At 39.4% G+C, this 72089-nt stretch overlaps 2 protein-coding genes and 1 long non-coding RNA gene across 3 annotated transcripts; 2 read left to right on the forward strand and 1 right to left on the reverse strand.

Moving 5' to 3' along the window:
- Positions 1–3837: 3837 nt before the first annotated feature.
- On the reverse strand, positions 3838–7487 carry LOC104220235 (uncharacterized). Its single transcript, XR_709454.2, has 4 exons — positions 7401–7487; positions 7209–7265; positions 6484–6585; positions 3838–4386 (listed from the first exon to the last, which is right to left on the reverse strand). It is a non-coding gene; the product is annotated as an uncharacterized lncRNA (long non-coding RNA).
- A 9916-nt stretch (positions 7488–17403) lies between these two features.
- Positions 17404–17745, forward strand: LOC138887675 (uncharacterized). The gene has a single exon (XM_070169452.1). It carries the CDS (start codon positions 17404–17406, stop codon positions 17743–17745), a length of 342 nt encoding a protein of 113 aa, XP_070025553.1.
- A 123-nt stretch (positions 17746–17868) lies between these two features.
- On the forward strand, positions 17869–18774 carry LOC138887676 (uncharacterized). Its single transcript, XM_070169453.1, has one exon. It carries the CDS (start codon positions 17869–17871, stop codon positions 18772–18774), a length of 906 nt encoding a protein of 301 aa, XP_070025554.1.
- Positions 18775–72089: the final 53315 nt, after the last annotated feature.

Genomic DNA, 72089 nt, shown 5'->3' on the forward strand with positions numbered 1-72089 from the left:
TCCTTGAATAGTTGTAGAGCTTCTATTCTCTAGCTTCATAACTCGTTCATGACTTTCATTATGAACGTTGTGAGCTCAGTGCGTATTCAATATAGACTTGTGCTTGATGCCCCCGAGTCTTAGTATAGATTACTCAGTATGCCATAAATAGTTGAAGTTTCAGTGTTCATAATCAGTTCAAGAATACATGTCTCAGTCTAGTCCTATTCAGTATTCTAGTATTATGTAACTCAGTGTGATCCAGTATTCCAGTATTATGTAACTCAATGTGATTCAATATTTCACTATTATATATTGCAGTATAATTCTCAGTCCCTGATTTTAAATCCCTGAATGTTGAACACTTGTATTTGGGCCTGAGGCCGCAGTTTATGTTTTTTGCATCTTTGGGCTTGAGGCTGTAGTTTATGCTTTATGCATTTTGGACCTGAGGTCGCAGTTATGTATACGTATACTTGGCCCCAAGGCCGCAGTTTGTGCACATATATATATTGGGCCTGAGGCCGCAGTTTAATATTCAGATAAACAGGTTGTTCATCATTCAGAAGAGGGAGTATTCATATCCTTTCTTCCTTTCAGTTCAATTATTAGTTACCGTTCAGTTATCAGTTATCATATCAGTTATCAGTTATCAGTTATCAGTTCAGTTACCAGTTATCAGTCCAGTTATCATTTATTAGTTAACATTTCATTAATCAGTTATCATTTCAGTTTTAGTTTCAATAGTTATCATTTCAGTTATGAATTATCAATTCTCAAATATCAGCTTAGTTTCAGTTTCAGCATTTACAATTCTTTCTTTCAGTTGCCTTACATACCAGTACAATTCAAATGTACTGACGTCCCTTTTTGCCCGGGGCCTGCATCTCACAATGCAGGTAATGATTTACAGGTCGACGACGCAGAGCGCTAGGATTCTCGTACCAGCTATTCGGTGATCCCCAGTTCTTTCGGGGCATTATCATTACTTTACAGCCTTTCAGTATTTACAGATAGTCAGTATTTTCAGTACTTCAATAGAGGCTTCATAGACTAGAGTAACAGTTAGACAGAGTCACAGGCTTTTCATAGTAAGATATTTTGGCTACAAATATGTTTCAGAATTGTATTAGTATTTCCGCACTTTGATTTATATCATCCAGACTTTCAGTATATCAGCATGTGTATTTATCTTCCACATTCAGTATGTTATGATACCACATGTTGATTCAGCCAGCCAGTTGGTTTGCTCGGTTACATATAGTCAGGCACCGAGTGTCGTGTTACTTCCAGGCCCAGGTTCGGGGGTGACAATTACCGTCGTATCTAATACATAAATTTTAAATTCAAGTTACGAACTATCTCAATAGTTTAACTTATATGTACATATATTTTATTCACAATAAAATTATATCAATCCATATGTTTTCAAACAATTTGACTATTGCACAATACACATGTATTATGGTTTGAACTTTTTAAATATAATCTTAAAATATTTCGTAAATAAATTTTAGACACAATAAACCACGACTCTGTTACCATTGTAGGATTACATATAGGTGTTCGTAACACGCAGCGGAAGACAATAACAATCCTAGGCAGATATTTTCGTGTTTAAAATTTATTTACATGTCAAAGATCGGATCTGAGACGTACCTGGTGAAGAGAGTCTCGTTTCAAAATTCTTCGATAGTGCGAAGACTCTATGCGTATCCACACCGAGACTGATACTTGCTATCAACCCTTTGATCAATGAAACCCGCAAACAAATTGATAAAAAATACTATGCTGAGAATTATCTCAAAACTTTCGGCGTAGTAGTAGCAAGACAGGAAGACAATTTTCTTGTCAGCAACGTATCTCTTATTTTGTGGCCTTTTCTTTCGTTTTTTCTCTTACCCTTATACGTGAAGCTTTCATGTATATATATACTGACATATACCTTAATTACTAACCTTTTTCAAATAGGGTAGGAATAGGTTAATTAAGTCAGTGACTTCACGTGTAAGTCCAATGCCATATGGAGTGCAATACTTTCATATAAAGAGACATGAATCCCATTTTAAATGGGATTGTGGTGGCAGAGGTGGACTTTTCAGTTGATCCAATTCAAAGTTGGATTAAACTTATAACTCTTTTATTAATACTTCATATTATTTATGAGTACCGACTATATATATCACATATATATATTTCATCCAAGAGCTATAGTTTAATTTTCTATTCCAAATAGAAAATTTTAATTTGTTCACAATATTAATTATATCATGTGTGCTAGCAAAGAATATAATAATATTTTATTTGGACTAATAATTTAAATTTATTTGACTAATTAAATTCTTTAATTTAATTATCAAATACTAAAGTAATTAATCCTTTAGCAAAGATCAGAACACTCGTTAGTATGCGACCCCATAGGTTCAATACTAAGCCGGTAGTAAATTGACCACATCAATATACTAATCAAGGGTGGCGTCTAGCAACACTCCTTAACGATCGGATAACATGAAGTATACAATTTACTTTCATGAACCAGTAGAAGAATAATGTAGTAATTCCTTTTGTCCTTGTAGCTCTGGATCACCCTAGGATATGATTCAACTATCAAATCTTAATAGGCGACCACTATGTGTTCATGTCAAATATAATCGACCATTGAATGACCTAAGAAACTCATTTCTTCTTTCATTCAATTGCTTGGCCAAGGTCTTAGTTTGATCGTTTATAATTCATGACAACATGGAGCTTAAACTCTTTACCAAGAGTTGACAGATTCCATCTTGATCAATCACTAATTCTACAAGCATTTAATCGTACCCAATATCCTTTCAACTATCGCCCTAGGGCTATAGGTGTCTGGTATCAAAGCACAATAAATAACTTGTCAATTACTATGACGATCTCAGATCAAAGGAAACTTTTACATCACATTCTTCAAGAGAATACCCTATTGACAGTTTATGGTAATTCTAACCATTAGGAATTATCCAATGAGTCGGTTCAATGATCATATCTCTATATGCATCATCTATCTATGTAATTTAGTTAATGAGATCAACCAATCTTTATCTCGTAAAGACGATCACATAAATATTGATCTAACCGGATTACGAATGTCCAAATTAATAATCTTACGATCAAGAACAAATAATTATAAGAAACTTTACTCTCATTATCATGATCTCCATCACAATATCAAGTCTCAAAATTTAATCAAGGAACTTATCAAATTAATCAAGCAATTAATAGTTGATAAAAGAATATCAAATGCCATATATATTTTATATCAAAAAACGTTCACAAAAATATATTCAAATCATCAAATATGATATTGGATCTAAGACATATCTACTATATCCCTAACACATATATACAAAAAAAAAAAAAAAAAAAAGAGTAAATGTCAGCTCAAAAAGTTGCTATCTGATATCATTTTTCCATCTTTTTCTCAGCTGGTCATAGCTTACAACGCTCCTAGGTCAATGTCGCTGCTTCTAACGACCTAACTATTGGTGCAGCTACATATGTTGAAGGGCAGTTAGTTAATCACCCTTCGCAAAAAAGTTACATGGTATATATAGGTCAAATTGACTTTTACATATATATATATATATATAAATCTTGAACACTACTTAATTTCGGCATTCGCCACTAAGCCAACCAATGGTCACGGTCACTACTAACATGCATCTTTTAAAGGTACATGCCAAAACTCGAGTCGTTGATCAGCCTACTCTAATACCAATTATTATAGACTGAACATGAGAGCTCAACTCAACAAGCTCGTCTATTATAGACTAGTTACATATACCTGTGCTAAGCACAGGTCCAACAATGTATTCGTGACAGACATGATTTTGTTATCTATATAATGCAACGACAGATTTTCCTTTGTTGCACTTGAATCTCAATTCCTTTGTGCTCTCGTACATACAAAATTATAAAGAAGAATTAAAAATATTAAAACTAACAAGTAATATTATGACCGTACAAAGTTACCAAAATATTCAATTCAAGTAGTTGGCTTGAGATCTCAGTGGAAAAAAAATCTCTTCCTTTATTAGCTACAGTAAGAATGTCAGCACCAATTGACATCAGTTTAGAACACCTTGATCATCAAAATGCTTAAAACCTCTTCTTTTCCTCTATTGACAAAAACTCAGGAATCTCTTCTTTTCCATTAGTGGTTTTGTAGTAGGCTTCTCTTCGGAGTTTCTTTAGATCGTGTTGCTCTTCACTGCTTCTTGTAATTCCACATTGTAACCAAGAAGAGGATAAAGAGCAAAGAGATAATAAAAATATATGATGTGTTTGATTAACATGGAAAATCATATAATTGGTCTTCCCTGAAAGTTGTATAACGAAAACTAAGAGGAGTGCCACCAAGATCTTATTAATTCAAGCCTGCATAAAATAATTTTTTTCTTTATCATTGATCCCAAATACGATAAAAACTATAAATATCCAAGCCTTCGATTAAATATAAGACTATGGGAACTCTCTAAAAGAAGTGCCAATACAGCAGCACTCTAAAAGACAAATTAAAATAAGAAAACAAATATTTATTTAAATAATTCGATTCATGTCTAGCAAAAAAATTTCAAACATATGATTGAAGACAATAACCTTGAGACCATGAGCTTTGTGATGTTATTATGCATGAGTTAAACAGTCATAGCCGGAGCCACAGAGTCAGAATAACCATCACATATGTGTATCAAATATCAACCATGGGTCGAGCCAGTAATAAATCTTTTCTTGAATAGCCTAATGCTTCATGTCATATATAACTCTTAATGCATGCCATGGTTCTTTCATGGTGTACTACATAAGCTAATCAATAGATAATAACTTCCTGATCATCAACCAGCTCGCTTAAAATTTGTCAAGGCCTTATTTTTTAGAGACCGTTAAGACCTTTTTTAACCAGGTATTAGTCTTTAAATCAGCAGTAAGTTCAAAATTACTATCACATTACCTCATCTCAATGTGAATTCTCCCATTAAATGGTTTGGTCGTATGCACTACAATGTTAATCCCCAAATAACAGTTTATCTCAACCAGTTACAAAGTGAGAAGAGTAATCCAATATTGGATATATTCTTATTATAACCAGAAAGGATGCATGCAATGAAAAAGATAAGTTCTCTGCAACTTTGATTAAATATAAAATATTGAGTGAAATAAATTTATCTGGCAATTAGGTGCATCACCTTGCACAGACATCATTGTCACTACTACTTATAAGGTGCATGAGACACTAAAAAGGGGAAAAAAAGCAATTAGCAAAAGCTTTCCACAAGAAATCATCATTTATTATCCTTGAATCATGAGTCTGTAATTTCTGAAAAATAAATAACAGGGGAGCGACTAACTAAATATAAATCATCTAAACGAAGAAAAATGGTAATTATATATGCAAAAATTGCTTTAATTCCAGGTCTGCAATAAAATCAGAGATAAGTTGAGATGGAAAAAAGTTAGCATTCAATATGCTAATATTTGAACTTGTACTTGATTCGGTTAAACTACTGAGGACATCCGTTCAAATAGTATTTATCAAATTTAAAAGATAAAATAACTAAATACATTTAATGAACATTAATATAAATCAAGAAGATTGCTTTGATTTGCACAAATTAGTAAACGTGTGCTTGTGCATGTGCTTGCCTTAGGAATGCATTTGTTTTGTTTTCCTTTTCTTTTTTGCTTATCCAATTGTTGCATTCATCATCACGTACTTATTTTATTTGTCCAAAGAGATAGCAATTATTTTAAAAATAAGACCTGCCATTATTTTACTCAAATAAAGTAATATGCTTCAACAATACCCAATATTCTAGTAACAATATCTCAGGCATCAATATATACCTTTAATTCTTTACATATTGTGTGCGACACATAAATAGCGGGCGCTCTCAACTAACAGAGCAATCCATACTCCACTATTCTAAGTAATCCATCACCCAGAAATACAGAACATTGAAGAGCTTAGCCATTTTGCTCTTTTTCTGTATTCATATACCTCATTTTTTAAATTCCCTAGAAATTTGATGCATTGACTCATATCAAACTTTTAAACACCTAATAATTTAACTGACTTTAAAATGTTCCCTTTTAGTAAAACATCAATTCATGTCCTACAACATTTAATCAAGTTCATGAGTAAGCCATAAATAAGTAACCTTATACCTAAGAGATTGTAGAAAAAGCACATGTGCAATCTAATTACACATCAGAGAGCAGTATGACAGGAATAGCACATCTAAGCTGAAAATTTGATGTTACTTGAACAAATGAGAAGATACTATCATGAACCATAACTTTTGACATTTCAGGTGAATTAGGAATTAACATAGATATCTAGCCAAAAAAAAAAAAACTAACCAATCAATCTTATGCCTAGTAAATCCCAAATAAAAGATGGTGAATGACAAAAATATAGCAACCATGAGTAACACACTGGTAGCTGCATAAAAAATTAGAAGAAAACATATATACCTGTGACTCTTAATTAAGTTCATGCTAATTAATTAACTCCAACTCACACCAATCACCACTGCTCCATGAAATATCTCATCTCAAAAAGGCTAGAGTGGTGTCCTACAAATTGAAACTTTTATTACCATTGTGAATTAAAATATTTCACCAAGCGGACAATACATGTTAAATCATGCATTTAGTTCATAATGCATCTAAAGTAAAGTAATATTTGAAGCACTACCAGATTATGGATATATTTATAAAATTGGATCATCAAAATGCTTTTATCTGAAGAACTCGAGAGAATATATTCAAGTATTATACTGTAAATAGATGTTTCTCTTACTTAACATTACTATTTGTTTACTGTAATTAGATGAAGAAGAAGAAAGAAAAAATAATTATTTATTGTTTCAGGCATACCATCAAACATCATGGATGCATCAGTGTACAAAGGGAATTAGGTTTGCTTACCGAAAAATCAGATTCCGTATTCATTAATTATACATAAGCTTGCACCTAGGCATCGATTTTCACATATGCAGAAACATAGATCATGCACCCCAAGCATTTCATTCCTAAACATCTATGTGAAAAGAGGTAAAAATAGTGGCATGCACATAAAACATAAACCAAAAATTTTCCACATAAGAGGAAAACTAACTAAAAAATATTTACCAAAATTCCATCGCAAAGGAATTAGTGCAAAAAGAAAACAAAGAAAGAAACATGAAAAAACTCACCGCAAATCACAGGCATAGAAGAGCCGAAGAGATGAAAAGAAAGAGCAAATGAAAAATCTAGAAATCAAACAAAAAGATAAAAGTGAGAGGGATGAAGTAAGAATGAAGAGAAGCTGAAATAAATCCGGAGTAAAGCACAGTACAAGCGACTATTGAGTGCAAATCTAATTATTTGCAAACGGTGTGGCCTACCTGAGAAATTTACAGAGCAAAAACGCACTTTCAGATTAAAGAACCAAGAAACAGGGATGATATCAAAATAGAAGTGAAAATGGAAAATAGTTGTCTCACTAAAATAAAAAAGCTAGCACGTGTAAGGAAATAATAAGGACTGTAGTTGAAGAGTAAAGTTCCAAAATGACCATGACAAATACTAATATTTACTAAATTGCCCCTGTTCGTACACCCAAATCCCATTTATAAATAATAGTAATATATAGAAGAGTCCATTCAACCAATAAAATTATTACTTTTTAAGAAAAAAAACTAGGGACTCAATTGGTTCACACATGCAAGGCCGACTGTTAGTTACTAGTAGGGTTGAAGTTCACAATGACCTTGAAAGGAGTTGATATTAAACTTTTGACCTTTGGTGCATGTCACGTGGCGAATAAGTAAAATTACAAGTTTATCAAGTTTTTTTCCATAGACAAAATTTTTAACTTTTGACCTTGAAAATTTATCCTTGATCAGGAGACATGCCCTAAAGGCCAAAAATTAAAGACCAACCCTTGTGGTGCCTTATTTCTGCCATTTTCTGTACTAATGGAGTAATACAAGAGACCTTTAAAATCAAAAGACCAAAAAAACGTGGAGCCCAAGGGAAGAAAGTGTTGTCCATATCGGGCCTCACAAAGAACAGGGAAGTGTACGGTTGACCACTAATAACACATATATTTATTTTTAAGCGACCGTTTAAAATGTCTTTAGTCTTTAGCCACTGCTTTAATAAACTTTAATTGCCCGGACGAAAATACCCTTCTGCTCATATCCTTAACTTTTGTACTTAATTTCAGGACTTCAGGATTACATGCCCTTAACTTTTGAACATGGAACTCTAAGTTCAGGACTTCAGGACTACATGTCCTTAACTTTTGAACCTGTAACTCTAAGTTCAGGACTTCATGACTACATGTCCTTAACTTTTGAACTTGGAACTCTAAGTTCAGAACTTCAAGGCTACATGTCCTTAACTTTTGAACTTGGAACTCAAACTTCAAGGCCAAGCGTCCTTAACTTTTGAACTTGTAAGTCAAAGTTAAGGACCTATTGTCCTTAACTTTTGAACTTGTAACTGTAAGTTAAGGACTGTTTGTCCTTAACTTTTGAACGTGTAACTGTAAGTTAAGGACTGTCTATCCTTAATTTTTGAACTTGGAAATCAAAGTTAAGGACCTATTGTCCTTAACTTGTGAACTTGTAACTGTATGTTAATGACTGTCTGTCCTTAACTTTTGAACTTGTAACTATAAGTTAAGGATTGCATGTCCTTAACTTTAGAACTTGTAACTGTAAGTTAAGGACTACCTCTCCTTAACTTTTGAACTTGTGTCCTTAACTATTGAACTTAACTTTAGGACTTCAAGACTACATTTCCTTAACTTTTGAACTTGAAACTCTAAGTTCAGGACTACTTTTGAATTTAACTTTAGGATTTCAGGACTACAAGTCCTTAACTTCTGGGAAGGAATTGCATTTCCTGTTTACTCATCACTTTTTTTCTTATTTTCACAACTTTTAGATCTAAAAATAAATTCAAGGAGCTAAGAGCAAATAAACCCTATTACATTAAACTCACTAGAAAGAAAAATAATCAGCACACCGATTATGCCACAAGAGAAATGGCAGAAGCATAATAGCTTCTTGAGAAAGTAAAACAGTAGCAACGTTTTCTTCGGAGGAATCTCATTTGGAGGCCAAATTTGTCTTACGCGAATCACAGCCATGACAATGAAGTCGATAACAAGCCCAAAAGAAAGGAAAATCCCGCCGATCATAAAAACATAGAAAGGGTAACACTTTCTTTTCATATTAATTTTAATAGACTAGTGGCTACTATTGCTAAGCATTAAAAATGCTGGATAAAAAATAAATACCACTTAGAAAAGTGGCTACCCCACACAATTTTTACTAAAGAACAAGCTCATCAAGCAAACCCAAAATCTCTAGCTTTAGGATTTCCTCGTATGATTTATATGTAGATTAAGGGTGTGTTTGGTATAACGGAAAATGTTTTCCATGGAAAATGTTTTCTAAGAAAATGTTTTCTTGGAAAACAAGTAGTAATCTTGTTCATTTTTTAGTATTTGGTACGCAAATTAAGGAAAATGACTTCTCAAGAGTATTCATAAATAATTTAGATATAATAAATATGAAGCCATAAACTTTCAAACCAATAACCTTCTGAACCCACAAATTTCATAAACTTTCGAAATCGCAGAGTTTCGAACCCGTAAACTTTATAATTTTTAAACCCGTAAACTTCCAAACACACAAACCTCCGAACTCATAATTTTGAAACTTGTAAAATTTTGAACCTTTAAACCGATAAATAAAAAAATTTAAACTGAAAAATACATTTAAAAAATATTTTTTTCCCGGGAGGTGGGGGGCTGTAAAACGGAAAAAATAGAAATTTAAATTACAAAAAAAAAAGTAAAAAAAGTTAAAATTTTGTGTTGGTGGGGGAGGTTGGGGAGGGGAGGTTGGGATGGGTGGTGGTCAAAAAGATTAAGGTAAAAAAATAAATTTTCGGGGGAGGGGGTGGGGTGGGGGAGTGGGGTGGAGTGGAGGGGTAGTAGGGTGGGTGGTAACGGAAAAACTGAAATTTGAAAAAAAAAACCTTTTTTGAAGAAATGGGGTGATGTGGGTTGGTGAGGATGGGGAAGTTTGAGAAGGAGTTTTGAAAATATTTTCCCTTCTCTTGATAAGGAAAACATTTTCCTCCAATTGGAGGAAAATGAGTTCATAAGGAAAATATTTTCTAGAACATTTAAGCCAATCAAACATGGAAAAATTGGAAAACATTTTTCGGAAAATGTTTTCCTTCATACCAAACACACCCTAAGTTCCAAAACTACAAAAGAACAACGTGCCTACTCAGATTTATATGCTAATTTAGTGGTAAAAATAGCACGGTCTAGCTAGTTTTCGGACTGGTCATTCAAAAATAGCCAGTGTTTACCAAGTCAATGAAAAATAGCCACTATTTTGCTGCAACAGAGACCGATCCAGCATAATATACTGGAGTTCGGTGCACCTGTGTATGAACTTCCTGCATATTATGCTGGACCAGTATACTTTGCCGGGTCCAGTATAATATACTGGAGACTGCAGCACCAGTGCTCCAAACTCCAGTATATTATGCTGGATAGTATATTATACTGGAACTCCAGTATATTATGCTAGAGTATTTTTTCCGGATTTTGAATAGTATTTTCGTTCAGATTTATCTTTACATGAAAAATGACTAAATTTCGATTACTTTTGAAATTGGGCTATTTTTTAACTACCGCTTGTAAATCTGACTATTTTCGAATTACGCCCAATTTAGTGAGAAGCGCATCCAGAGCAGATTGCGTTTCGCTCGAACTTGTATACGTATGTAAAAATAATCAAAAAGTATACATGTAATACAACTCATTAGTTTTGAATCGACTAATTCTAGATTTTGGATTTATCTTTATATATATACCTATTGAAAGATGAAAGCAGATAAAATTATTTATCCAATTTCACTCTCCATATATGGTTTATCACCGTCACTTAAAATTAAAGGTTACTTCTATCCTCTAAACAGCTCTACCAAAGTTGAACAATACCTCCTCTTGCAGTGTGGCCATGAATTTCAACAGAACGTGAGTCAACCTTTCACGTCCATATGCATAAGGGCAGTTAGAGAGTTATCTCTGACTCTGTGTGACATAGTAAATGCGGTGGAATTAACTGACCATGTCTCTCGTTCAACTTTGTGCTTAGCCAGCCTGTGTATGTTAGCTAATTTGATTAAAAAATGATGGACTATAATACAGCAATTATTTTTGAGGCAATGCACTTATGCAAATGCCAATATGGTATCACCACACCAAGAAAACTCGACCTAAACTAATATTCGTTCATCTACAAATGACGGTTTGCTCTAGTAAAAAGTACATGGTTACTACTTTATTTCTCAAATTACCATATTAAATTTTCTATGAGAGTTATCCGTTATAGGTGTTTACCTCGAAAAATATAAGTAACAATTAAATATGATTTGTGGTTTTAAAGATATATGATTTATTCCAATACTAGTGAATATACAAGTAATATTAGGTTTAAGTAAGAAAAGTTGATGAACCAAACCAGTGTTGTTAGAGCAATAAGGACCTCGAGCTCGATTATCTCAGGGGCTCCGAGGTGAGTTAAGAGCAATAAAGTATAAACAATAAAGTAAAAACAATAAAGCTCAAGAACAATTGTGGAACATGGTAAACGAGAAAAGCAGAGTAGAGTATTCTATTGCAGTGAATGAGATGATCTTTACAAATGATTGGGGTCCCCTTTATATAGGAGGGGAAAACCCTAATATGGTACATTTCTAATTATGGTAAGGAATTCTATTGGCACAACTGTATAACAACCTAGTACGGACTTGTACTATTTCGTACAAATCTTATCCCATAATTTATGCCCTGATCTACGTGTCCTTGAGAAATTCCCGCTCTTTCTTGAGTGTCATCGAAATTGTACTACCCTCGAGGCAGATCATGACGGGTCTCTGATTTGTTTCTCGGGGTGCACACATCCCGTCCAGGCTTGATTCTTACTTCAAGCTTCCCGAACTCGAGCTCGGGGTATGATCAAGTCTTCGAAATCGAGCTCTCTGATTTCGACCATATACAGATAGTCCCCGCGTTTCTTAGAATGAAATGATATGAAATGATTTGAATTCCCGAAGTCCTTAGTGATGATATCATTTCCATGATACAGACGTTCGTAGTGACCGAAACGTCCCGTCGGTTCATTTCCCTAAAACATTGAATACACGTCAGTATTGGTTGGCCACTAGCGCCGCCGAACCGCCGTTGCCCTTCTATAAATATGAGCCGATTCCCCTGAGTAAAGAACTTTACTCCTTCTCTACATTTTTTCCATCTTCATCTCTTTCTCTACTTACCCGTTTCTACCGCCTCTTCAAGCGCCGGAAAACGCCAAGCTTTTGCAAGAAACATTGCGTCCCTGTGTAACCCGTATTCTTTAGCTTGCAACCATGGCCAAAACTTCCAAAACTGTCCCTAAAAAGGATAAAGCATCGTCTTCTTCTGCCTCCCAGCTGGCCAAACCGGTGGTGCAGCCAATGCTTGAGGAAATCACCCCGGTCCTTGCATTATTAAGAAGGACTTTAGCATTGAGAATCCTCCCGACGTCCCAAGCCGATGTGAGCACGTCTCCCGATATATTAGCTTGATAACGAAGAAGCTTATCAAGGATGTAAAGAAGGACTGTGGCTGGGGAGATGAGGTTGAGGTTCAGATTCCGAGCCTCGATGAAAGCATTACTACCCACGTGGAGAGGTTTTGAGTGTTTACACTTACCTCTTCACACTGGGTCCCTCGATCCGGTGGTGATCGACTTCTGCAAAACGTACGAAAGTCACCCTTGGCCAGATTCACCTCTCTTTTTGGCGTATTGTAATCATGTTGCGGTACTTTTCCAAAAAGGCCGAGGGTTTGGAATTCACCCTCATCCACCTGGTTCGATTGTATCGGCCCCAGTTATTTTGAGGGCTCATCAAGCTGCAACGCCGAACAATGAAATCCTTCTTTGACAGTACTGATGAACCCAAAGACCAGGGTTGGATGAGTCAGTTTGTTAGAGTAAGAACTTCGGACGTCATTCCCGGGGATAAAATGTCATTCCCGGAGAGGTGGAACTTTAACCGTAAGTGGAGTTCGTATTCCCAGTATCCATTTATATTTTGCTTCCGTATTCTATAACGCTTTTATCCTTCTTTTGGCAGCCAATACTTGGGCGCCCCCAGCGGTGCTCGACCTTGAGGATTGGGTTCGAAAGTTAGCAGCCACTTATTCCTATGATGAGCGCAATTGGCGTGAATTATCAAAGGGCCAGTGGGAGGCCAAGAACCACGGTAAGTGCCTTTCAACAGTTTTAAACACTTTTCATACATTGGCGGCGTTAATTTACTCATGCTTACCTGTGCAGGCCTTGGTGATGCATCCGAGATGAGGCCAGCTCCGACCGGGGAAAAAACCAAGCCTTCAAATTTGAAGTCCGAGAAGGAAAACAAAAGGAAAAGGGTTTCGAAGCCTAAAGACCCTTAAGACAAGAAAACCCTCGCTCGAAGGCTGCGAAAACGATTTGCTCAAATGGGCACAGATTCGGCCCATGATTCCTCAGATGATGAAGAAAATGATGATGAAGAGTCAGTGCTGGTGACTCGGACTAGGAAGCCAATCGAGGCCGCCAAGACTTCTGAACTAGAAACCTCATCCCATGGTGAGGAGACCCCGAAGGAAGAAGCGAGCAAGGCCCCTATGTCTTTGGACGTTGAGATTGTCCCTCCATCTACAACAACTATACCGGAGGGGGTAAATGCTGAGACCCCCAATGCTAATGAGAACGCCCCGAGTGAAGAGCTCAGGGCTGCGACAACAGGTCACTCCCTTTCATTGCCAACTTATTTTGAGGGGGTAATCGAAGAAGCCAACGCTCTGCGTATGCCCGATCCGAACAAGGTCATCGAGGACGATCCCTTTCAGGGTTGCTATGCTGGGATTGAGGATGCCAATGACCTTAATGATATATCCACCATTTTTGAAGAGGCTCAACATCTCTTTTCCGGGGTAAGGACTTGCCTTTTTTATTGTAATTTTTTCTTCCTTTCTTTTCTTTTGACTGAGGTGTCTCCATTTCACTTACAGGCCATCGTAAAGTTTGGAGCTGAGCTGAGCCAATGTGAGGCCGAGCTCAAGAAAGTTTCGGGCGAAGAGAAGGCCCTGAGGCTCCAATGTAGCCAGAAGGAAGAGGAACTTAAGGATCTCCGAACCGCATTGGCCAAAGCTCAAAAAAACGAGTCCAAGATAGATGAGCAGGTAACTATGATTTTAACAGAGTACGACTTTCTTGGTCCTACTTCGGAGGCTAACACTTCAATATCTCAGTTGCAGCAAAAGCTAGATATGATTGGGCAGCTCTGGGGCGAGGTAGATCAAGTTCGAGCTGATTGTCATTAGTGGAAGAAACCATGGATCAACTTGCTGCCGATAAGGAGGCTGTTACGGCCCAACTAGCCTCAGTTGATGCTCAGCTCCAAGGAATTGAAGCGAAAGGTGTAGCGCAAGCCAGGAAAATCAAGGAGTTTGAGTCCAAGCTAGCTAAAACCTTGGCCGAAGCTGCACAGGCTAAGGATGAAGCTGTACAGGCTAAGGCCAAAGCTGAGAATACGAAGGCTGCGGCTGACAAATCCATTTCCATATACTTGAGGGAAGCCATTGCCATTCAAGCTGAGTTGAGGGAGGCCTCCGACCGGGGAAAATGGAGCAATGAATTGGCTAAGTGTCAAGCCTGGAGGGAGGCTCTCAAATAAATCCATGCCCGAGGGTTCAACCTCGGCGGGGAGATAGCCGAGGCAAAGGCGCGGGAAATCAATGCTAGGTTTCTTATCTCCTCCGATGACGAGGATGTGGCGAGTGGCTCCGGGGACGAGGAAGGTGAAGAAGATACTCCCGAAGGAGAGGAGACTCCTGAAGATAGAGCCGCTGAAGATGTAGCTTCTGAAGACGACACTCCTGGTGGTGTGACACCGAAAATAGATTAGGTTTTCTTTTTTTTGCATTGGCCCCTTGTGGGCATTGTAAATATATTTTGTAAATTTCCCTTATGAATATAAAGTGTCTTTTTCTATATCCTCGATTTGTGTTGAATTTTATTTTGTCCCCGTTTGTGGAAAATTTCGATGATTCAAATACTTAGATCGAATATCGGTTCAGACTCATAATAAACCCTTAGGTTTTTATTGCTCAAGATAGCATCCCTTAAGGTTTTAGATGGTCCTCGAGCTAAGCTTTAAATCAATTTGATGCGAGCTCAGAACAATGGGTCTTTTGGGTCCGAGTCGAGTGAGAATGAAGTCTCGGACTCTTATAAGCTTTTGGTCTTATAAGCTTTCGGTCTTTAAGCTCCTATATATCGGCCCTTAGGCTATTTTAAAATTGGCCCTTAGGCTCTTTTAAGCTGGCCCTCAGGCTCTTATATATCGGCCCTTAGGATCTTTTAAAATCGGCCCTTAGGCTCTTTAAATTAGGCCGTTTCGGCCTCTAAAATGGCTATATAATTTTTCCTTCATTTCGGCTAAAAGACTTAGTGAAATTTTAGTTATGCCTTAGCACGTGTTTTTGTACCTGTTGGGTTTTTTGAAGGTTCAACGTATCAGAACCTTATTAGTCATTTGTTTGTGTAGACATAATCAAATACCTGTTGAGGTTTTTCCAAAGGCTGGTGATGGGTTTTCAATAACTTTGCCTTATGTTTTGATGGTCTAACAAACTTACTGTCAAGGACCAGATAGGGAACCTGACACATTTGGGCTACATTGCAAGTCAACGGATTCCAGCTAAATGTGAATTGTTATAGTTTTAGGAGATAGATAACCAAATAAGGACTTGATACCCTTGTGGTTCCCTCATAGAAGTACGAGGTCAATTGGACCCAATTGTAAGCGATGTGACTGCCTGCACCGTTTCTGCCTACACTGCACTATTTCCAGTGGTCACTTGTCCTTTGACCAACTAAAGTCCTTACATCATTCAAGTGATGTCATCAAGGTGTATTAATAAGGAGATTATATCAACAGATCACTTGAACACTTGAGAATTCATTCAAGCCTTCTGCAAAATAGTGAACTTAATTCTCAAGAGCTTGAAGAACAAAGTTAACCGCTACTACAGACCAGTTCCTAAATCTAGTATTTTGTTGTACTTAGTTGAGTTGTAACTTTGTGATTGTTCTTATTGTAACTCCTAAATTGCTTAGCTAGAAGCGTTGATTAGGAGTCCTCTTGTAAAAATCATAAACTCTCTGAGTTTGTGTTGTGACTAGAGTTAGTCATAAGTTAAAGTCTTTGTAACTAGAGAGTGATAAAGTGGCTTGTGGTAAGAGTATCACAAGTTAGTTGAGTTGAAATCTTTGTAATGGAGTCATTACAAAGTGGCTTGTAATAGGTGTTTACAAGTTAGTGAAGTTAAAAGCCTACAAGTGTAGATCGTGATTTTTGTCCCCTTGAGTTGGGATTTTTCCACGTAAAAATCCCGTGTCTTATTTACTTACTGTTTCATTAGCATTCTCAGTAAAAACTCATAGAGGACCAGGTACTCTACTATTTGGTGGACTCATATAAACTAACAATTGGTATAAGAGCGGGTTCCTCCTATCAGGCTAACACCTAGGAAGGATCCTTATGGCTACTCCATCAAATTTTGAAGAAGGTAAATCCACATACAGACCACCAGGTTCAATGGGCAATACTATGTGTGGTGGAAGACAAAAATGCATGATTTTATCATGGGTGAGGATTCTGAGTTATGGGATGTCATATGTGACGGCCCTTACGGCAACAAATGTACTTGAAGAACTTCCATTCTCAATGCCAAAAACCAAAAAAGAATACACCGATGCAGACAGAAAAGCTGTGGAGAAGAATTTTCGTGCCAAGAAGATTCTGGTATGTGGAATAAGACCTGATGAATACAATAAAATCTCTGATTGTGACACTGCTAAGGAGATATGAGAAGCTTTGCAAACAGCTCATGAGGGAACCACCCAAGTAAAACAATCTAAGATCGATATGTTCACTACCGAGTATGAACGCTTCAAGATGAAGGACGATGAATCTATTCAAGATATGCACACAAGATTCACTTCCATGATAAATGAGTTACATTCACTTGGTGAAACCATTCCTAAGAACAAGCTAGTGAGGAAAATCCTCAGTATTCTGCCTAGTTCTTGGGAAAGCAAGGTGAATGCGATTACTGAAGCAAAGGACCTACATAAGCTAACCATAGACGAGCTGGTTGGAAATCTGAAGACCTATAAGATGAAGAGGAAGATAGACAATAAAAGAAAAGAACCAAAGAAAGAAAAGAACCTGGTACTCAAAGCTGATAACAATGACTCAAGTGAAGAGGACAGTGACATGGCTTACTTAACCAAAAGATTTCAGAAGATGGTCAGAAAAAATGGAGGAATGTTAAAAAGGGGCAGCTCTAGCAAATCAAAAAACTATAACCTCTGTCATAAGTGTGGAAAGCCTGGGCACTTCATCAAAGACTGTCCTCTCATGAAGCAAGAATTCTCCAAGTACAACCCTGAGAAAGCAGCTAAGAGGAACCCGGTTCCTGACAAGGACTTCAAAAGAAAGAGATTTGCTGACAATGTGGTGAAACAAGCTCTTGCAGTATGGGGAGACTCCTCTAGTGAGTCTGAAGATGAAACTGATGATGGTGATAGTTCCATGATGACAGTTGAAAGCGAGTAAAATGAATATGATTCAACTTTTGCCTTGATGGCCCAATCAGATGATGATGAAGACGATGACAATAGTGAGGTAAATTTCAGGGATGTTTAGAGAAATCTGAAATCCTACTCTCCTAAGAAACTTATGTCTTTAGCTAATGTATTGATTGATGCCTATCATAACATTGTGGAGGATAAGGATGCCTTGATATTAGAAGGGGAAGCTGAACAAACCAGAGATGATCTCGTAGTGTGTGTAGTAGATCTGAAGGAAACCATTTGTGAGTTGAAGAAAGAAAAAGATGTCTTGACCAAAAGGATTGCCAACTTAGAGCATGAAAGAGATGACTTAGTGGTGGTAGTTGTTTACCATAAGGAAACTATTGAGAACTTCAGTAAAGAAAAGGAGGCCCTAGTAAAAAGAATGACTGAAATTGAGGAAGAAAGAGATGATCTCTTGGTAGTAGTTGCAGACCTGACGGAAACAATGGAGGGGCTAGGAACTGAGTCTAAACCTGGAAATACTGGAAAAGGAAAAGAGGTAGCTAGTGAGGAACACATTAGGCTTGAAAACGAGTTGAAAGCTGTGAGAACTAGGTGGTGTGTTGAAACTGAGAAAAACAAGCACCTCCAAACTGAACTGGAAAGAGTAAAAAATGATCTTGAAAAGTCCCTAAAGTGGACCTGGTCCTCAGAAGCTATCACTGCCATGTACACTAATAATGGTGGAAACAGGCAGGGAATAGGGTTCCAAAGGGAGAAAACCCCTTACAACCCACATAAGAAATATGTGACTGTACCCGAAAACTGGCTGTGTACCCACTGTGGAAACAATGGACATTTCAAGGAAAATTGCCAAGCCAGGGTCCCGTCCATTCAGAAAAATAGAGTGTTTGCTGAAAATGTAACTACTAAAAAGGGATCTGGTTTCACACACAAAAAACGCATATTACTTGCATGGACTAAGAGAGATCTTATTCATCCTCTTGCCTACTACAAGGGACCCAAACTTGCTTGGGTTCCTAAACTAACTCTTTATCTCCTTGTATAGGGAATAGTGAAAGGAAACGGTCAACAATGGTTCATGGATAGTGGGTATTGAAAGCACATGATTGGGAATACCATAAACTTTTTTTCACTAAAAGCCCTACAAGGAGAGAGTGTATCCTTTGGCAATGGGAAAAAGGGGTACATTCTTGGAGTTGGAAAAGTCGAGAAATCACTCACTCACTCTATTGAAAATGTGTACTATGTCAATGGTCTTAAATACAGTCTCTTGAGTGTCTCTCAGATCTGTGATAAAGGAAACATGATAGAATTCTTGTTCAAAATATGTACATTACTAATCTGGTACCTGATTAAGTGGTACTTGTGTCCAAGAGATATAAGAACATCTATGTTGTTGATTTCGAGTCCTTACAAAGTGGTGATCTGAGTTGTCTGAAAGCTGTTGATGATGATGCTGAACTCTGACACAGAAGATTAGGGCACACAAGCTTCTCTCTTCTGAACAAACTAATTCAGAAGGACCTGGTCCATGATCTGCCCATGTCAAAGTTCAAGGTACAGAAAGTTTGTGATGCCTGTGCTAGAGGAAAACATGTGAAATTCCTCTTTTAAGTTTAAAAAGGATGTAAGCACCTCAAAGCCACTCGAGCTTCTGCATATGGATCTATGTGGTCTTGTGAGAGTGCAAAGCAGGGGAGGAAAAAGATACATTTTTATGATAGTGGATGACTACTCCAGATTCATATGGACTCTGTTTCTTAGAACTAAAGATGAAACCTTTGAGGTGTTTGTGGCTTTTGTGAAAAAATACGGGTGAAGATGGAATCTAGAGTCGCATGCATTAGATCAGATCATGGAATAGAATTTGACAATGTTAAATTTGATGAGTTCTGCAATGAAAATGGCATCACTCACAACTTCTCAGCTCCTAGAACACCCCAGAAAAATGGAGTAGTGGAAAGAAAGAACATAACTCTTGAAGAAATGGCAAGAACAATGTTGATCGACAGTGGAATTGCAAAGAACTTATAGGCTGAAGCGTTCAACACTACCTGCTACTTGGTGAACAGGTGCATGATCAGATCACTCTTGAACAAAACCCCATATGAGTTGCTGAATGGAAGGAAACCCAAGCTGACACACCTAAGAATATTTGGGTGCAAAATGCTATGTTCTCAACAATGGAAAGGATCAACTTGGTAAATTTGATGCCAAGACTGATGAAGGAATATTTCTGGGCTACTCTTCTCAAAGAAAAGCATACAAGATATACAACAAATGGACTCAATGTGTTGAGGAAAGTGTTCATGTCATTTTTGATGAGTCTTATCCATCATGTGAGAAGAGTGCTGAAGAGGATCAAGATGGAGAACCCTTACTAGTCCCTGGTGAAGTCATTGACATGACAAATGAAAAGACAAATATGATGAGCCAAGTAAAAGAGCCGAGTGAATACAATACTTCCTCTTCTTTAATGGAACCATGTACTTCAATTACAACTACTGAAGCTAAAGAAAGAGTGGTTGATGCAGTTCAGGGTACTCCGCTAGTACCTGAGAGAAGAACACAAGAAAACCAGTTAAATGTACCCACATCCTCTACAAGTGAACCTTAGTTGTCTAACTGGAAACACAAAAGCTCTCATCCTCTTGACATCATAATTACCCCTCTAGACTCCGGAGTACAAATCATGTCAAAAGCAAGAAATTCACTTGCCTTATCAGCTTTTCTCTCCCAAATAGAACCCAAAAATATCAAGGAAGCCCTGAAAGATGCAGATTGGATTACAACCATGCAAGATGAGTTGCATCAGTTTGAAAAGAAAAATGTTTGGCACCTTGTACCTAGACCCTCATATCGAACCATTATAGGAACCAGGTAGGTATTCAGGAACAAGCTTGATGAACATGGAAACACCACAAGGAACAAGGCCATGCTAGTGGTTCAAGGCTACAATCAGGATGAAGGGATTGATTATGATGAAACATTGCTACGGTCGCTCACATGGAAGCTATTAGAATCCTAATCGCTTTTGCATCTCATATGGAATTCACCTTGTTCCAAATAGATGTCAAAAGTGCATTTCTGAATGGGCTTCTTAAGGAAGGAGTATATATGAAGCAACCTCTAGGGTTTGAATGTCATGAACACCCTGAATATTTGTTTAAATTGGACAAAGCATTGTATGAATTGAAGCATGCTCCTCGAGCTTGGTATGAAAGGCTGTCAAAGTTCCTCTTAGAAAATGGTTTTAAAAGAGGAAAAATTGACTATACCTTGTTCCTAAAGAAACGGGGAAGGAACCTGCTCATTGTTCAGGTCTATGTTGATGATATCATTTTGGGGCAACAACTGATTCTCTGTGTGAAGAATTTGCAAAACTCATGGGAAGTGAGTTTGAAATGAGCATGATGGGGGAGCTGAACTTCTTATTGGGTCTTCAAGTAAAGCAGTCCTCAAATGGTACATTCATTTGTTAGCAGAAATACATCAGGGAGCTCTTGAAGAGGTTTGACATGGAAGCATCAAAGGTGGTAGACACTCCCATTGCTATAGCCACTCGATTGGACATGGATGAAACTGGATCCCCTGTGAATCAAACTATGTATAGAGGCATTATTGGATCCCTTCTCTATCTCACTGCCAACATACCTAATATTGTCTTCAGTGTGGGGCTATGTGCAAGGTTTCAATCAAATCCCAAGGAATCTCATTTGAAGGCTGCCAAAAGAACTCTGAGATACCTTAAAGGAACGCAGGACCTGGTCTTTTATTATCCCTTAGGTGACAGTTTTAATCTCATTGGATATGCTGATGCAGACTATGCAGGTTATCTTGTGGACAGGAAAAGCACGTCTGGAATGGCTCACTTCCTAGGTTCGTTTCTCATCTTTTGGGGCACACGGAAGCAAAACTTAGTGGCTCTTTCAATGGCTGAAGCTGAATATGTAGCTACAACATCCTACTGTGCTCAACTTCTATGGATTAAGCAGCAACTGAAGGATTTTGGGGTACTTACTGAGAGTGTGACCCTTCTATGTGATAACACCAGTGCACTCAACATGTCCAAGAATCCAGTTCAACACAAAAGGACCAAGCATATTGATGTGAGACATCACTTTCTGAGGGACAATATGGAGAAAGGGTTGATCTGTAGGGGTGTTCATAAAAATCTAAAAAACCGAACCAAACCAAACACCAAACCAAACCGACAAAAAACCCGTTACTTTTTGGTTTGGTTTGGTTTTGGTTTTGAAATTTAAAAACCGATCAAATTTGGTTTGGTTTTGGTTTTAATAAAAAAATGAACCAAACTGAATATAGGAGTAGCTATTTTAAATTCATTATTACACCTATATATATGTATACTTTTATACAAAGTTTCAAAATTTTTATAGTATATGTTAATCATTCGCACTTTTAGTACAGTTCTTTACCTTTACATTCTAGTTTGATTGGTAGTTTTCTTTTGTTAAGTGTAAGAATCTATTCATGTTAAAAATAATATATTTTTAATTGAGTTCTTAAATTATTCATCACTATTTGATTCAATTATCATCAATATATCTTGGAAAATAATAGATTTCTCAAAGGGCAATTGATTTGATAGTGTTACGTTAAAAATGTGTTCGCCGAAATATGTGTTTGGTAGTGTATGTCTTATATTTAAGAAAAAACCGACAAATAACCAGAAAAATCGTAAAACCGACATAAACCGAATCGAGAAAAAATCGACTTAATTGTTTTGGTTTGGTTCTAATAATTGAAAAACTGACTTACTTGGTTTGGTTTCTTTTTAGCGAAAAACCAATTCAAACAAAACCATGAACACCCCTATTGATCTGTTTGAAGTTCTACAGCACAGAAGACCAAATTGCAGATATCTTCACCAAAGCATTAAGTAGGGAACATTTTGAAAGAAACAGGGTGAAGCTAGGGCTTTTAAAGCCCAATTGAGAACCTGATTCCTCATCATTTGGCTATGAAAAGCACTTTCAGGTAAAACTAGCTAAAGTGTTTTCTGGCCAAGTCTAACTCACTTCAATACCGTTGCAGGTAAATACGCATGATGGGTATAGAAGCTGTAGATGCAGTGCATGGATGATAAAAAAGGATTAATATTTTCAAATAACAGGTCAAGAACCTGGTTCTTGTATCAAAGGTTAGTAGTTCTGTGCATTCTTTAATACACGTCTTGAAAAGGTACAAAAAATCAACTGCCATATAATCCACCTTTTCAGACCCTGCTGTCACGTCTCTTCACTTCAAATCGTTCCATATCCCTTTGAAACATTGCACTTCTCCACACACAACCACTATTTCAGAACCAGTTCCTATCTCTCTCCTCATAATTATCCATTCTTAATAAAACCCTTATCTTTTCTCCACAAACCATAAGTCCCCCATTAGAACCTCCCAAAGCACTTTCACTCCATCCTTTCAATGGCTGATGCAGACTCCGACATCCCTGCCTCAGTCATCCCTGATACTGAAAAACCTATGGAGTCCTCCATCCCTACTGAGTCTTCTGTAACCACCCCTGCTCTCACTGCTGAAATCCACCTAACCTAGACTCCCAGTCTCTCTCTATCCCAAAAACCCCTAGAATTGTTGATCCGTCCTCTCTTTCTTCTGAGGTTCCCACTAATCAAAGAAAATGTGGAGAACAAGGTCAAAGTCTTAAGGTCATAGAGGGTTCCTCCATTGTTGCTGCAGATTTCGTAGTGGCAATGGTGCCGATTGAGGAAGAAAATATAGTAACCATCTTTGTGGTATCTGCTGACGGTGTCCTGCATGAGATAATTTCTCAGAGAAACGAGGTATAAGGTATGGGGGAAGAAGGATCCATAGTGACCGTTGAGGGATCTACACTAGCAGAAACTACTGGGCCCTCACATAAGGTACCTGACCCCTCTCCGAAGGACCCAAGTCAGGATTCTCATTCCGAGGACAGTTCTGCTCCTGCATTTGCTATTGCACCATTGGACATTCAAGCTCGTGAGATGAGGTCTAGCGATGAGGAGAGTTTAGACAACCTGGCTCTTGATGCGTTCATAGTCAAGCTAAGGGTGGTGTCCACTCCTAAGTCTTCCACTAAGCGACCTACTACCAGGTTGCAAGCTAAGGTGGCCTACGACTCTGCCCTTCAAAAGATCAGAAAAAGTTGCAAGAAACAAAGGAGGAGGTTGGTGAAAGATAATGTGCTAGTATGTGATGAAGCTATCCATATGGTAGAAGTGGAAGAGGAAACACCAGAGGAACCTGGTTCCTTGGTGAGACGGTCCCAGAAAAAGAAATAGCCTGATTCAGTAGAGAAAGTTTCAACCCCCAGTTCCAAGTTGAAGGATGTTGTGAGTGAGCCCTCAATTTCTGATGAGGACGTGTTAGTCAAGTCTAAGGTAAAAGAGAAATCAAGTGGTGGGAAGTCTGACAAATGAAAGTCTGAAACTGTTAAGGAACCTGGTTTTGTGAAAAAGTTGAGGAGTGAAAGCAGTTCTGCTTCAGAATGCCTAAGGCACCAAAAGGTTCTACTGGGTCGTACGTTTGACCCAGCAATCTCTGATATGGTGGGTATGCGAGAAGTTCTTGAGATGGTTTAGTTTCAACGATGAGGGCATCTATTCCAAATGGATGCACCTAAGGTGTATGAGGATGAGGTTCAAAGCTTCTTTTCTATCCTCTTTCCCGTTGATACCAACCTTATTTGTGCTTTGGTGAATGGATTAGATATCGTGTTCGATGTAAGTTTACTTGGGGATATTTTTAAAGTTCCTACAGTTGGTGTGTCTAGTGTGAAGGATGCGTGTCAGTATAATTTTCAGAATGCTGTGGTAAAGGACAATGCGAACCAAAAGGGGGACCAGATCCACAAGAAGGCATTACTCCCTGTTTATCAATTGCTCTTCGAATTGGTAAACAAAGTTCTGTTGCCTTATGCTGAGAGAAGGTCCATGACCTATTTTTGATGGAGCAACTGGATAGCTTTACTCCTGTCAGCCTGCCTGCTATTATGATCGAACACATGCAAAAAGTAGAAACCTTCAAGGATGGTAATCATGGTCTTCCATATGGGTTTCTACTTACGCAAGTGTTTAAGTTCTTTAAGGTGCCGCTGGGGCAAAGCAAGGTAGGAACCAAGAAGCAGACTTTCTCACAGACAATGTTGGAAGAATGCAAGTGCATAGAAAAGAATGGGGGTAGGCAGTACATCAACCATCTCACAACTCATTAATGCTCAAAATAGTGCAACTGAGGAGATTCGTCGGTTGAAGGCTAGGAATGCTGTCCTGAAAGGTCAGCAAGCCCAAGGGGTTTCAGCCTCAAATGATGAAGTGGGTCGTTTGACAAAAGAGAATGTTGATCTCTGGGCGCAAGTGGAGAACTTGAAAGCAGAACTGCCCAATGAGCAAAAGTCAGTCAATGCCCGAATAGACCTAGTTCTCCAAACTCTTACTGCAGCTTCCAAGCCCTCTACTCCTAGTGCCCCCTAAGTACCCCTTCCGTGATCAGTTTCTGGATTATCTCTTTTAAGTTTTTTTTTCTTATGGCAGATGTTTTGTTTCTTTTTTTGATGTGGTTGGGATGTAACAGTACTACTCCCGTATTTAACAGTCCAATTCTTCCTTTGCTTTTTAAGCAAAGGCATATGTTTTTATCTATATAAAATCTATACTCTTTTATTATCTCATTACTTGAATTCTCTGCTTCTCTTCTCTATCATGATGTGTGCACATATATAGCATGAGTTAGCTAGGCTAGACTTCTTTATGTTGTTTGACTGCTTGTGTCTTTTTAATGATGCCAAAAGGGGGAGGTATAATTGTATAATTTTGCATAAATTGAATTCTGAATGAATCAAGGATCTGATTAAAGGGGAAGGCATAAAGTCAGGGGAAACTTGTAAGTTCTTGTTACTTTATCTGGTTCTCCTTGCTCTAAATGCATGTTATCAATGTCTAAGTTTATCATCATAAAAAAGGGAGAAATTGATGGGTTTTCAATAATTTTGCCTTATGTTTTAATGATCTAACAAACTTACTGTCAAGGACCAGATAGGGAACCTAACACACTTGGGCTACATTGCAAGTCAACTGATTCCAGCTAAATGTGAACTGCTATAGTTTCAAGAGATCGAGAACCAAACAAGGACCTGATACCCTTGTGGTTCCCTCATAGCAGTACGAGGTCAATTGTACATAGCTGGAAGCGACGTGACTGCTTGCACTGTTTCGAGTGATGTTATCAAGGTGTATTAACAAGGAGATTATATCAAAAGAGCACTTGAACACTTGACAATTCATTCAATCCTTCTGCGAAACAGTGAACTTAATTCTCAAGAGCTTGAAGAACAAAGTTAAACGCTACTATGGACCAGTTCGTAAATCTAGTATTTTGTTCTCCTTAGTTGAGTTGTAACTTTGTTAATGTTCTTATTGTAACTCCTAAATTTCTTAGCTAGAAGCATTGATTAGGAACCCTCTTGTAAACACCATAAGTTCTCTGAGTTTGTGTTGTGACTAGAGTTAGTCATAAGTTAAAGTCTTTGTAACTAGAGAGTGACAAAGTGGCTTGTAGTAAGAGTATCACAAGTTAGTTGAGTTTAAGTCTTTGTAATAGAGTTATTACAAAGTGGCTTGTAATAGGCGTTTACAAGTTAGTGAAGTTAAAAGCCTACAAGTGTAGGCCGTGGTTTTTGTCCCTTGGGTTGAGATTTTTCCACGTAAAAATTCTGTGTCTTATTTACTTACTGTTTCATTAGCATTCTCAGTAAAAACTCATAGAGGACCAGTTACTATACTGTTTGGTGGACTCATATAAACTAACAACTGGTGTTATCGAAGCCTTTGGATTATTCGAGGGCTGATTTTATCAAAGCCCTTCGATTTTTTTTGGGGGGCTGAATTTATCGAAGCCCTTTATATTTTGCTTTTGCCTGGGGTAGCCTGATTTAGCCAGTTTTTCAATGTTTGAAGGCCTTTAATTTATAGAGGAAGTCGAACGTCTCCGAATTGCATTATTTTGGTTGTAGCCTTTGGGTTTGTCACTTGGACTTGTTTCCCGATAACTTTCTAAACTTGTTCGAAAAGGTTAGTCCCCAGGTATATTGGCCTTGGCCTTTGTTCCGAGGGGGTTCTTCTTTGAGGTCTTATAAGCCCGAGTTTTCGATGACTCGGATGTGTTTACTGTCGATGATAGTCGCCGAGTATTCGGGAGTGTTTTTATGTTTTGGCTCTTGAGTCGTTTCCCGTAAGACTATAAGTGTAGAGCTCGTACAGTAGTAGACTTCATTGAGACACAAAGTATATTTGATATTAATAGAATACTTCTTCTAATAATTGATACGCGTACATTCTTTATCTTTGGGGCTTCAACTATTCTATATGGACACGGTTCATCTGACCGTTTGGCCCATTACAAAGTTTTCCTATCGAGGCCCTCTTAGGCGTGAAGTATTTTCCTTGAAAATGTAATCTCCGAGGGTGATGCCCCCGAGTATTCAAGGTTGATTGAAAAGAAGCCTCGATACTGTTGAGTTCTCCTTAGGTATCACATAATTGTTGCCTCATTAAAAACCTTGCCGGTAAAACCCATTTGGGACAAAATCCAATCTAAGGGAAAAAGATTGCAACACATGCATTAAAACCTAAGGCCTTCGTGTAGAAAATGATGCCTTCGAGATCGTATGCCTTCGATTGCTTCGATCAAAAATCTATAGTGAGTTAGATTTAAATTTAAATGGACAAAAGGGATAAAGTCATACCTCAGTAGTAGTATCATTTGAGCAATGATATGTTCCAATTATTTGGCAGTTGTTGGCCTTCCATTGTGCGAAGTTTGTATGAACCGTTACCGACAAATCCGAGGACTCGGTACGGTCCTTCCCAGTTTGGTCCCAATTTTCCTTCATTAGGGTCTCGAGTATTTGTCGCGCCCCCTTTTTCCTCACGTAAGCGGGTTCATGATATTTAGGAGGACAACTCGTTCCCTTTTGGGAATTGGGTTTGAATTGAAGAGTCGCTACCTAATGATTTGAGTGCATTAGGACACTAAGAAGAATTTGATTTAGGAAACCAGAGATTGGGTAAGGGCTTGAAATTATCATGAGGGGAAGGTGTTAGGCACCCCTCAGGATCCACTAGTGTGGTTCCCGGCCAGGCTATGGTTGTGACTTTAAGTGTAAATAACATGAAGGCGAGTAAGACGTCAAATAAGAGGGGATTTGCACATAAGGTTTACAAATAAATGAAATTAAAAGAAAACAAAAGAAAAGCTGAATTTTGAGAAAATAGTTGGAAACTTGAAAGTAAACAATGAGATAACACAAGTAAAGGAAAGGGGGTCCTAGGTTTATAAATAATATGAATCACCCCACACAACATCCGGTAATCACTCCTCAATGAGGGACTACACGAGATGTTATCGCGTGGTCATCATATCCATATCTACCCTTTCCCACTCCGTTAAGGTATTAAAGCGTGGAATAGTCTCGTTTACTTATTGCATGCTATTACCCACCCCAATCTTATCAGCCCCGGAGGTACTTGGGACTACTAATCCTAAAAGGGAGGAAAAGTTGGCTTATTTGTGGTTTCAAAGGTAAAGAACGCTAGGGCGACAACCAAAAACATGTATAACAAGTATGGGGAGACACATAAGCAAATAAGGCTCAAACAGACCTCCTTAAATCAAAGAAAGCATATAGTTTAGCATGTCTTGCTCGTACTGATTAAGGTCAGATTAAACTTAAAGGGTAGATGCAGACTGATTTATTACATATTTCAGATAAGAAATCCGAATCAGGCATGCCTACTGATTGTAATTAACAAAAATCTGATTTAGTTTACAAGTTTACATTATGGCTTGCCTAAGTGTTAGACAAAAACTATAGGCATGATATCTACTGGTCTCAAAAAAGAAGTATGCTAATTTTAGGAAAAGAAACTGTCAGTCAATCAGGAAAGGCGAGTTTTGGTAAAAGAGCATAAGTTCCGTAGACGTTAGGCATCATTGTTACTGATTTTAGACTTATAAGCAAGTAAAACGATTCAGATTTGGTTGATAGTTCCTATAGGCATGCTTTCCAAGCGTTGTTGATTTTAAACGTTTTTACGGACGTAGTAAGAGTGCATAAAACCCTATAGGCATGGCATCTAAATGTTATACTTCATTAAACCTATGAACACATTTACCTAGTGACAGATGTATATGCAAAATTCAGAATGGCCTATAGACATGTTTTCTAGATGCATATGCAGGATTCAGGTTTCGAGTAATTACAGACATGGTAACATATGAAAGTGCAGAATTCTATAGACATGGCATCTACATGAAGGTGCAAAGGTTATTATAATCCTGATATCTATATGTGAAGGTGCAGAACTCCATATAGGCGTGGTATCTACGTATGAAAGTGCAAAACTCCTATAGGTATGATGTCTATATGAATGCAGAATCATGTAAACCTATAAACAGGATATCTACAGATGAGAGTGAAGAAATATGTAAACCTACCTTTGCACACAGTTACCCCTCCCTCTTTTCACTAGCCATCCCCAATAGTTTATTACAAAGTTATTACTGCACAGAATGAAATAAGAAAAATACATCAGAAATTGAAAAATTACAACCAAGGAGAGCCTGAGTCAGACTTCATGTCTAAAGCATAAAGTAAACCAACTCCAAAGATCAAGATCCAAAGCCTTCCTCTCATTTGGATGTGTCAGAGTTCCCTAAGAGCCTCAAATGGACTCCGGGCAGTCCTCACACCCAAATGCATTGCAGGATTAAGTTATAGTGCAGTGTGGAAGGGCCAGCCCTCAAGTGTCCAAGTTTAGAGGGAACTCAAGGTCCCAAGGAAAGGCTCATAGGAGGGGGGCAGAACTTAGAAGCTAAGAGTGGGTGCAAGTGCAGAAGGGGAATTCTGAAAGGGGAAAGGAGAAGGAAGTAACTTAAACCAGTGCACATGGGGTATATGGGAGTGGGGAATTTGCAGGAAGAGTAGGCAAAGGGGCATACCCAACAATGAGACTTACTGGCACACCCTCCAGCCTACTTAGAGGTTAAGACCTCAGGGGTTCAAAACTCAGTTCATGGACAACAATTCTTGTTGCTACGCCCTAAGTCTCGACTTACAAACACATAGGGGTAATGGGATAGGGAACAAGTGTTCACAAAAGAGGCAAGCAGTAGCACATAGGCATATTAAGTTAGATGCTAAACTTTACAGAAAATAATAAAGTAGACGTGGATACAAAGACTGTAAGTAAACACATTGGGGTGATGGGATAGGGAGCAAGTGTTCACAAAAAGAGGGAAACGGTAGCACATAGGCATATTAAGTTAGATGCTAAACTTTATAGAAAACAATAAAGTAGACGTGAATACAAAGACTGTAAGTAAACACATTGGGGTGATGCTAAAAATTAAGTTAGGACATAACAATTTCAAAGGGGCAAGCAAAGAAGAAAGCAGTAGTCTTGTAAAAGCCAAAGTGCAGACAAGAAGCAAGAACACTCTAAGTATGAATTCAGAAGAGGTTGTGAGCTTGTGAAGTCTGAAGTCTGTAGTGGTGAAAAGGGGTCGTGCCTTTTATAGTGTATAAAGCAAGCATAAATAAGGTAAGAAAATAGTTTGAAGACTAATTGTCAATCAATTACACAAGGTTTTCCTTAATTAAGGGATTCAAATTCAAACGGATAAAACTAATTAAAGAAAGAATGTAGTCAAACACTTTGTGCCAAGCAGTAAATTAGAGGCAAATACATAAAGGTTATTTAAGGACAGGGTCTTGACAGTACACGGTTTGTGCCAATAAGGCAAGGGAATCAGTTAACAGCCAGGAAATCAGAGATCAAAGATTTGGTATGAATGAACCAAGTCAGAAAGTTGGAAAAGGTTTTAACTTAAGGAAAATCAGTAACAATCAATTAGACCTATTAAAAAGGAATTCTGAATCAATCACTAGTTTGAAAACCTCTTTGAAGAAAGAATCATCACACATATAAAAAGCATACAGACACGTTTAAACATGAAAGAACTTTGTCATGCCCTTGCAAAATCAGTAGAAAGCTCAGTGTAGGAGAGTTTTAGAAAAAGTTTAGAATTGTACGAAAACAAAGATATCCAAACTCAGTTCGAACTCAAAATCAGTCATGAAAGAGTTAAGGGTTCTAAAAAGATAAAACCATAGTTCACATAATCAAACCTCGGCAAAATCCCCAAATTCTAGGGTTTCCACCTTGAATCAAATACAGAGATAAGGATGCAATTAGTTGAAATAGGCTTATGGATTTCTTTCAGAAACTCATGAGAAAGCATGCAAACACAGTAGAAGATTCAAAGAAAACAGAGTGAAGAAACTAATTCGAATCATGATGAGAGAACAACTGATAGTAGAAGCAACAGTAGAAGAAAACATGTTTAACCAGGTCTTTAGAAGAAATTTTGAACAGGGTAAAATAGTAAGAACACTTAAGAACATGGTAGAAGGAAGCAATAGGCAAATCATATCAGATCGTAGTGGAAGAAAATAGCAGAGCATAGTGAAAAGCATACATGCACATAGTGTAGAAACACAATAGAAGAACATGCATGGTAAAAGAAGAACATAAGGACACAGTAGAGACAAAAATACACAAAGGAAAAGGAAAAGAAAAGTCAGAGAAACACCTTAAGCATTTTCAGAAAATCCTAAATCAGAAAAAAGTGATTTTGAAAGAAAAGTTGGGGAAATCGTTTGAAAACTCAAGTAGAGCATAAATACATAACAGATCTAAAAAGATTGGAGAAAACATCGAAGAGTTAGGGTTTTAGAAGAGCCCTAGAAATGAGAAAGGCTTGGGAAAAGGTCCGATCTGAGTCGGAGAAGTCAGAACCAGGCTCGAAATACCATTGTACGCCGGAGCAAGGCTGGAGATGGCCGTAGAACCTTGAATCGGCGGAGATCTGAGTGAAAACCTTCGAGGTCAGACCTTGAATCTTCAAGTATCAAGTATATAAGAGCAAAGGGAGGTGAGTTTAAGACTCCCATGGCCTGAGAGGCCATGGATTGCGGCAGTTTCAAGGTTTGAAGATGGTGAGAGGGGCTAGGGTTAGGGAATATTCGAGAGAGTCTGAGAGAGGAGAGGATTTCAAAGGAGGTGGGCTAGGGGAAAATGATTTTAGGGTTGGGTGTTTGTGAATTAAAAAAGGAAAGGAATGATTGTGGCAGTTGATTGCCTGGATCAAAAGGAGAGGTCGGGTAGGTTAGATTAGTTGGGTCAGGGACGGGTTAAATTGAAACTGGGCCGGTCAATTTGGGATTTGAAATTGGGTTAATTGGGGGGTTGATTTAGGCTATAATTGAAACGAAATAGGGCTAGCATTTAAATAACCACTTTCTACCTTTTATTTTATAAAAAATAGTAAAATGATTTTCGAAAATAAATTAAAGGTACTAACTTAATTAATAATATATAAATATTAAATTAAAAATACTGGAACCAATTTCATAAGTATAAAATGCAATTAAATCTTAAAATAGTCTAAAATTGCAATTATATGCAATTTAGCCTTAAAAATACTAAATAAATTTGTAAAAATGTGCAAAAATTACCTTAGCTATATTTTGGTATAAATATGAGAATAAAATACATTAAGCACCAAAATGATAATTTGAGGAACAATTATTGGTTTTTGTACTGTTAAAATAGGCCAATAAGTTGATTTAAAAATCTTTAAAAATTAGGAAAAATACTAAAACACTTGGGCATACTTATATATGCATATATATGTTATTTTAAAAGTATTTTGCATATATAAAATATACATGGAAAAATTGCGTATCAACAGTATTGAGGGTGACTTTTCGTAGAACTAAGACCCCGATTCCAAAATGTCGAAGGTTGGTTATTATATTGTAGTACCTTTCGATCCTTTGCTTTTGCGCGGCCATCTGAACAAGCGTTGCTTCTCTCTTTTCATCCAATAACTCGAGGCCAGTATTCATGGCCTCATGGTTTGATTCCTCCGATGCGTGTCGAAACCTTGTGCTGGGTTCCCCGACCTCGACAAGGATGAGGGCCTCGGAGCCATATACCAAAGAAAATGGGGTGGCCCCCATGCTAGACTTCAATGTTGTCCGATATGCCCAAAGGACCTCGGGTAGGACTTCTCTCTATTTCCTCTTCGCATCATCTAACCTTTTCTTCAAGTTTTGAATGATGTTTTTTTTGTTGACTCGGCCTGACCATTTGCACTTGAGTGGTCCTCGAGGAATTTTGTCACTTTGCTACCAATGAATTTTTTCCCATTGTCATATACTATTTCGGTTGGTATCCCGAACCGACATATGATGCGGCCCCATATGAAGTCGATGACTTCTTTTTCTCTTATCTTCTCGAAGGCCTATGCTTCTGCCCATTTTGAGAAGTAGTCAGTCATAAACAAAATAAATTTAGCTTTACCTAGCGCCGTTGGCAGGGGGCCAATGATGTCCATCCCCTATTTCATGAATAGTCACGAGGATAGGACTGAATGGAGTTGTTCACCGGGTTGATGGATCATCGGTGCAAATCTTTGGCATTTATCACACCTTTGAACGAACTCCTTGCTATACTTTTCTATGATATCCCAATAATACCCTGCTCTGATCACCTTGCGAACCAAAGATTCGGCACCAGAATGGTTCCCACAAGTGCCCTTGTGGATTTCTCATAATACATAATCGGTGTCCCCGGGTCCCAAGCACACTGCCAGTGGTCTATCGAAGGTTCTTCTATACAACGTTCCATTTTCATCGAGTGAGAATTGTGCTGCTTTGGCTCGAAGTGCTCTTGACTCTTTTAGGTCCGTGGAAAGCTTCCCATGCTTCAAGTATTTGATGTACTTATTCCTCCAATCCCACGCTAAACTTATTGAATTAATTTTTGCATGGCCTTCTTCGACCACCGACCTCGATAGTTGGACGAAAGTCCCCGGGACTATATCATCTTCTTCAATCGATGACCCCAAGTTTGCAAGTGCATCGGCCTCGCTATTCTGTTCTCGAGGTACATGGTCCAGTGTCCATTCCTTAATGCAGTGCAATGTCACTTGAAGTTTATCTAAGTACCTCTGCATTCGATCATCTTGAACCTCAAAGCTCCCGTGTACTTGATTTACTACCAAAAAAGGGAGTCACACTTTGCATCGATGACCTCCGCTCCAAGGCCCTTGGCTAGTTCGAGACCTGCAATCATGGCCCCATACTCGGCCTTATTGTTAGTCAATTTAGAAGTTTTGATAGATTTCCTAATGACACTACCCGTAGGCGGTTTAAAACGATGCCGAGCCCGGATCCTTTCACATTCAAGGCACCGTTAGTGAAGAGGGTCCATACCCCCAATGATGTACCCATTTTTAGCAAGAGTTCCTTTTCTACTTCGGGTACGAGGGCATGTGCGAAATCGGCCACGAAGTATGGCAAAATTTGAAACTTGATAGCCGTTCGAGGCTAATATTTGATATCATACCTCCAAGTTCGATGGCCCATTTAGCCAATCTGTCTGATAATTCGGGCTTATGCAAGACACTTCGAAGTGGGTACGTAGTCAATACACATATAGGATGACATTGAAAATATGGTTTTAATTTCCTAGATATGCTTATTAATGCAAGAGATAACTTTTCTAAATACGGATACCTAGTTTCTGCATCTCCTAGGGTCCGACTTACATAATAGACAGAGAATTGTGTACCTTGTTCTTCTTGAACCAACACACCACTTACCTCTATCTTGAGCCCGACTAAATACAAGTCGAGTGTTTCATCCTCCTTCGGAGTATGAAGAAGGGTGGCCTCGAGAGGTACCGCTTTAATTCTTCCAAGGCTTGTTGACACTCTGGAGTCCATGCGAAGTTGTTCTTCTTCTTGAACAGGGAAAAGAAATGATGGCTCTGATAGGATGACCTCGAGATAAATCAGCCTAAGGCAGCTATCCGTCTGGTCAACTATTGCATGGATTTTACATTGTTTACCATGGTGATCTCCTTGATGGCTTTGATTTTATTAGGGTTGATCTCGATCCCCCTGTTCGACACCATGAAGCCCAAAAATTTGCTCGAACTGACTCCAAAAGAGCATTTCTCGGGGTTGAACTTCATGTTGTACTTTCTTAAGATATCGAACGTCGCGTGCAAATGAGTCAAATGGTCCTCTGGGCGCAGGGGCTTAACTAGCATGTCATCAATATAAACTTCCATGGATTTGCCTATTTAATGTTCAAACATCTTATTAACTAGTCAATGATATGTGGCTCCTGCATTTTTTAGCCTGAAGGGCATTACATTATAACAATACGTACCATACTTCGTGATGAACGAAGTTTTTTCCTGGTCCCCAGGGTTCATTTGAATTTGGTTGTACCCGGAGTAGGCATCGAGAAAAGTAAGGATCTAGTGGTCGGCCGTAGCATCGATCACACGATCGATATTGTGTAATGGTAAAGAATCTTTAGGGCATGCTCTGTTCAAATCTTTGTAGTCTACACACCTTCTAACTTTAATTTCCTTATTAGGGACTACCACTACGTTAGATAGCCATTCGGGATATTTTACTTCCCTAATGGATCCTATCTTGAGAAGTTTGGTTACCTCTTCTTTGATGAATGCATGCTTTATCTCGGACTGAGGTCTCATCTGTTGCTTTACCGGTTTAAATCTGGGATCAACACTTAGTCGATGAGTAGTTATCTCCGGTAGGATCCCTATCATATCTAAGTGGGACCAGGCAAAGCAATTAATGTTATCGATAAGAAATTGAATGAGTTATTTCCTGAGTTCGGGGGCTAACCCCGTCCCCAAGTATACCTTTCGTTCTGGAATATGGTCGATCAATATGGACCACTCGAGTTCTTCGACTGTGGACTTTGTCGAATCCGATTCCTCAGGGAAGACGAAGGCCCGAGGGGTGAGAAAATCTTCTTCTTCGCCCTCAACCACCTGTTCATCGATCACATGTCCTTCGGGCTTAACCGAGGATATGGGTTGTGATTGTTATTTGGCCACCTATTTGTCCTTTGACTTTTCCGATGTGGATGGTGTCGATACCGGTGCTAAGTCGTATACTGCAAACATCTCCTTAGCTGCTTGTTGCTCTCCATATACTATTTTCACACCATCCTTTGTTGGGAACTTCATCATTTGATGAAGGGTTGATGGAACTGCCCTCATGCTATGGATCCACGGCCTTCCAAGTAAAGCATTATACCTCATATCTCCTTTGATGACATGAAACTTGGTGTCTCGTATGATTCCGGCCACGTTGACTAGGAGGATGATTTCCCCTTTCGTCGTTTTACTTGCCATGTTGAATCCATTCAAGACTCGAGAGGTGGGTATGATTTGGTCAAGCAGCCCGAGCTGCTCCACGACACTTGATCTGATTATATTTGCTTAGCTACTTGGATCCACGAGAACACGTTTGACTTGAACTTTATTTAAAATGATAGAAATTAATAGTGCATCGTTGTGAGGCTGAGATTTGACCTCGATGTCTTCCTCGCTGAATGTGAGGGTGTCCTCGGGCATGTAGTCCCGGGTCAACTTCTCTTGTGATAGATACTTTGGTACATTTGAATATGGGTCCCTGTGGGACTTCGACTCCACCGATGATCATGTGAATGACATGTTGAGGTTCTTCAAGTTCATTTTTCCTATTTGCATCTCTTTCTCGGAAATGGTTCTTGGCCCGATTGTTTAGAAATTCACAAAGATGCCCCTCATTGAACAACCGGGCTACCTCCTCTCTAAGCTACCTACAATCCTCGGTCCTATACCCATGGATACCATGATACTTGCACATCAAGTTGGGGTTCCTTTGAGAAGGATCAGTCTGTATAAGCTTGGGCCATCTAGTATCTCTAATCGACCTCCTCCCTTGGGAGAAAATTTCCAAGAGGATCATTGTTTGCCATGTTGTACCTGAATCAATTGACTCAAACAAATTAGTAAAATAGAAGGAAAGAAAAACAAGACACAAAACTAGTCAGATAGATAGCCAAAACCGCTTAGCTCCCCGGCAATGGTGCCAAAAAGTGATCGGCTCCAATCCTATACCGCTATAGAATGGCAAGATTGGTCGATGCAGCTTTTACCCGAAAGGTCAGGATCGAATCCACAAAGAGCTAATATTGGTTTGGAATTGCATTTCTATCTAATCTAGTTATGTGCGATGTTCTTAATTGCACTTCCAATCATGCTTTGTTTGGTTACTATTCTACTTTTAATACTAATAAAGAATGAAAATAAGATAAGTATGATATTTTTGTAAAGTTTTCTCAATTGGTATAAAGGCACTAGGGACGTGACTTACACCTAGGTGGGTATCTAACGGGGTCTAAAACTAGGGCAAACTTGTTGTAATTGGGATCATGATATAACCATTGCACATAGTTACTCAATCCATACCTTTAGGTAGTTTGAGTGACTTTGTCCTAATTGGATTTCTCAAGCCCAATTGGGTGTTTACACAATGCAAGCAAAATTGGCTCAAGTCGGGTATTACTATCTCTATGTTTAACCTTTTAATTGGGGCTATCAATCTCTTGAATACACCCCAATTCCTTGTTAGCTTGAATTTCCTAGACTGTCTCTCTTTATCAAGAAGAGCCTAAGTCAAAAAGGCACAAATCAGTATTTGCAACCATCAATTCAACAATTAAAGCATAAATCAAGCTAAATATCTTTCACCCATAACCATTTAAGCCCTAAAATTGAAGACCTATTAAATACCCACACTAGGGTTGGGTTACAACCTTAGCTAATGTGTTTAGATACTCATAATCAAAGAAGAAATCATAGATGGAGATGAAATCTAAGCCATAAAAAGTAATTACAAGATTAAAATCTAAGATTAATTGCTAAATATGTTCTAAAATTACTCAAAAAGGCTAAAAACGACTATTCACGTGCTCCACAAAACAACAGATGACCTAAAAATCTGAAAAAAAACTATTTATAAACAGTTAAATTTTCCGGACAAGCCCTTATGAGGGTTCCGCTAACAGTGGAAGCGCTATGACTACCGCGGCGATGCAAAAGCAATCGCGGACCATGGTCTTCAATTTTGAGCTCCACTTTTAGTTCTTTGATTCTCACTTCCGCTGAGGGCGATAACTTGATCGTGGTCGCGTCAAAAGATACCGATGCCGTGCAATTTTACCACGGGTAGCAGTGACTGTCAAGCCTAAAATATAGCTCTCTAAACCTTGCCACCGCTGAGAGCGTAATCAAGACCGCCTCAGCGGTGGACCCTCCACGTCCGCGTCTGTTTCTTCGCTGTCAGCACCCTTTTGACTCAGCTTTGAACTTGTGCGGATTTCACTCCTTTATGAGCTAATTTTGACTTTCTTGTCTCTTTTTGACCAAACACTGCAAACAAGCAAAATAAGTTAGATTTCGGGAATACTTGTACACACTTTTAATCTAAAACCTAAGCAAAAAGGAGAATAAAATAGGCTAGAATCCCTAGTTATCAACTCCCCCAAACTTAAGCTTTTGCTTGTCCTCAAGCAAACAAAGTAATTCCCACCTCCTCAAGATAAAAGAAAGGAAAATGTTAGCTGTCTTAAAGTAACCTCATCAAGAATTAATTGGGACTAACAATTATCCTCAACTCAAATGCATTATTAACAATACACAACCTTTTTAGCACCATGGCTTTAGTGCGACACAAAAGCATCAAGAGTTGACTCAACTCATCAAGGAAACTCTATCTACTACAATGGTCGTTGTAGAACCCAAACTCATACTCCTCAACACTTCATAAGTAAACCTTACTTTTAGATTGTAGCACTCAGAACGAGGATTGTGGAAAGCACACTCATCTCTCTCAAAGGAAGGTCACAAGTCCGACTCTAAGTACCATAAGCTTGCCCCTTATGTGAGTCACCACTAATGTAAGCTCACTCAACTCAAGATCATATAGGGCTTTTGCGGGAATGTAATGAAAGCTTTTGGTTCAGGGTAGCATATATTGGTCTATGAAGGTTTCAAACTTTCCTTAAGCACTTCATTTGCTTCATTTTGGATCACATTTTCTTGACTCTTTGAGTCATTTACTTCTTCCTTAGGGGCTAGAGAGATACACTATCACTTTTTCTTGTTCATTTCAATCCTTTTTCTCCTTTCTAATCTTTCCAAGCCTTTCATCTTTGCTTTTATTGAATCCCTTCATTTATTCTACATTGCTCATTTTCTTTTTGACTTTTTAGCTTTTCTTTCTTTTTATTTTTTCCTTTCCTTTTCTTCATTTTGTACCTTTTATCACTTTTGCATTCCTCGTCTCTCCTCACAAACTTATGCTTTTGCCTTATGCTAAGGAAAGATCGGGTGCCAAGAGAGGATCATTTTAGAACGTATAAAGGCTTGTATCATGGTTTTTGAAAGAATAAAGGTTATGGCTCAATGGGGTTGACTAGGGATATCATCATTGGTGGGCTATGGATGTCTTCAAATCTTAATTAGGATCAAGGAGAGCCTATAATCACTTCTCAAGCCAATCTACACTTATGATTTCGCCTAGACAAACATTCAGGGCAAGTTCTAGACTCATCGGCATGGGACTTGGACTTGCAAATCAATACCTCACCACACAAGCTATAGGATTTATAAAGAGACAGAGTCGAGGGCCCAAAATAACCTTAACTAAGATTTGAGCAACACAAATGGTTCCGAGAAATCACTCGATGATTGTTTAGTCAACACAAGAGTCTCAAGGTCACAACTATCACCATCCTATACACACCAATTTATTTTTAACCATAAGGTCAAAGGTAAATGTGTTAGGCCCAAGTGAAACTTTGCTTGAGGCACTATTGCTCATTAACTACTATTTACATAAAAATAAAGAAAACAGACTCAAACCCTTAAGAAGGTTGTCATGCCATCCATCATCGAGAAAAGCTACCTGGTTCACACAAACTTCACCTTTGGAAAGAACCGTGACATTAAGAAAACCAAAGGCTTATTGATCACAAAAACTTGTAAAATAAGAAGCTCAAAAACGAAGCTATGCTATTAAGGAAAATTGCAAAAGAAGTTATGAAGTAAAATGCGAAAAGTAAACTAAATATGTACAATAGGGGATTTAGTTGATTATACATAAGAGGGAATGAATATATACATGGAAAAGTAACTTTATATACATACCGAATTGAAAAATAACGAAAAGTAAAAAAAATAAATGGTAAAGTTATATACATACCAAAAGTGAAAAATAAGAATAAAGATAAATAGTATCATTATTACAATCCAACTATCAAATCATCAAAATAGGACCATCCCCTCAAAAGAAAACTAGCATTGTCCTTAATGCTAAATAACAAAAAATAAGATCAAAAAGGGGTTAGAGAGTAAAGAAAACTCCCTATGGGTCCTCTGGCTGCATGGGGTCCTGTGGCTGTGTCCCTGGATCACCTGGCTCGGGGTCCTGTGGCTGGCCTGAGGCACCTCCCTCAGGATCCTCCAGCTCAATCTCCACATCATCAACCTGGGACATCATTCTCCTCCTCATGGGCTCTCCCTCAGTCTCCTAATCCTGAACCTGCTCTGTCTGAGATGGTGGAATATGATCCTATAATAAGTGCTCCAATGGTAGGTCGCCAGCTGACTTCAGCTTCTCTACCTCTCCCCTCATCTGCTTCACTAACTCTTTTGAGGCCTGAATCTTTTTCAGCTTCTTTGTCTGCTTGCTCGGCTCCTTAATTGATTTTCCTTGAACTGCAAAAGCATCCAAGATAAGATTTTGGTTGTCCATGAGCTTCTTCTGGTTGTCCAAAAGCTCCTTAAGGACTCCTCCACTGAAGCTGGCACCTGGGACTATGCGGGAACTGACTGGGTTGCCACAGAACTAGATAGTACAGACAGCTTAAAAGTTGCTGCCTACATCCAGTTGTTGATGTTGGAGAGGGTCTGGTTCAACCTATGTGCATTCAACGAGTATGCTGATGAGGAGGGCACTGAAGAAGGCATGTAAGTAGATGGTTCGGGGGCAGGATCCGGTATGGCAGTGGGAGGCTGTGAAGTAGTGATTACCACTGCTGGCTCTTCAGACTGGCCAGTAGAAGTAGTAGTTTTTCCCTTGGATTTGGGGTTGCGGGACCCTGAAGGCTGTACCATGAGAAGGGCTTCTTGGGCTTTACCTTGATATCGTAATCCCTTTTCTCTACCTCCTGATCTTCCAATTACATGGTGAGGAAGTTTGGAAAGGGGTAAGATCTATCACCCTCGTTAACCACTCTGGTGATCAACCTAGACATGATATTCTCGACATTGATCGGGAATCCCGCCATGGTAGCCGCCACTACAATCACCCGGGAAATCGGCATGTCATTGTCGTAAGTAGTGGAGTCTAGTCTGCTGAACACAAATGTCTCCCAACCTTTTGCCTCGAAGTTCAGGCTGTTCCTGTAGATAGGAACCCCCGCTGCCAACCAAGTTGGAGTAGTATCCGGGAGATCCAGTAGTGACGCCAACCATGGGCGGGCTGCCTCATCCATAGCCACTTTCTCTAAGTACATCGACTCATCTTCATCATTGAATCCGAGATAATCATTGAGTGTCTTCCCATCAAACTTGACCTTCAGGTTTCACACCTTAGTCACAAATGTTCCCTTTTTGATGTGGGAGGCATTGGCGTAGAATTCCTTGACTAGGTGCTCATTAGCATCCGGAACCTTGCTAGTGAAGTATTCCCACCCCACTCTTTTATTGAAGTGCTGCTTCACATTGGGGTTGTGGGGCAGAAGATCTCACTCTATGAACTGACGCTCCATTCCCTGAATTTGTGATATGCCAGCTCATTGACAAACCTCTGTATCCACACCTCCGGGTTTTTTGTCCATTCCACACCTCCGTTCTGGGTATCACCCCCTCTCCCGTCATCCGGTCAGCGTCTACATCTATGGGATCCTGTCCAGGTGACGAAGTTGTAGGTGAGGCTGAAGTTGAGGACTCACTACTCTCCGCTGAGCCATCAAACGAATTAGAAGAAATATGAGCAGTAGGAGATGTTGAGGGTGTAGGCACGTCTGTCAATCTAAATCTCCTCGAAAAGTATGGTACATGTGTGGGAACTGAGTCACCCTCTAAGGCCTCCCGGGAGGTGTCAGTCACTTCCCTCTGAGTGGGAAAGCTCTTTTTTTTGCAGCTCTATTGTTTTTCCTCATTTGCCCAATTGATTCCCATATTACTGGGGCTAACTTAATTTATCCTTGTCCCCTACCTTGGGAGGACTCTGCTTTCCCCTTTTGTTTTTCACTGCCACCTCTAGATTTAACCATTGTCTGCAAACATAATCAGTAGAAAATTGTTAGTATTGTTGCTAGAAGAAGCAGTGAAGAAAAGCAGAAGAACAGTTGACAGTGCTTGGAAAAGTTGCAAACCGCTGATAGTGTTAAGAGGAGCGCGGCCGCGACATGAGCACCGCTGACCGTGGAAAATGCAACGCGGCCGCGGAGGTATGGAGATCAGACTACCCACCCTCTGATTCTATGGTACCACTGTGCACGGAAAATTAGGCGCGTCTACGCAGGTTGCACCGCTATCCCCGAAAAATCAATTGCGGTCGTGGACCCATGTTATGTGCTTCTCTGAACCTAAGCACCACTAACCGCGAGAAAAGAAGCACGGACGCAGAGGCTGGGCCGCTGTCGGTGGAAGTTGCCACCGCTAATCGTGATCATCAATACTTCCAAACTCAGTTTTATCTCATGAACGCTGACCGCAGAAAATACCACTTCGGCTGCGGAATTCAAAAATGAACTGAGCAATTCCTAGGGTTTCTATTTTTCTTTCCATTAGTGGATATCATCTACGCTCTTAACCCCAACTGGCTATTAATTAATCAACCCAAACAATTTAAGCCTAATATAATCAACACTAAAGAACCCTAAGTTATAATTAAAAGAAAAGAGGAAGAAGAAGTAAAAACTAACAATTAAAAGAAAAATAAGTACAAAATTAAAGAATAATGAAGGAGTGAAATTAACAGATGTGTTTTGTGTGATGAAAATGGACTCTAATTTTGTGTTTTGTGAAGATTAGGGCTCAGATAAAGAGCGCAATTATAGCTTGGGAGTGAAAAGATCGAAAAGGGTAAAAGTTCCCATGACCTGCTATTTATAGAAAATACCATGAGACCCACATAACTCACCTGGCGTGGCCGCTGAAAATCACTGTAGTCCGCGCTTTTGACGAATAGAAAGCCTGCTTGATTTAAACTACCTCTTAGAACGGAAAATGGTATGCGGCCGCGGAAAGGACCCGCTTACCGCGAAAAATGCACCGCGGACGTGGATGAAACTTCAGAGAAGTCTCATTTTGGACTTTCCAATCCCGCGTCCGCCGCCAATTTCCACCTCCGCGATATGGACACCATTGATCGCGGAAAAATAGAGCGCTGTCAGCGGTCCAACTTCAGACTGTGTAAAATTTTTCCAGCTTTGTCCTGCACTGCATCAAACATTCCTACACACATCTCACAACCAGTTAGTCAAAAACAAATCCTACACTAAGAAGAAAATAAAAAAAAGAAAAACACATGGGTTGCTTCCCAAGAAGCGCCTGATTTAACGTTGCGGCACGACGCAGGTTACCATCAATCATTTGAGATGGATCATTGCCACCACGTGGCTGTCATCAAACTTGACAAGATAGTGCTTTACTCTATGCCTATTAACTCTAAAGATTTCACCATTTTTGTTTTTCAAATCAAGAGCACCAAATGGAGTTACAAGTACCACCTCAAAAGGTCCACTCTATTTTGACTTGAGCTTTCCTGGGAACAGTTGTAACCGGGAGTTGAATAAGAGAACCAAGTCACCTTCCTTAAATTCCTTGCTACGGGCATACTTGTCATATAAGTACTTTATTTTGTCCTTATACAAGGACGAGCTGGAATAAGCATGAAACTAAAACTCATCAAGCTCATTGAGTTGCTTTACCCAGAGATTTGCTGCAATATCCCATTCAAGATTTAACTTTTTCAAAGCCCACATGTCCTTGTGCTCGAACTCAACCGGTAGATGGAAGCTTTTTTAAACACCAACTGGTACGGAGACATAACAATCGGAGTCTTGTAATCAGTCCTGTAAGCCCACAAAACATCATCTAGTTTCTTTGACTAGTCAGTTCTATTTGCATTGACAGTCTTTGACAATATGCTCTTAATCTCCATGTTAGAGACCTCAACTTGCCCACTAGCCTGAGGATGGTAAGGGGTTGAAATCTTGTGATTGACATCATACTTTGCAAGCAAAGTATCAAATGCCTTATTGCAGAAATAAGAACCCCCATCACTAATGATTGCTCTAGGAGTGCCAAACCGAGTAAAGATATTCTTCTTAAGAAAAGCCACCACACTCTGGGCCTCGTTGTTGGGTAAAGCCACGGCCTTAACCCATTTGGAAACATAATCAGTGGCCACCAAAATGTATGTGTTGCCACATGAAATCACAAAATGTCCTATGAAGTCAATTCCCCACACGCCAAATATGTCAACCTCAAGAATAGTGGTAAGAGTCATTTCATCCTTCTTTGAAATTCCACCTGCTCTCTGACACTTATCACATCTCTTCACAAGCTCACCTCCATCCTTGTACAAAGTAGGCCAATAAAAACCACAGCTAAGAACTTTTGAAGCTGTCCTTGCCCCACCATGATGACCACCGTAGGGAGAGGAATGACAAGCATCCGGAATACTCATTTGCTCCTCTTCCGGAACACATCTCCGGATCACACCATCATTACAGATTTTGAACACGTAAGGCTCATCCCAGTAGTAGTCCAAGCTATCATGTTTAAACTTTTTTCTTTGGTTAGAAGAGAGCTCACTCGGAACAATACCGGTCACAAGAAAGTTGGCAACATCCGCGAACCAAGGCATGTTATTCACTGATACAGATAGGAGTTGCTCATCAGGGAATAAATCATTATTTCGAGACTACCACAGGGCCTCCCCTCCTCCAAGCAGGACAAGTGGTCTGCCACTTGGTTTTCACTCCCTTTCTGATCAACAATCTCAAGGTCAAACTCTTGAAGCAATAGAACCCATCTCATCAACTGAGCCTTAGAATCTTTTTTGTCATCAAGTAGCGGAATGCGGCATAGTCAGTAAGAACTATCACCTTGGCACCCATGAGATAAGGCCTAAACTTCTCCATTGCAAACACAATTGCTAGCAACTCTTTTTCCGTCACCGTGTAATTAACCTGAGAAGCATTCATTATTTTGCTTGCATAATACACCGGGTGAAACATCATGTTTACTCTTTGACCCAAGACCGCTTCTACTGCAACATCACTTGAATCACACATGAGCTCAAAAGGTAAGCTCCAATTGGGTGCGGTAATAATGGGAGTGGTTGTCAATTTGTACTTGAGAAGTTCAAAAGCTTTCATGCATTCCTCATTAAACACGAACTTGGCATCATTTTCCAATAATTTTCACAAAGGATTCACTACCTTAGAAAAGTCTTTGATGAATATTCGGTAGAACCCCACATGCCCAAGAAAACTCCTAACCCCCTTTGACTGAAGTAGGAGGAGGAATCTTTGAAATCACTTCAATTTTAGATTTGTCCACCTCTATTGCATTCTTTGAGATCTTATGGCCGAGGACAATTCCCTCCTCGACCATAAAGTGACATTTTTCCTAGTTAAGCACAAGATTTGTCTCCTCACACTGGGCTAGCACTTTGTCAACATTCTTAAACACCCATCAAAGGAGTCACCCACAATACTAAAATCATCCATGAATACTTCCAAGAAGTCCTCCACCATGTCGGTAAAAATAGCCATCATACACCGCTGAAAGGTAGACGGAGCATTACACAAACCAAATGGCATCCTAAAAAAATGCAAAGGTGCCATACGGACATGTGAAGGTGATTTTCTCCTGATCGAAACAATCAAAATCTAGTTGTAACATGAGTACCCATCCAGAAAGCAGTAGAAGGCACGCCCAGCAAGTCTATCTAGCATTTGGTCAAGAAAGGGCAATGGAAAATGATCTCTGTGGGTCACTTTATTCATCTTGTAGTAGTCCATGCACACCCTCCATCCGGTGACAGTCCTGGTGGAAATCAACTCCTTTTGCTCATTGGTAACCACATTCATACCACCCTTTTTCAGCACACATTGCACCGGTGAAGTCTAAGAACTATCCGATATGGGATACACAACCCCTACATCTAACCAATTGATCACCTCCTTTTTGACAACCTCTTGCATAGCCTCGTTCAACCTCCTTTGATGTTCCACGGAGGGCTTGGCATCATCTTCAAGTATAATCTTATGCATGCAAAAGGTGGGGCTTATTCCCTGAATATCAGCTAGAATCCATCCAATTGCCTTCTTCCATTTTTGGAGCACCTCCAGTGTTGTATCTACCTGCACGTTAGTAAGACAAGACGAAAGAATAACTGTTAAAGTTGAACTAGGGCCTAGGAATTTATACCTGAGGTGTGAGGGTAAAGGCTTCAACTCCAAAATGGGAGGTTCCTCGATTAAGGTCTTTGTTGGCAGTGTCTTTCTGTTCTCAAGATCCAAAGACAGCTTGCAGGGCTCATAAGAATAAGAACCCATTCCATGTAAAGCATCGACACACTCCACCCTACCTTCATCCTCATTCACATCAAGGTTCAACAATACCGCTTTTAAAGGATCCTCCACATTGATCATGGCACTAGTATCATCAACTATCACCTCCGTGACAAGATCTACAAAAGAGCAAACTTTAGTACTATTTGGCTGCCTCATTGATTTGCACACATGAAAGATAACTTTTTTGTCACCCACCCGGAAGGTGAGCTCCCCTACTTCCATGTCAACCAATGTCTTCTCTGTTGCAAGGAAAGGTCTTACCAATATTATTGGCACCTCATAGTTGACTTCGCAGTCCAGAATCACAAAGTCAGCAGGCAAAATAAATTTATCCACCCGAACAAGAACATCATCAATAATACCAAGCGGCCTCTTCATTGTTCTATCTGCCATTTGAAATCTCATTGAAGTAGCTCTCGGTTGACCAATACCCAAAGTTTTGAACATGGAGTAAGGCATCAAATTGATACTTGCTCCCAATCACACAATGCCTTTGCAAAATCTGCACTCTCAGTGGTACATAGAATGGTGAAAGCGCCGAGATCTTCAAGCTTTGGAGCCATCGAGTGCACAATTGCACTTACTTGATGAGTTATTTTGATGGTCTCACAATCCATGGATCTCATTTTAGTCAAAGTCTTTCATAAACTTGGCGTAACCCGACATTTGCTCAAGGAACATTGATCGACAAGATTTTCATCATCTCAATAAACTTCTTAAATTGGTTTTCATTCTTTTGCTTTGCAAGTCTTTGAGGGTAAGGTGGAGAAGGCCTTGTCAAGGGAGCCTTAACCTTGGGCACTACCGTTTTCGGTATTTCTATTACGTGTTCCCTAGACGGGTTCAAGTCATCTTGAGTCTCCACCTCATTATCATGAATATCAATTCTCACTTCAGCATTCAAATTCTCTTTACTCACTTGCTCATCAACTATAGGAACATCATCATCTTGCACTTCAACCTCATCACTCACAACTTCCTTTTGCTTGGAGGTATTCACATCACCACCTCGACCGCTTCTAGTGATCACCGCCATTGCATGCCCAGTATTGTTTCTACCTTTCAGGTTTACTACCGTATCACTAGGTAGAGCCCCCTTAGGACGAGTATTCAAAGATTACGAAATCTGGCCAAGTTAGACCTCCAAGTTTCGGATTGAAGTATTATGGGATGCCAACTGTGCATCAGAGTCGGCATTATTTTTCATCATTTGTTCAAACATCATCTCGATCCTTCCCATCTCATTGTTTGACGAGCTAGATGTATGCGGCGAAATTAGAAGGTCTAAATTCTTGCTATCAAGTCACTTCAGAAGAATACTTCGAGACCCCGAGGATGCGAAGCTGTGACCGAGTTCCCTCCCTCGGAGCTCGTCGAGGTCTGACTTAAAGGAGACAGAGATCGAGGCTAGAGTAAAATGGGGAATTCCCAAGGCACACAGCTAAGTCTGACAAAACCGACCTACCTAGAGCCTGTATCAAGGTGTCGCGTCTAGCCGTCCCATCTCCATGCTTTTACAATTAATGTATTTTGTACTATGGCGGGATTCCCCTCATATATAAAAGGGATCCTCACCACTTTGTAAGGGGCGGCCATTGCTCCAACTATTCTACACAATATCAATAACAACTCTCTCTTTCTTTTTTCTCTCTAACTTACTCGCTCGAGACTACCGCTTTCATTTATTGCTTTCGTACTAGTTCTTCATTTATTACTTGATATTGGCCATAAAGAGCCTCCTTTAATTATATCCTAACTATTAGCCCTTTCTCAGTTATCCCTAATAGCTCGAGCCCGAGCCTAGGCGTCGACCTTGAGGCCCGGATAGCTAGCCCCTCGGTTTGATTATAACTCTGCTTTAGTTCGTATTTCGCCGTTTAACTTCACATATCTAGCATCAATTGCTCTAACAACTAGCATAAAAATAGATCACATATTTTTAGAGTCCCATCAACAAATTTAATTGTTATTACCATTTTCACGGTAAACCGTTTGGCGCCCACCGTAGGGCTAAAAATAATAGTGATTATTTTCTTGTTGGTTTCGTTACACAACGCAAGTTATCTTTCGCACTTTTTCTTGTCCAAGATCTTCGGTTTCAGGTCAAAATGTCTTGCTCGGTAAACAGAGTTGAGAATGACAACCTTGAAAACCACGCAGAAAATGGTGTGGCTGTTCCAGTTATTAGCGCGCCACCGCAGAACCCCGATAACGCACCTGGACCAATTCCAGCAGACGCGGATTTTGCAAGACGCGCAGCAGGTCGACGAAACCTCACACACCAATAGGAGCATACAACATGGCGACCAACCGAAAGCCCAAAAACCCCCAGCCCGAGAAGAACAGGAAGTTAGTCTTCACGTTATTTTTGAAATGTTACAGGCACAACAATTGGCTATCGCTAAGTTGCAAAGCCACCCTAAGACTCCTAGCCCAGAAGCACCGGAAACTATACCTCAGGCCGAACAGGTACCGAAGAGATCGAGCATCAACAGATCGATAATCGACCCTGCCATCGTGAAAATGCTCGAAGACCTCACCAAAAGGATCGAGTCAGGCGAGAAAATGATAGCAGCCAACAACAAAAAGGTCGAGACCTATAACTTCAAAGTTGACCAAATCCTAGGCGCACCCCCGGTCCTGAAGGGTGTAGATTCGAAGAAGTCTGTACAACGATCGTTCCCAGAGGAAGAGGCTCCATAACCCATTCTAAAGATGTTCAAAATGTCGGAACTCCAAAAATACAACGGGACCTCAATTCCCAATGAGCATATCACTGGCTATACGTGCGCGGTAAAGGGCAATGACATAAAAGACGACGAGATCGAGTCCGTCTTACCGAGGAAGTTCGGGGAAGTGCTCTCGAAGGGGGCCATGATGTGGCATCACAACCTAGCTCCCAACCCCATAGATTCATATGCCATGCTGGCAGATGCCTTCATAAAGGCACATGCCGGTGCCATCGAAGTAGCAACAAGAAAGTCCGACATATTCAAGATTAAGCAAAGGGAGAATGAGATGATGCGAGAATTCGTATCTTGTTTCCAGACGGAACTACCCCCGGTCTCCGACGACTGGGTGGTGAAGGCCTTCACTCAAGGCCTAAATGAACGAAGCTCGATGGCTTCAGGACGGTTAAAATAGAACTTGATCGAGTATCCAGTTACGACCTGCTCGAACGTCCACAACCGGTACCAGTCGCAAATCAGGGTTGAGGATGACCAGCTGGGAGCCCTTTCGGGATTAGTATACCCAAGTAGGATCTTGGCAAAGAAACCGAAACCAAACAAAGAAAGATACCAGTCGTACCCCGAAGATAAGAGGAATGCCCCGAGACGTAACCTACCTCGCAATAGTCGAAGAATGGATCGAGGACAATATCCTCGAGGGCACATCAACAGAGCCAGGTTCGATGGAGACACGAGGCCAATGGGGGCACCTCGCTTACCAGAATATAACTTCAACGTCGCTGTATCAGACATCGTGTTCACGATCAGCAAAACTAGGGATACCAAATCGCCCAGGCCTACCCAGTCGGATCCTTCCTGGAGGAATCACAACTTGGTATGTGAACTTCATAATATGCACAGCCATAGGACCAAAGATTGCCACCAACTCCGCAAGGAAACAGCCAATCTATCTAATAAAAGTCATTGCCGAGGATTTTTGAGCAATCGAGCTCAAGTTCAATTCCGAGAAAGAAAGGCGGCCAAGAAGAACGAATCAAATGGGCCGCGACATATTACCATGATATTGGAGGAGCGCCGACACTCTCTAGGAACTTGTGAAGAGGAGGACAAAAATATCCATCACCAGAGAAAAACGGACCCAGAGATACGTACCCGAAGATGCCCTCGCATTCGGTAAGGAAGGCTCCGAAACATCGCCCCAACCTCATAACAACGCACTGGTAACTTTCTTCCTTATTCGTTCATTTCAAATAAAACATGTGCTCGTGAATTCAGGTAGCTCGACCAACATCATTGGGTCGAGGGTGATAGGGCAGCTCGGACTGCCAGGCCAAATCATGCCCGCCTCTCAAATCCTTGGCGGATTCAACACGGCGATCGAAAGAATGAGAGGAGAGACCATTCTCTCATTCAGCATGGCCGGCGCAGACCGGAACGCCAAGTTTCATGTCGATGAAGGAGACGCAAGGTATAAACGCCTTATTCGAACGGCCGCGAACGCACCGCGTGAAGGCGGTACCGTCCCCTCTTCGCCAAATGATGAAATCCCCAGCAAAGGATGGAATTAAAACCGTCAACGGGGAGCAACACACAGCAAAGGAAGTGTTCGCGTTACGTAATGTAGCGCTAACACCAATATCTCCACTCTCGAAAGAGTCCAAGGGTAATCAAACTATGTCTTCGGCTAAACCCGATTAAACACAATGGAGGACCATACAAAATCCTCACTCCAAACAACAGGGACACATCAGGTCTCGGAACATCGCCTGTGCACCCCGCAATAAGGTAAGACCACCTCCCTCTTTCATTATTTTACACTAACCCATATGCAGGCGCCCGGTCAGGGAAGTCGATAGTGTTGACTCAACCCGAAGATCCCAAGGCCTTAATGGCATCCTTTGCACTCTTTCCCTTCGGCCGAGCTTTTGTCCAAAAGAGGGTTTTGCCGGCAAGGTTCTTAACAGGGCAATGCGCTACATGAGGAGGATCCGACAAGCTTGAAGGGCTTCTTTTGCTATCAACCCCGAACACTAGAGGGCACCCCTTTGAGAGGCCATCCGCTCGGAAGAGCAAGGAAAGGACGAACAAAGTTCCAATAGAAAATAATGTACCAGGCCAAATAGTCAAATGAACCGTGTCCACATAACCCGAGCTCGCTGCAGCAAAACAGCATGTACTTATGCCAAACAATCGAAGAACATCTTTCGCAAAAGCATCTCGTACTCCAAAGAAAATTCAGCATTTTCACTATGAGGATCCCTCCGCCGAGGACGTTCCGAAATACTTGGAGACTAGCGCCAACAACTCGGCGCCCGCGTGGCCTCAGGGTCGGGACTCCAAACTCGTAAGCCCTCAACGAGGCAGCACAGAAATTACGAAACATCTCCAAAAGGGAAAATTGTTCCGAACACTCGGAGACTGGCATCACAAACTCAAAAAATGCATGACCCAGGGTCGGAATCTCCAAAAAATGTAAGCCCTCAATGAGGCAACTCCGAGCTCGTGAGTAACGACCTTTGAGCCTAAACAAACTCGATGAGTCGGAGACTGTCGCCGATCGCCATTCACTAAAAAACCCGAGGCCATAAGACCCTAAGTGGACAGACTCGGTCTAGCGAGACCTATTTAATGTGGCAATGACAAAACTGTAAGACCTCAACAGGCATGAAAATTTTGTAAGACCTTACTACATGCATAAAACTCGATCCCGAAGTTTAGGCTATATGTCGCATTTGTAAGACTCCCGAAAGGGCATACCCTCGATGTAGATGCTTAAATTACAATACTCGGGATCAAAAATGGCTCCGGCCAAATACAAATGACTATAGTCAATACGGCTGCACCAGCCAAATTAACGCAACTCGGGGATGCCCAACCGTCGCTATAAAACCATAAGGCCATTACTTCGAATCTACTTCGAAAAGAACCGGTTAAATAGGCTACCCTCGGCAGGCAAACGAGCTTCGACCATGTCAGCTCCAAATCACAAGGCTTCGAGCTACTCAGCCTACGAGCTAAACCTTCTGAGGTGCTTGAACATTGCCGCAAACGACTTGAAATTGAAGTTCTTCCCGAACCGACGACAGGTCAGGCAAAATTATTTCTAAAAGTCCTTAATGAGAGGAAAACAAAGCCTACATATGCCTAAGGGCAAAAGCGTAAGAGCCATTGTTGCCAGCCTAATGAGCCTCAGGGACACACACACTAAACGGTCACAATGACCTAAAGAGTAAGAGCCACTATCGCCAGCTTAAAAATTTGAAAGTTTGAGGGTAAAAGTGAGCTCGAGTCGTAACCCGATTCGGAGACCGGATCCAAAATAATTAACTATACATGCCTGAGGGCATAGCGTAAGAGCCATCATCGGCAGCTTCACGAGCCTCAAGGACACATACATAAAAGGTCGGTTCGACCTAAGGCATAAGAGTCGTTGTCACCAGCCCACGAAAATACAAAACTTGAGGGTCGTGAGCTCGAGTTGCAACACGACTCAGAGACTGAACCCAAAATAGTTAAAATACAAATTCCCAAGGGCAAGGCATAAGAGCCATTGTCGCCCGCTGTAAGCACGTGATTTTTGCCCTATATGAGAATTACTCCAAAAAAAATTCAAAATAAAATGATTTTTCCTTGGTGTGCAATATTTTGAAGTTTTGTGGTATTTTTGTGTAATTATTTGCATATTTGTCTGTGCACGTTTATTTGTTAAATTAATAAAAAATACAAAAATATGTCGCATTTTGCATTAGGATTTAATTCTATAATTGTTAGTAATTAAGTTTGTTTTACAAAAATTGAAAATTACAAAAATAGGCATCTTTTGCATTTTTAGCATTTAATGTCCAATTGTACAATTTCATGCTTAATTATTACTTAATTGTGTGTTAATTGTTATTGGGAGTTAATTTGCGCTTTTATAAATTAATTTAGTTCTATATGATAGTTTAAGGATTTTTAGAATTTAGTTTTAGAAAAATAAAAGAAGAAAAGAGAGCAAAAAATAAAGAAAATCGGAATTGGGCCTCTTCTTCAATATTGAACCACAAGCCCAAATATACCCAACCTTCCCCTATGACCCGGTCCATTCCAAACCGGGTCGACCCAGTCCAGTACCAACAACCCAACTCCCCCTCTTCATTTTTCATTTTTTCAATTTTTTTTACCAAAAAACAAAACAAAACAAAACCCTAAAAAACAAAAAAAAACCACCCGCCCCCACCTCTATTTTTCTTCTTCTTCTCCATTTTTCTCCAAGCTCATCCATTGCTTCCCCCTCAAGCTCATCCATGGCCTTTCCTTGTCGACACACACACACTCACACACGCAGAGCTGCTCGTCGACCACCCTAGCTGCTCCTTCTTCTTCGTCCAACAACCTCCACCCCTATCCGACATTGACGAGCTTGTCAAGCTCCCATGGCTGCCTCGTCCTCATCTTCTTTATCGCATCATGAACGAGCAGTCCCATGGCTGCTTCTTCTTCTTTTGAACACCAACAGCTCCACCGTCGCACCATGAACGACCTCCCCTCAGCTTTCTTTGTCGCACCAAGAACGACCCCAAGATCAAGCTCGTTCATGGCTACTTCCTCACAGTCCCTTTCATCCTCTTCGTCGAACAAACAGCCTCGTCTTCCACCCAAGTCAACCCCAGCCACGCCGGAAAAACCAAACGACCACCTCCCTCCCACAACTCACTCGCCCGACGCACAACAGTCCTTCGACCACACTGCCGTGGTCTGCCATGGACGAGCATGCAATGCTGCTGCGTCGACCAGCTTCACGCTGCTTCATCTTCGTCTTCGTGGTCGAGTTTTTGGTCGTCCAGCTTCATCGCCTAAAATCAACCAGAAAACATACAAAAATTTCGGACAGATTCAAGTTATTTTGGTTTCAAAGTTTCCGGACAGATTTGTTTTCATTCAAGATCATCGTCGTTTCGATTCGGTTAGTGGGTTTGAGTTTCATTTACTGTCCGTAATATGTTTGATATTTTTCGGATCCGAAATCATTAAATGTTTGATTCTTGTTCTTGATTTTTATTTAGTTGTTTTATTTTTCTTGTTTATTTTTAGGAAGAAATTGTTAGTAATTATAATGTGTTTAGTTTTAAGTTGAAGTTCAATGAATTTAGTTTTTAGTTTGTTTTATTAATTTAAGAGGATTTAAGTTTAATATAGAAGAGTGTTGTTTTAATCATTTGGATACGTCATGTTTGTTGTTTAATTCATGTTCATCTTTGTTTGAAGTTCATTTTTAATCCAATGATTTAATGTGAAGTTATGTTTTTTTTTTTAATTTTAGTTTGAATCATGTATCTTTGTTGTATTTTGTTGGATTTAATTTAAAAAAAATCAATTGATTATTTGAAGTTTAGTGATTTGAATATGTTTATTTGTTTTGTTTAAGCTTAATTCAAGTTTAATTCGAATCTGAATAAAACTTGCTTGTTATTGTTGTTGAATCTTTTCATTTATGTCCATACTTTGTTTGATTGTTCTTGAATCCGAAATTAGTATAAGTTTGATTTTCTTGTTTATTGTTTATCATTTATGATTATTTCTTAAGTTTGTCTCATGATCTTGTTTAAGTTTAATACAAAAACTGTTGGTTGTAATTTAATTTTAAGTTCAAATGATTATTGAATTTAGAAATCTGAATATACTTGTTTGTTGTTGTTGTTGTTGAATCTGAAAGTAGGTTTGTTTGTTGTTAAAAATATTGTTCAATCAAGATAATTTTAGTTGTTTTTTGTTGTACATCATTTAGTTTGAATTTGTTGTTGAAAATTGTTTAGAAATTGGTCATATTTGTTGTATTTTGGTTGAAATTGATTAGGTGAATTGGTTATAGCTGATGGGAAAATTGCAGTACGTTAAGGGGTAAAATGGTAATTGCAATAAGGTCGGAGGGGTAGTTTAGGAATTGTACATTTTGTAATTCTTTATGTTAAGCATGAGGGACAAAATGTAATGGGGTGTGGGTGATATAATTGTTTAATATAATGGGGGACAAGACATAATATAGTGGAGGAGAATATTGTATTTGTTTATGTTAGGCATGAGGGACAAGATGTAATGGGGTGGGGTTGATATATTTGTTTAATGTAGTGGGGGATGAGTGGGAAAATAATGGGTTTGGTAAGAGAAAGTGTGGTTTTATTAATGGATTAAAGGGTTTGGGATGGGAAATAAATAGAGAAACTTGATCAGATTTTGGGGGGGGGGGAGTTTTTAGACGGACGAACAGAGAAGAATACAGAGAATAGAGGGGAAAGACAGAAGAGAGAGAGAGATAGAGAAAAAAGAGAGCTGTATATTAAAGAGAGAGAAAATTCCGAAAATACTAAGATTCAGAAAATAAAAAGAAAAACATTCTGGAAATTCAAAAGAAGAATAGTATACACCCGATATACAATTTAAGTATTCTGATATACGGATTCAGAAATTAAGGGTTGAACATTAATTAGTCCTTCAAATCTGAAAAAATTCCTTTGGCTTCTATCCGTTGATTGTTGTCGGTGTTTTTGGATTTTCATCTTGATTTTTAAATCTGTCACGGGTTTCTCGTTGCTGGTTGTTACTTGTTGCTGGGGTTGATGTTGTTTTATGCTACTGAATTTCTGCTGATCTCCCTTTTCTTTTGCTTCCAATATCAGGTACACAACTGACACGCTGGTTATTGTAAACCGAAATATTAAGCATGAATACTAAAATGAAGAGTTGAAATTCTAAATTTACTTTAATTATATTCTGAATTTTATATGTATGTATAAATTATTTAGCTTGCAAAAATCAGAATCATGTAGCTATTTAATACATATAGTGGAACATCCGATGATAGCTTAACGGATGAACTATCTATATATTGCCTAAAAATAAATAAATGGTGTAGTAACTCCGTCTAGTCAAAAAAAATTAAACGAATAGGCCATTTAGTAGGAACTTGGTAGGAATATTGTTTAGTTAACTAATATTAGTTAATTTCAGCATGTAAATGGTCTAGGATTAAAATTAGATTGCTAAGTTTTTTTTTAATTTGACAAACTGAGAACATGCCTAGTATAATGTAACTAGGTAGTAACATGTGAATAAGACGACCCAGGTCTAGTTTTATGTCATACACGTTGGGCCTGGGCCCGCAGTGGCAACGGACTGTCCTGTTTGCATCATTTTCAGATTTTATGAATCATATTCGAAACCCATCTATAACAACTCAAGCATGTAAATAAATTAAGACATTTTCTCTTTTATTTTGTAGAGACAAATTTAATAAGAGAAAAATGTAGGCATTTTAGGACTGTCCTTTAAAAATAAAATGAGATGAGCCTCGCCCAATAAAATGCACCAATTGCGGGGCCCTCAATAAATGTTTAATTGAATATTTAGAATTCGGGATGGACTGTTTAGTGAATTCCACGGTCTTACCCAGAAATAATAATACGCTAATCGCTTTAGGCACGATTTTAATAATAATACATTCCTAAACACGGGTGCGCATTTATGCGACCCAAATCCAAATCCCAAAACATTGAATAAAAATACGTTCCGGATCGCAGGTGCATTTTATGTGACGCAATCCAAAGACATGTTTTTTAAACGATGTTCACATTCTTTTTAAAAAATATAATAATAAAAGCTGTAAAGAGTTAAAACTTGCACAAGAGCGCATAATTGTATAAAATCAGATAAACGAGCCGAATATGACAGTTGAGCGACCGTGCTAGAACCACGGAACTTGGGAATGCCTAACACCTTCTCCCAGGTTAACAGAATTCCTTATCCGGATTTCTGGTTCGCGGACTGTAATACAGAGTCATTCTTTTCCTCGATTCGGGATTAAATTGGTGACTTGGGACACCCTAAATCTCCCAAGTGTCGACTCTGAAATAAATAAACAAACCCCATTTCGATTGTCCTTTAATTGGAAAAAACTCCTTCATCCCTCGCGGGGCGGAAAAAAGAGGTGTGACAGCTTTGGCGACTCTGCTGGGGAACATGACCCAGAATCTCTGGTTCAGGGTTCAAGAATTCGAGCTTAAAATAACTGTTATGGTTGGCTTTGTTTGTTATCGGATTTTTTTTTACGTATTTATGCTTAATGTGCTAAATGTTGCTTTTTACCACTTTAATATTATCTGAATTGTATATATAAAACTGATACGAAACCCTCCTTCCTTCTGAGTCTTCTGAATTTATGGTGCACACGTGCGCGTGGCCCACCTTTCTGTTAGAAGTCATACCAAATAAGACGAAGTTGGGACAAGTAACTAGGCCGGGTAGACTTTCGTGCTCCCGGTACGTTGCCCCCACTTCGGCTCAAGCTGTCCACTTGGGTAAGCCAAGTCTAGAACAATATGCCTCAGGTTTTGAACATAGAATAACATGACTTCATGCCGGATCCCTAGTAGGAACGATTATTTGCATCATGTTGCATTTGGCTTAGGGGACTCAACACAGGGGTTGGGTCTGTCTAGGACTAGCAACCTGAAATGAAAAAGACCATCTTGATGCATCTTATGTGCTACATATTGCATTCCTTCAAGAGTAAAAGGGTCATTTGGCGGACCAATGATAATTGAGAGTGAATGAAAAGAAAAAAAAAGATATGTTTTCTCTGAATTAGTTATTTTTTATTTCTCACCCGTATCCAATTTGCCCGAACTACGCGGGTTTGATTCTCACCGGATGTGATTACGTAGGCAACCCTTATCGGGTCCAACCCCACCTTTTGCTAAAATAGCCAAAAATAAATAAATAATAATAAAAAGAAAAAAAACATGTCAAAATTTTAATTCTGTCATAAAGAAGTCGGGTGACGCTGTTTTGTCAAAACATAGCCGAATATTCCTGAAAGGGACGCCGGAAGGCTGACTTTGCATAAACAGCCACCTTTGGGTCATTTTTTAAGATTTGGTCCAGTTGACCCACACAGCCTTAAAAATCTTCGTCCCCGAGACGTTGACGGGTCGTGTTTGCAATATTGAGTTTTCTAATTTGAAAAACGATAAAAAGATCATAAATAAGTCAGGTGATGCTGTTTTGTCAAAACATAGCCGAATGTTCCCGAAAGGAACGCCGGAAGGCTGACTTTGCATAAACAACCACCTTTTGGATCATGTTTAGGATTTTTGGTCAAGTTGACCCACACAGCCTTAAAAATCTTCGTCCCCGAGGCGCTGAAGGGCCGTGTTTGCAACACCAAGTTTTATTGTAATTTGAAAAGAAAAAAAACAAAGAGTCAGCGGTCAAGTGAATACCGTTTGAATTTTTAGTCAAAAATAAGTCGAGCCAGCTTCGGCCGCGTCTTAAACCGTTCTTGCCGAAATAGCCTTAGAGTATCTTTCAGTTGTCGAAAGGCTATTTTCGTAAAAGAACGAACAAGTTGGTAAAGTGTCGTAAAATAACCCTCTCCAGCCTCAAAATTCATGTGAAATTTGGAAGGGGCCACATTTGCAAAAATAACCGTTCGGTTGCATTTGTCAAACAGAGAAAGGAAGCTGGCCTTTTGTTTTTGAGTTTGTAAATCTTTTGATTAGAATATGTGGGTTGTTTGATTTTCGAGTTTGTAGGTCATCTTCAAACCTTTGAAACCCAGTTTGTTTTAATATGAAAATTGAAAAAAAATGTTTATTATTGTTTATCTTTTATTGGTCCGAACTACGCAAGGTCTGATTCATGCGGGGTCATGATATGTAGGCAATCTCCATAAGATTCGACCACAAAAAAAAATTGAAAAAAAAATCGAAAAAAAAGGAAAAATATGTTGCTAGTAATAAGAACCGACTGAGTCCATTCTAATATGTTTTGTTTTGAATTGTGAAGAAAGTTGAGTTGGTCGGTTTGTGGTAAGATGGAAACACAAGATCCAAAGAAAATGATAACTGACATCAAAGTTGTTACAAATGCTCAAGAGACTCAGAGTCAGAGGGTTCAACAAGAGTCTACTGTGCCGGAGAAAAATAGAATACTGAAACAGCAAATGACCAGAGTGTGTCAAGCATGGGCCAGTGGGCAAGGACAACCTCGTTATGAGTCACAATTTGCGACACAACAAGAGCAGTACCACTCTCCTAAGTACCACCCGTACTCGTTTGATCTTCCTGCAAAGATTGAAGAGCCTGCCCGAAAGATGGTACAATAAGAAATGACCCAAAGAGTGAAAAGCTTAGAATAATGGTTGAAAAACAAGCAAGGGTTGTCTGGTCAAAAGAGTGTTGCCTTCAAAGATCTATGTATGTTCCCCGATGTCCACTTGCCGCCTGGTTTCAAGACTCCCAAATTTGAAAAGTACGATGAACATGGAGATCCCATTGCCCACCTGAAAAGGTATTGCAATCAACTGAGAGGTGCGGGAAGAAATGAAGAGTTGTTGATGGCTTATTTTGTGGAAAGCCTTACGGGAGTAGCTTCCGAATGGTTTATGGATCAAGACACGTCTCGCTGGTATGTCTGGGACGACATGGCACAAGCCTTTGTCAAACAGTTCCAATACAACATCGACATTGCCCCAGACCGCATTTCCCTTTCAAACCTGAAGAAGAAACCAAGTGAAAGTTTCAGGGAATATGCCATTAAATGGAGAGAGCAAGCAGCTCGAGTTAAGCCACCCATGGATGACCACGAGCTAATAACTGTCTTCCTTCAAGCGTAAGAGCCAGATTACTTTCAGAACATGATGTCAGTAGTTGGCAAATCCTTCTCGGAAGAAATAAAAATGGGAGAAATGATAGAGAATGGTCTTAAGATAGGAAAAATCATAAGTCAAGCAGTTTTTAAAGCTGCAACTCACGCTGTCCGGGTTGAGTCTGATAATTTTTGCGACACAAATGAGAAGATTGAAGAAATCATGATGACATCAGGGTCAAGAAGATGTCCTAGGAGAACATCTCGAAGGTATGAGCAGCCTCCTCAAGTTTTCTATGAATCCCCTGAGCAATATTATCCCCCTCAGAACCCACAACACTCTATTGTTCTACCTCAGTATGTTTCCCGGCCACCAAAACACCCCAGAAGGCGAGCACGAGCATCACAAAATCTCCAGAAGCCTCCACATAACTTTCAGGTTACCTATAACCCACATCCAAGATAGAGGTATAAAGGGGAACGAAGGTTGAAAGATAATTTTACACCAATAGGAGAGTCCTATGAAAGCTTATTTGAGAGGTTAAAGCATCACGACATGATTGCATCTATTCCTCCAAATCATGTGGACCCACGTGCAAGAAGCTTTGACTCTTCTAAAAGGTGTAAATACCATTCCAATGCCCAGGGGCACAATGTTGAAAGTTGTCGGGATTTGAAAAGAGAAATAGAAAGGATGATCCAGGAAAATCTGATTGTGATCCAAGATAGTGACATCCAGAATATCGCGCAGAATCCTTTACCTGCACATCATGATGCACACTTTATGGGGAGGATGCCTGGTGACATGGAGTTTGAGAGTCATCCCGGAAAGCTACTAACTAATGATAATGATATTGAAGTTGGTAATGGTCTTGGCAATGATGATACAGAACTCAATGGCTAAAACACCGTGTTTGGCAATTGGAAAGGTGCTCCATCTCCTGGTCAGCCAGAGAGGAGTTTTGGTGGTTTATTTTGTTGTCATTTCTGTCGTCCGGATTATTTCAGGGTTGTAATCCGGATATTGTCTTGTGGTCAAACCCCCTTATCCTTTTATTTGTCTAGTACCTAATGTGGTGTTATCTGGTTTGGTTTTAGGGTTGTAACTGTTTATTTTGTTGTTTAAACAGTTCTACCGTTTGTCTAAATGCAAATTCCGGTCTTTTATTATCTCCAGTCATCTTCTTTGTTTAGTTTTCTTTACCCTTTTGTTTTGCTTTTGTTCAACGCCGATTCTAGTGACATGACATGCGCGCACAGTTTAGGCCTAATCTTAAAAGTTGATCATAAAGCCATTTGGGGATGATCGGGACCCCTTTGAAAATAAGAGCAGTTTGAGATCATTTGAAGCCCGAACCGTGTGAAACTGGGGTGAGGTAAAACATAAAGAAAACCGTAAAAGCAAATTATCCATATTGACAAGGGGGCCGTTCGTGGTGATGAAAGTGAGAGTATTGCCCAACGTTGTTTTCAAAATGACAAATAAAAAGGTGAATTCGTGGATATTTAATGTTGCGATGTTTAATTGTGTTGTTTGCACTTGACATGTTTTGAAGACTGGAATGACGAAGGCATTTTGTTCTACTACCTAAACACTTTATCCTTCGTTACCCCTTTTGAGCTTTATTTATTTTTCTTTCATACCCCTTATTCGAAATCGGTAACAACAGGTTAAAAACACAAAACATGGAAGATAAAAAGAAAAAAAAAGAGAAAAGAAAAGAAAAATGCTAACAAAAAAAACAAAAACAAAAGAAAGTCAGAAGAAAACAGAGGAATTGGGAACTACGTTTGACCTGATTCCTCAAAGAGGATACGTAGGCGCTTCACGGCTCGGTCATAGGGTGCATAATGTGCATAGTGTAACATAGTATAATAAAAATAAAAATCCCCAAACTAAAACCTGGGGCAAGAGTTGCGCTTGTTGTAAACAAATATGGTTCCGAAGGTTGTAATTTTGAACCCCAAATTTATTTTTGAGCCTATAATACCCTTTCTTTCTAGCCTATCCAAAACCCACATTACGGTCCAAAGAAAGACCTTCTGATCAATCTTCAAAAGATGTCAAGTCAGACAAATAAAAGTCTTGCCGGTGAACATAACACTCTGTTCCACAGCAGAAAGGACTCTAATCCCCAGCAGAAAGAGTCATACCGGCAACACTCAAAATCCCCAACTGGAAAGTGATACAAATGAGAGAGTCTTATCGGTAAAAATCTTCACGGGCACCATAAGGCGATGAAAGTTTAAAAAAAAATGAGAGAGGCTTGACAGTGAAAACCCTTCAGGCACTACAAGTCGAATAAAGATTGTGAATCAGATGGAAATCACCAGACAAAAGTTGTGAAAAGCGATTAACGACGAAGGACAGGCCATATGTGCATGTCATGACCATTATAGTTGGTATCCACATTTGATAGGTTTTTATTTTATAGTTTCCTCATTATAGAGTCATCTCTTTCCTTTGTCTTTTATTCTGTTCCATTTTATCTTTCTCCTTTCATAAAAAAATTCCCAATAGAGTCTGTTTGGTCAGAACGAGTAATGACTTCAAAATCTGCCATCAACTTTCCAATCATGCAAGATGAGATCTGACTAGTACATCCAAGTGGTATAGTCAGGAAGGAACAAGCGTGAGGCCAGTGTCAAGAAAGATATCTCCAGCAAAAGGAGATTGACAAAAGGATCAACGAGTGTCAAGAGGGATATCCTTGCCGAAATCAAAGGTTATAAACCTCAAGGCCAAGGCCTGTGGACAAATCAAGAAGAGCAATGGGCATGATTTGGGAAATTCATGCAAGACTAAAAGGTCGGGGAAATGCCAGTTTCCGAGCTATGCCACAAAAGAAGAGGGATATCCCCAGCAGAAAGGGATTATCCCCAGCAAATAATATCATCCCCAACAAGTTGTGGAACGCAGAGCAAGGAAGGAGAAAGGGAAAAACCATCCCAGTGGAGTATCACAACCAACTACCGCACTTTAAACTAACAAATTTTGTTTGATTTGAAACAGGTAAAGGAAATGGCATTGATGTCGAAAATGCATGCCATAAGGGAGATTGCCAAACTGGGGCAGAAAATTTTCCTTTCATTTAGAAAATTTTCTGGAAGTCAGGTACCCATTCGGGGAAGAATAAAGATAACACCAGTCTCAAAGGAAGTGGTCTTTGAACCAGTGTTGCCCCCAACACAATAAGTTTTAATAAAAGGAGTTGTATCCCCAGCGGACAGAACCAAAAAGATGAAACTGGTGTTTAGAAAAAGCAAAAGCCATTATCATCCCCAACAGCTTCCAGAAGAATGAAGCATCGATTTGAAGGAATAAAATTCCCCAGCAGCGTTATCCTCAACAACGTTATCCCAAAAAGATAACACTTTTATCCCCAGCAGTGTTGAGAGAAAAAAAATATTTGATGGAGGGGAAGAAAGGAGACTCCCCCAGTGGTATTATCCCCAGCAAGAAAGAACAAAGCAACGCAAAGGAAAAAGAAAAGAAAAGAAGAAATTACAAAGGTAAGTTTCTCAAATCATTGATCTTTACATTTTCCTCTTAGGATAAAAAGTCCTAATCTGTTGAATTTCCCTCCCGATACAATCTTAGTCCGATGAAATTTTCTCCTAAGATATCAAATCTTAGTCCGATGAATTTTTCTCCTAAAATATCAAATCTTAGCCCGATGAATTTTTCTCCTAAGATAGAAAACTTAGTCCGATGAATCTTTCTCCTAAGATCACAACAAAATGGACCTAGTTTGACGATTTATCTCCTAGAGTCACAATCTTGGTCCGATGGAATTTTTTTTCTCCCAAGATAAGATATCAAATCTTAGTCCGATGAAATTTTCTCCTAAGATACCAAATCTTAGTCCGATGAATGTTTCTCCTAAGATAGAAATTTTAGTCCGATGAAATTTTCTCCTAAGATATCAAATCTTAGTCCGATGAATCTTTCTCCTAAGATCACAACAAAATGGACCTAGTTTGACGATTTATCTCCTAGAGTCAAAATCTTGGTCCGATGGAATTTTTCTCCCAAGATAATATAATAAAATCTTAGTCGGATGAATCTTCTCCTAGGATTAAAATCTAGTCTGATGAATTTTCTCCTAGGATAATTTGAAAAAAAGAAGAAGTTTGAATTTTAAAAAAAAAAGAGTTGTTGAAATCTCGCCAACCTAAAGAAAGGAATGGCATTTTATTTTTAAAAGTTGAAGTCAGGAGCCCGCCTGAAGAGAGGAATGACGTTTATTTTAAAAGTTGTTGAAATCTCGCCAACCTAAAGAAAGGAATGGCATTTTATTTTTAAAGTTGTTGTTGAAATCAGGAGCCCGCCTGAAGAGAGGAATGACGTTTATTTTAAAAGTTGTTGAAATCTCGCTAACCTAAAGAAAGGAATGACATTTTATTTTTAAAGTTGTTGTTGAAATCAGGAGCCCGCCTGAAGAGAGGAATGGCGTTTATTTTAAAAGTTGTTGAAATCTCGCCAACCTAAAGAAAGGAATGACATTTTATTTTTAAAGTTGTTGTTGAAATCAGGAGCCCGCCTGAAGAGAGGAAAGGCGTTTTATTTTTAAAAGTTGTTGAAATCTTGCCAACCTAAAGAAAGGAATGACATTTTATTTTTAAAGTTGAAATCAGGAGCCCGCCTGAAGAGAGGAAAGGCAGTTTATTTTTAAAAGTTGTTGAAATCTCGCCAACCTAAAGAAAGGAATGACATTTTATTTTTAAAGTTGAAGTCAGGAGCCCGCCTGAAGAGAGTAATGGCGTTTTTATTTTTCAAAGTTGTTTGTTGAAGTCAGGCGCCCACCTGTATAACGAGAGGAATACTTTTCAGTCTTATACTGCAGATCTTGAAAGCAATAACCCCACCGGAAGGCAGAAGGTTACAACAGGAATCCACAGCAGGAAACAATAAAAATCCCCAGCACCGGGAAGCAGAAGGTTGCAACAAGAGGTCCCAGCACAAACTCAAGTGCATGTGTCAAAAGGAAGAAAAGACGCATTTTGAAAGAAAGGGCATGTGAACATTAAATTATGCCCATCATATCAAATATGATGAAGAAAGTCGTATCCCCAGAGGAACCGCCGAAAAGCTTAATGAAGAAAGCCATGTCCCTATCGGACCGAACAAAATGATGAAAACGGGTATTCAGAAAAGCAAAGGGCCAGAAGTCTCGGAAGAAAAGCATCAGAAGAAAAGCACCGGAAGAAACACAAGCAGACAAGAAAGCAAGGCAACAAGAACAAATTGCAGTCTAGCCTAGCTTCTTGTTTTCTTTTAAGCACGGTGTAACAAGGAGATCGGTAAGCAGTGGTAATAACATGCAACAACAGTAACATTGCAGTCCCACGGTAGTCCCAGCTACCAAAACTTCCCGAACTACATTGACCTGATTCCTGTTTAGCCAAGGGATATGTAGGAAACCTTTGAAGCAAAGGTTCGGTTAAATCTTTTTCAAAAAATGCTTCACACGGAGTACTCGGATGGGCAAAAATCGCTCACTTTATCTTTGCACGAAAACCCTTCGTGTCTTCGGGCAAAGAGGGGCAGCTGTAAGCACGTGATTTTTGCCCTATATGAGAATTACTCCCAAAAAAATTCAAAATAAAATGATTGTTCCTTGGTGTGCATTTTTTTGAATTTTTGTGGTATTTTTGTGTAATTATTTGCATATTTGTCTGTGCACGTTTATTTGTTAAATTAATAAAAAATACAAAATATATCGCATTTTGCATTAGGATTTAATTCTATAATTGTTAGTAATTAAGTTTGTTTTACAAAAATTAAAAATTACAAAAATAGGCATCTTTTGCATTTTTAGCATTTAATGTTCAATTGTACAATTTTATGCTTAATTATTACTTAATTGTGTGTTAATTGTTATTGGGAGTTAATTTGCGCTTTTATAAATTAATTTAGTTCTATATGATAGTTTAAGGATTTTTAGAATTTAGTTTTAGAAAAATAAAAGAAGAAAAGAGAGCAAAAAATAAAGAAAATCGGAATTGGGCCTCTTCTTCAATATTGAACCACAAGCCCAAATATACCCAACCTTCCCCTATGACCCGGTCCATTCCAAACCGGGTCGACCCAGTCCAGTATCAACAACCCAACTCCCCCTCTTCATTTTTCATTTTTTCAATTTTTTTTAACAAAAAACAAAACAAAACAAAACCCTAAAAAACAAAAAAAAAAAAAAACCACCCGCCCCCACCTCTATTTTTCTTCTTCTTCTCCATTTTTCTCCAAACTCATCCATGGCTTCCCCCTCAAGCTCATCCATGGCCTTTCCTTGTCGACACACACACACTCACACACACAGAGCTGCTCGTCGACCACCCTGGCTGCTCCTTCTTCTTCGTCCAACAACCTCCGCCCCTATCCGCCATTGACGAGCTTGTCAAGCTCCCATGGCTGCCTTGTCCTCATCTTCTTCATCGCACCATGAACGAGCAGTCCCATGGCTGCTTCTTCTTCTTTTGAACACCAACAGCTCCACCGTCGCACCATGAACGACCTCCCCTCAGCTTTCTTCGTCGCACCATGAACGACCCCAAGCTCAAGCTCGTTCATGGTTGCTTCCTCACAGTCCCTTTCATCCTCTTCGTCGAACAACCAGCCTCGTCTTCCACCCAAGTCAACCCCAGCCACGCCGGAAAAACCAAACGACCACCTCCCTCCCACAGCTCACTCGCCCGACGCACAACAGTCCTTCGACCATACTGCCGTGGTCCGCCATGGACGAGCATGCAACGCTGCTGTGTCGACCAGCTTCACGCTGCTTCATCGTCGTCTTCGTGGTCAAGTTTTTGGTCGTCCAGCTTCATCGCCTAAAATCAACCAGAAAACATACAAAAATTTCGGACAGATTCAAGTTATTTTGGTTTCAAAGTTTCCGAACAGATTTTTGTTTTCATTCAAGATCATCGTCGTTTCGATCCGGTTAGTGGGTTTGAGTTTCATTTACTGTCCGTAATATGTTTGATATTTTTCGGATCCGAAATCATTAAATGTTTGATTCTTGTTCTTGATTTTTATTTAGTTGTTTTATTTTTCTTGTTTATTTTTAGGAAGAAATTGTTAGTAATTATAATGTGTTTAGTTTTAAGTTGAAGTTCAATGAATTTAGTTTTTAGTTTGTTTTATTAATTTAAGAGGATTTAAGTTTAATATAGAAGAGTGTTGTTTTAATCATTTGGATCCGTCATGTTTGTTGTTTAATTCATGTTCATCTTTGTTTGAAGTTCATTTTTAATCCAGTGATTTAATGTGAAGTTATGTTTTGTTTTTTTTTAATTTTAGTTTGAATCATGTATCTTTGTTGTATTTTGTTGGATTTAATTTTAAAAAAATCAATTGATTATTTGAAGTTTAGTGATTTGAATATGTTTATTTGTTTTGTTTAAGCTTAATTCAAGTTTAATTCGAATCTGAATAAAACTTGCTTGTTATTGTTGTTGAATCTTTTCATTTATGTCCATACTTTGTTTGATTGTTCTTGAATCCGAAATTAGTATAAGTTTGATTTTCTTGTTTATTGTTTATCATTTATGATTATTTCTTGAGTTTGTCTCATGATCTTGTTTAAGTTTAATATAGAAATTGTTGGTTGTAATTTAATTTTAAGTTCAAATGATTATTGAATTTAGAAATCTGAATATACTTGTTTGTTGTTGTTGTTGTTGAATCTGAAAGTAGGTTTGTTTGTTGTTAAAAATATTGTTCAATCAAGATAATTTTAGTTGTTCTTTGTTGTTCATCATTTAGTTTGAATTTGTTGTTGAAAATTGTTTAGAAATTGGTCATATTTGTTGTATTTTGGTTGAAATTGATTAGATGAATTGGTTATAGCTGATGGGGGTAGTTTGGTAGATTGCAGTACGTTCAGGGGTAAAATGGTAATTGCAATAAAGTCGGAGGGGTAGTTTAGGAATTGTACATTTTATAATTCTTTATGTTAAGCATGGAGGACAAAATGTAATGGGGTGTGGGTGATATAATTGTTTAATATATTGGGGGACAAGACATAATGTAGTGGAGGGGAATATTGTATTTGTTTATGTTAGGCATGAGGGACAAGATGTAATAGGGTGTGGTTGATATATTTGTTTAATGTAGTGGGGGATGAGTGGGAAGATAATGAGTTTGGTAGGAGAAAGTGTGGTTTTATTAATGGATTAAAGAGTTTGGGATGAGAAATAAATAGAGAAACTTGATCAGATTTTGGGGGGGAGTTTTTAGACGGACGAACAGAGAAGAATACAGAGAATAGAGGGGAAAGACAGAAGAGAGAGAGTGATAGAGAAAAAAGAGAGCAGTATATTAAAGAGAGGGAAAATTCCGAAAATACTAAGATTCAGAAAATAAAAAGAAAAACATTCTGGAAAATTCAAAAGAAGAATAGTATACACCCGATATACAATTTAAGTATTCTGATATACGGATTCAGAAATTAAGGGTTGAACATTAATTAGTCCTTCAAATCTGAAAAAATTCCTTTGGCTTCTATCCGTTGATTGTTGTCGTTGTTTTTGGATTTTCATCTTGATTTTTAAATCTATCACGGGTTTCTCGTTGCTGGTTGTTACTGGTTGCTGAGGTTGATGTTGTTTTATGCTATTGAATTTCTGCTGATCTCCCTTTTCTTTTGCTTCCAATATCAGGTACACAACTGACACGCTGGTTATTGTAAACCGAAATATGAAGCATGAATACGAAAATGAAGAGTTGAAATTCTAAATTTACTTTAATTATATTCTGAATTTTATTTGTATGTATAAATTATTTAGCTTGCAAAAATCAGAATCATGTAGCTATTTAATACATATAGTGGAACATCCGACGATAACTTAACGGATGAACTATCTATATATTGCCTAAAAGTAAATAAATGGTGTAGTAACTCCGTCTAGTCAAAAAAAATCAAACGAATAGGCCATTTAGTAGGAACTTGGTAGGAATATTGTTTAGTTAAATAATATTGGTTAATTTCAGCATGTAAATGGTCTAGGATTAAAATTAGATTGGTAAGTTTTTTTTTAATTTGAAAAACTGAGAACATGCCTAGTATAATGTAACTAGGTAGTAACATGTGAATAAGACGGCCCAGGTCTAGTTTTATGTCATACACGTTGGGCCTGGGCCTGCAGTGACAACAGACTGTCCTGTTTTCATCATTTTCAGATTTTATGAATCATATTCGAAACCCATCTATAACAACTCAAGCATGTAAATAAATTAAGACATTTTCTCTTTTATTTTGTAGAGAAAAATTTAATAAGAGAAAAATGTAGGCATTTTAGGACTGTCCTTTAAAAATAAAATGAGATGAGCCTCGCCCAATAAAATGTACCAATTGCGGGGCCCTCAATAAATGTTTAATTGAATATTTAGAATTCGGGATGGACTGTTTAGTGAATTCCACGGTCTTACTCAGAAATAATAATACGCTAATCGCTTTAGGCACGATTTTAATAATAATACATTCCTAAACACGGGTGCGCATTTATGCGACCCAAATCCAAATCCCAAAACATTGAATAAAAATACGTTCCGGATCGCGGGTGCATTTTATGTGACGCAATCCAAAGACATATTTTTTAAACGATGGTCACATTCTTTTTAAAAAATATAATAATAAAAGCGGTAAAGAGTTAAAACTTGCACAAGAGCGCATAATTGTATAAAATCGGATAAACGAGCCGAATATGACAGTTGAGCGACCGTGCTAGAACCACGGAACTTAGGAATGCCTAACACCTTCTCCCGAGTTAACAGAATTCCTTATCCGGATTTCTGGTTCGTGGACTGTAATACAGAGTCATTCTTTTCCTCGATTCGGGATTAAATTGGTGACTTGGGACACCCTATATTTTCCAAGTGGCGACTCTGAAATAAATAAACAAATCCCGTTTCGATTGTCCTTTAATTGGAAAAAACTCTTTCACCCCTCGCGGGGCGGAAAAAGGAGGTGTGACACCCGCCCATGTAGACACAAAAGCTTGAGGGTCAAGTGGGCTCGAGTCAAAGCCCGACTCGGAGACTAAACCCAAAACAGTTGAGCAAAGCGTAAAAGCTCTAATGCCAGCTTACACTAAAGGCTGCATCGACCGAACGCATAAGAGCCCCCGAGCATGCCTGATGAGCCCTGGAGCAATATTGCGAATCTAAGGATTCTCACCGACTCCGAAACCAGTCCACCTGGTCAGAAGCAAAGCAGAAAGGGATACATAAGAAATAAAGCTTCAGGTTCTCTTCTATTTACATACATAAAAAAGTGCATCCTCCGTCTACAGACGCGCTCTGGAAATATCTCAAACAAGATGGCAGAATCTATGACGTGCCCCTGAGGGCTACGGCCTACCAGCCTCATCTTCTATCTCCTCGGCGTCGAATAGGAATGATCGAGAATCATGCTCGTCTGCCCTAGCTCATCCACCCTCGTACGCGCCAACTCTTTCGGGAGAACAAAACCCCTGGCACCGATCTCCTCGAGAACCCTTCTTCGGGATCTGCAACGAGCATATTCTTTGATTCTCTCTTCATGATCGAGGACCCTCTTCAATTCTACTTAGGCATTGGTAGCATCCTTCAAATGAATTGCCATCTCCTGGGCAGCCTTAGTCCGGTTCAGTGCTGCTTCAGCCCGCATCAATGATCTTGGCCATAAACTTCGAAAGTTCGAACTCGAGCTTCGTGATCATATCCGCTTGAACTGAAGCATTATCACAAACTAAGCGGAATTGGGCCTCGAATGCAGGAACTCTATCCAAGGCACCCTTCTCCTCTGAAGCCTAAACCTGCACCTGAGCTCTTAGCACGCCACAATCATTCCTGACTCTATTGGATTCACTCCTAAGGCACTCCAGAGCCTCCACCTTTTTCTGCAACTGGGATAGGTAAAAAGATCAACCCAAAAGGTTAAAAAGCAAAATGCATACCACGAGAAATTACCTGCTCCATCAAATAGCTCTCGTAATTCGAGCTCCGGTAGGCCTCATATCGCCAGTGTGTCAACTCAACTTCCTTCTCCTCGCAAATAAGCCTAAGGGACCGACCCTTATCCAGATCTTTCTGGAGCCTATCTCCATGACGGAGCAGCTTAGACCTAAGCCTGTTAAAGGCATGCAGAAGAAAAGCTCGATAAGAAAAGAGGGACGCGAGATACGGAAAGCCTATTCCAAAACTCACCCCAAAGTGAAGTCGGCGGACTTTCTCAAAGACCAAACACACCTCTATTGATCCAGTCGCCTTGGACCTGGAAGAACCAACTTCGGTCGAAGCATGATCGCTTGGGGGAACTTCCTCTCCAAGGCCAGAAACTACGGGTACAACAGGCTCGGGCGAAGTCCCCTCCTTAAAGACTCGGCCTCGTTTCGCCCTGGTGAAAGCTCCATTTCACTGCAAATGCATATCCCGTTTATCATTTCTGTCCCTCATATCGGAAGCTGGAAACTCCTCCCCCTCTTTAGAGGAACGCAGCCTCGCCCTTGGAGACCCTCCAATACCTACGACAACAAGATTAGTGCATGAAAAAGGGAAAATGTCTTCCCAAATGTACGAAGGATAAAGCAGCATATGCACATACCGTTGTGTTTTGCTTCCCACCTGCTCCGGGACACAGTTTTCCACCTACGCTCGTCACAAGGCGAAAGGGTCACCAGCTTCCGGACCCAGCGGGGCAAATCGAGAACTTCGCCCGACGCCCATAAAATTGCTGCAAAAAAGAAGAAAATGTGATTACTAGACTAACTTTCACCATGAGCAAATCTAAGAAAGCACGAGACGCTCCACTCACACATGTAATTCCTTTTGGCATAAGTTCCACAGGGATAATGTCAGTCATCCGAACCCGGAAGAATCGACTAATCCACTCTCGATCTCCATCTTCCTTATTATCAATAACAAAAGGCGTGGACGAATGACACCGCAAGGTTAGTAGGCCTCAATGATGAAAGGGTCGGTACAGCCTGACGAGTGACTGAGCGTGAATTCAAGCTGTGCTTTCTATGCAAAAAACCTCATCATCAATAATATTCGCCAAAATGATGGATGTATCTGCACCAAAGTAACCCGATACTTTAAACGGAAATCAAGCACGCCCCTATTAAAGGGGCCTAGCGCGAAAGGATACAAGTACATATTCAGGAATCCATCGGCGAGGTCCGTGATACCCTCATCTGGGGGAAGCGCCTGCAACGCTGTCCCCTCGCCCCATCCGCAGTCTCTCCTCACTATATCCAGATGCTCCTGCGACGACACGACCCATCGTCTCATGAGTTACCAATCTGTTTTCCCCATTTTTAGCTTCTTTATGCCTCATTATCCGTGTCTTATGTGATCTAGTTGGTTTGGAGAGGTTTTGGTAGGAAATGAGACACTTAGTCTCTTTAAGGAAGGTTTGGTTTGGAAAAGTCAATCGGATG

The sequence above is a fragment of the Nicotiana sylvestris genome, chromosome 3, assembly GCF_000393655.2.
Source record: "Nicotiana sylvestris chromosome 3, ASM39365v2, whole genome shotgun sequence".
In the NCBI taxonomy this organism is placed as follows: Eukaryota; Viridiplantae; Streptophyta; class Magnoliopsida; order Solanales; family Solanaceae; genus Nicotiana; species Nicotiana sylvestris.

Bases quoted from the DNA above. Each gene is read 5' to 3' on its own strand.
- LOC138887675 (XM_070169452.1), top strand. From the start codon at position 17,404: ATGGCTTACTTAACCAAAAGATTTCAGAAGATGGTCAGAAAAAATGGA.
- LOC138887676 (XM_070169453.1), top strand. From the start codon at position 17,869: ATGTCTTTAGCTAATGTATTGATTGATGCCTATCATAACATTGTGGAG.